This window comes from Poecile atricapillus, chromosome 1 (genome assembly GCF_030490865.1).
Source record: "Poecile atricapillus isolate bPoeAtr1 chromosome 1, bPoeAtr1.hap1, whole genome shotgun sequence".
Lineage (NCBI taxonomy): Eukaryota > Metazoa > Chordata > Aves > Passeriformes > Paridae > Poecile > Poecile atricapillus.
Genome location: NC_081249.1, coordinates 23,490,208 through 23,562,296, shown reverse-complemented (window position 1 = coordinate 23,562,296; position 72,089 = coordinate 23,490,208). Strand labels below are relative to the sequence as shown.

General features: G+C 38.2%; 1 protein-coding gene across 1 annotated transcript; it reads right to left on the bottom strand.

Moving 5' to 3' along the window:
• Window positions 1–43,916: 43,916 nt before the first annotated feature.
• Window positions 43,917–62,883, bottom strand: MXRA5 (matrix remodeling associated 5). The gene is made up of 7 exons (XM_058859384.1): window positions 62,473–62,883; window positions 60,123–60,338; window positions 59,020–59,149; window positions 58,288–58,678; window positions 50,655–55,619; window positions 49,101–50,001; window positions 43,917–47,580 (listed from the first exon to the last, which is right to left on the bottom strand). Exons 1-7 carry the CDS (start codon window positions 62,655–62,657, stop codon window positions 45,669–45,671), a joined length of 8,700 nt encoding a protein of 2,899 aa, XP_058715367.1. The 5' UTR covers window positions 62,658–62,883; the 3' UTR covers window positions 43,917–45,668.
• Window positions 62,884–72,089: the final 9,206 nt, after the last annotated feature.

Here is a 72,089-nt window from a genome sequence, read left to right as displayed (position 1 = left end):
AGCAGATGCAAGCCCTTAAAAAGGGGCTTTACTGCATTACCCATGAACTCTGAATGAAACCTATTGTTCAGTTTTGAGATATGGCTTAATTTTCATACACTTAATTAACCTTTATTAAAAATTTGGACAAAAAATTACTGTATTCTTTACTGTATCTCATCATGAGAACTTTTGGATAAAGTGTAGTTCCTTTAATTTCACTTTTGCTCTGAAGAACCACAAAATTGAATTTCTGTATTTCTTAGAAAATAAAGACCAGACATTATATCAACTTGGGGATGATGAGAACCAGGACTAGTCAGAAAAGTCAGATATGAAGTTACAGTTATTACATATTTGGTTTCTGAGAGGCAGTATTTTCTTCTAAAGAAAGATTATGATCCAAGATATGACCCTTTTATTATAAGGCCAAGTCCATTACTTTGTACTATGTTAATCCCTACTATTGAGATTGTAAAAACTTTGATTGTAAAGGCAGTACTGCTTAAATAATCCCCATTTCTGTTATTTTAATTTTGCTCCAGCAGTGTTTTTCAGCAGCCAGTGCAATTTGTGTGAAAATCAAGTTGGCCAGTGCATAACTGAATGCTTGTTTAAAATTTAGGTTTATGTGCATTTTGAGCATAGTCTCCAAAGTGGCCATGGTCAGATTTCAAGTATGGAAAATGAAGTCAGCTGCTATTTTAGATCACAACAAAAACATATCTACAAAAACTAACTGTTCTTTTATTATTTCAAATTAAAATTTAATTTGATAAAATTAGAATGTATGTTGCAATTCAGATCATAACAAAACTTTGTTTCTCCATCCTGCTTTTAAAACACAGGTTTTAAAATATAAGCTTATGAAACATCAAGGCAAGTTTTCCTAAGAATGAGAGTAAGGTTAGGTCTCTGAATCCACTGATGGATACTAGATGTAGTTTTAACAGATGTTGAATACTTCTTTTCCAGATTTCAAGTGCCAACACCTGACAGTGATGGTTCTAATACCTTGAGGAACTATATCTTAAACTCTGGATTTGAGCAAGATATGTTTTATCCTTTCTGGGTATATAGATACACATGCTCAATAAATAACAATTGAAGAAAAATATATACATTCTGAATGGGTAGCTGGGAGCCATTATATGCATTAGATATCCAACTGCATAGCTGTTAAACATCACAGTGTCAATTCTCTGCTTGAGAGATTGGTGCTTTCTTCCAAGCCTGTACTGGGATTAGGAGGGGTAATGGTTTGTGGCATGGTGGTATCAGTCAGTAACCATGGCTGATGCTGTTACACACTGTCCTTAATTCTGTCTGTGCTTTCACCTTGGAACCTCTAAGGAGATGAACTTTCCTTAGTTTCCTACAACAATTTTTGATGTAGAAAGTGTTCTTGGTAAATAATTTTGGCATAGATTTATTGACAATGATGACATCTTTTCCTTTATTAGGATATACAATATAGATTGTAAAAGTGATTAATATTAATGTTTGAAAAAAAATTAGGTATATTCTTTGGCAATAAATATGGAGATACCTGGGTAATTTCCATGCTGCATGGAGGGGAGCTGCAGGAAGTGTCTGCCATGAGAGATGTTCTGCGCTGAGCTTGCACTTAAGGCTCTCATCGCAGTTACTCAGGAAATTAAAGACCTGTATTTCACATGATTTATGCATTGCTGTGATTGTGAATAGGTTACTACAGACAGGGAGAGGAAGCACTGTTCAAAAATGAGGAGCTGAAGTGGGAGGCAGGCTGCTGGTGAAAGACCACCTTCCTGTGTGAAAGGCAGCCCCAAGGAAAGACAAGGCACAAGTAGCCCAAGTCGGCTTTCACACTAACCTGACATTAGCTACGATTTTCCTCCGGCAGAATTATTTTATTGAACCAGAAGATCTTTTTCCTCCCTTTTTGTTTATCCTTTAAATCACATGCAGGAATTATAGCCTTCATTTTGCCAAAGAGTGTGTCTCTGGAAAAAAAAATTTCATGTGAAGAAATGTGATACAGTTTAGACATTGTTTTCTTGAGGAGAAAAGTGCTGCACAATAATTAGCAACAAAATGACTTATGAAAAGTACAGTTTATTTTACATTTTGTTTGTTTGGTATTCAGAGCTGGCGAAGTTCATGGAATAATGAAGTGGTGACACACACCACTCAAAATCAATCAAAACTCCTGATGCCTGAAAAACCTAGAAAGTTCAGTCTGGGAAATGAACTGATTCACAAAACCATTTGCCCCATGCCAGACAAACTTTGTAATAAGTTAAATCAGTTTGTGAAGTTTAAGAGATTACATTGCCACTGGATAAATAAATAAAATTCCTTTAGCTGAAATACTGTCTGTTTTTGTAAAGACATTTCATATTAATACACTCAGATGAAATTATACAAAGACACGACTGCTGTAAAAATCTAAAGTGATTTCTTTAGACTTTTTTAGACAGATGAAATATCAGAGAGATTAGATCTGTTTCCTGTTAACATAGGTGACACCGAAGAAAACACACTTTACCTTCTGGAAGAGGTAACTAAGATTCCCCTTATATTACAGTAGTTAGCAAACTCTAATGAATTTGAGAAAAACTGGATTAATAGTATATAAAAAATGTGTAACCAGTGGAACTGTAGACCATCATGTTAAGATGGTCTAAACCCCTCAAACATAAAAATGAAAGTCAGCTCCTTGGTGGCAGCAGCACAAGCAAAGTTCTCAATGGATTCTGTGTCTCTGACTGCCCATTGTGTTTTTGTCAGATGTGCCCAGAACTGGCTGCTGTCAGAGACAAGATGTGGTGTCACTGGTCTGATGTGGGATGAGAAAATCTATGCTCCACTGTTTTCTTAAGAGGAAGAAAGAGTCTATTAAGACACAGGAATCTGCTTTTGAATCACTCTTCACTTTTGAAGAAACTTTTGAAATGAACTTTTAAGCCCTCCAGTAGCTGTTCCAAAGGCAGGAGCTCCCCACTTAATGGGAAACAGGTCTTGGAAAATACAGCCAGATAAAGCAAAGGAGGAACAGAATCTCTGAGATGAGCAGAGCAGATAGTGGGATGCAGTTAACTTGTTGCTTTTAATACTTTCAATAAGGAATGCTGGGATAAATTAAGTATGCAACGGAAATTCAGATTTCAAAACACTTGTGTGATCTAAAGAGATTTTGGGTGTCTAAAATTGCTATTTTCATGGAAATTACCAAAAAGGCAGAAATTCTAAATTATGAAATCACACTATCGTGTTTAAGACTTCACAATTTTTATTGCCTCATAAGGTATGAGATGCCTTCATATTCTTAGCTTTTTTCTTGTAACTAACAATAATAATAACAATAAGAACTATTTCATTATTATTATCTTTTTTTTTTTTTTTTTCCAGATGGGCAATGAAGTTATTTTTAAAGCAAAACTATGAACAGAGCTGTTTCCCCATAGTCCACAGCATGGAAAGAATAACCTCTGACTTGATCTTCTTTCTCTCTCTCTCTATTGCAAATAAATTGTTTGGCTTGCAGTTCATCATTTCATATTTAAAATAAACTTTTAGGGTTTTTCAAGCACTGCTGTAGATTCTGATCCCAAAATCAGCAGAAGCCAAAGCAAAGAATTGAATCAGCCTCTATAAGCTTTGGATTGGCTGTGTGACATACAATCAGTCACTTTTTCTTTCTTTTCCACAGAGCTACAACCCCTTTGCTACCATGTGGAGGATATTAATATGGAAATATTTTGCAAAGAAAAACAGTAGAGAATTTAAAAGGTCTTGCATTAAAACCCAATTCAAAGGAAAAAAAAAAGAAAAAGGAAGAAAAAAACACTGTGCAGGTTATTATAGCAGTTGCTTTCCATAATGTTGCATTTAGTGACTGGACATATAACAGCTTAATGTACAAGAGGTCAAGTTTGGTACCTATCTTTTCCTCCTACAGAGTTACATTTAGACCATTGGAAATGGTCTGACAAGATATGATTGTTATGTTAATATGTCACATGAATATTGTGTGTTGTAATTTTTTAACTGCATTGTAATTTCCATAATCTTTTTCAAGAGAGAAGATTGAACTAAAAATGAAAACTGAGGAATAGACAGAAAGTTCCAAATGTAGTACAAGCCCCCTAATTTTGGCAAGCTTTCCAGCACAACACCCAAGGGGTTGATCCCAGCCAGAAGAACACTTTGGCAAAGAGAAATCTCTAATAGCAGACGCATCTGCTGTAAAATTCTGGATGTTGTTAAGCCAGAGAGACCTGGTTAAGGACCAAGTAATTTTAGTGTCTACTGAAATACATATATTTCTTAGCTGGTTTGGGAACTGGGGTATTTCACTGTCAAAATGATGATCTAACAGTGAGGGTGTATAAGAAAGAGATATTTTCAGTGTTACAGTAACTTAATGAATGTTGTAATATAATTATTAATAAAAAAAACTGCTGTGATGACTTTTGAAGGAATGTGGTCTTAGTGACCAAAATACCCTGAGGTCACTGTATTATTCAATATTCATGTGGAAAAAAATATCCAAAATTCTACAATTGCTTATTTTGCAACAGCTATATGTGCTACATAATTTCTTTGCAATGCTTATTTTGCTCTGGAGGGAAAGTCTACATAAGACTTTATGCATCTCCAGTTTCCTGCACCTTAGAAATCAAGCAGTTGCCAAATAGTTATGAACTGTATGTCCTAGCTGCAAAATCCATCGTAGGAGGCAGTGTTGTTGTCTCTGTTTTTCATGGCAGATAAAGTGAAATATTCATGATTATTCACCAGAACATAATTTTCAGGAAAAACGTAGCCTTTTTAGTGCATGAGTCATCTTTTTGTTACATATACTGCACATAAAAAGAAGGAATTTTAAATTATCTTCTGTCTGGGGGTCTTACAGGGGTTTAAATAATAGCTGGTGAAGAAAGCTGTAGCAGAAACAGAAATGTAGGGTTTGGGATTTTCAGCATCCAGTGTTTCCTTGAAGAAGATGACACATTTTCAGTTTTCTGGTTAGTTAGTAAGACCTGTTGTTTTTTTTTAAATATAAAAGTACAGTTCTTTCTTGGAAGGTATCTTGAGGCTGTCCAGTAGCATTTTTCACAGGAGATGCAGACATCCCTTTTAAAACTACTATTCATGACTTTGCTGAAAATAACTCAGTATGGTGTTGTTCTGTGAGTCAAAGGATGGACCCTTGTGTAAGTTCTGATCATACTCATGCCATTCTCATTAATGAATTTAAAAATGCTGGGGTGCTTGGGCCTTTTTGCTTAGGTGTTCAGTGTCAGACAGACTTGCAAAAAGATAGAGTTGACCTGGGTTTCATTAGCAGAATAAAAAAGAAGCTTACCTAGGTGCCCTGCTGGGAAGGGCAGAACTAGTGCAGAAGGCCACCCTGCAGTTCCTGTCCATGATTTCTTGGCCAGTTTTTCCAGTAAACATTGGAAAACATTTTTGGAGTTGTTTCATTGCTCAGTAGGTTTCTCTCACTAATGAGGGCATCTTAATAGGCAGGAAATCAAGAAAAATAAATAAGCCATGTCCTACAGCATTCAGTCAAGGTGAAGGGACCTCTAATATTGAGAAAGAAGGACCTTCTTTTGCCTGGTTTAGAATCCTGGATCTTAGTTATTTACAGGGGATTTTAATCCACTGGTGGTTGAAAGGAAATTGCTTTTTGCATGCTTGGGAGAGTCTTTCTCTTGACCAAGTATTGCTTTGTCAAGGTGCATTCAGTAAATAACCTAACAGGGTGTAATTATGGGCCTTTGAAAATTAAGGTAAAGTTCAAGTAGTGTTATCCTGTTGGTGGGGAATGGAAGGGCTGAAGAGAGGTTATCAAAGGCCACAGCTGCTTTGGGGAAATACATTTTATTCCTGTAGGATGACACACAGGTATTCTGGAGAAAACTTTTTTCCATGTAAAAATAGTTAAGTCACACCAGTTTGATGTCAACGACATCTTTTTGGCTCTATGACCACAACTTAATGTTTTTCCCCATCCTCAGATACTGGCACTTTAATTCAATTGCAGTTAGATCCACAGTAGCCTATCCATCTTAAATTTGAAGGAAATGCTGGGAGATCAGAAAATTTAATTTCTATCACCTCTATAATTAGAAGAACTGTTATAGTCCCTTTGAGATTCTGTACATGCCATAAGTTTCTGAGTTTCTAATGCCCTGTTTGAAAGAGAAGCTTTGAAACATGATGCTTGCTTTGTAGCAATCACTATAATCATGCTCTGGAAATATAAAAACGTGCATCTGGACATTGCCTTTGACCATGCCCTAGAGGGATTCTACAGATAAAACTACAAGACTTTCCTCTCTCACACTCACATAAGCAGCTAGCTGAAGAAGAAAGAATGCATGAGCACTGAACATTTGAATTATTTGAATAAGCTCTATTCACACACCACGCTGCTTTTTGCCTAGTCAGAGATTTTCAAGTGCTATTTCTGCAGCCATCAAGGATTTTACAGACAGCTCTACCTGCTATATATTTGTTCTACCTGCTCAGATCTTTTGGAACTTTGGCAAGGTAAAAGGCTCTGAAAGGGTCTGAAAGAGCAGTTCTGAACTCTTACATCTGATGTAAGGGTTTATTCACGCATTTGGTAGTAAGAATTTTTCTACAATGTCTTGAAGGCTATTTATTAAAACATCAGTGTCTTTTAATGACATCATTAATGAAGAAATAAAAGTAGTGTATATGCTCAAGTGACTTATAGCTGTTTATTGACACAGTTTTCTGTGTTGATTTCCAAAAGAAGATGGTTGGAATGCTGCTGGAGCTTCTGCAGTCCACCTGGTGAGTAGGGAGTTTCAGAGAAACAACACCCTTCACTGCCAAAACTAGTAGAAGCAGTATTTTAGTGTAAGTAAAAAAGAGCTGGGCCTGAGCAACTCCTCTGGGCTATTTCATCAACAGTGTTCACCTGACTGGAGCAGGGCAGACGCACTTAATGAGGATCTTCAAGAGGTGCTGGACCTGTGCCTGTCAGGAGGATTAAGTAAAAAAAAATATCATTTCAGCAAACTGCTGACCTGTGCTTTGGCAGGGGCTCATTACAAATTTGAAACAGCAGAGGAAGGGCCCAGCAGCCCTTTCAAGCACTGGGAAAAAGAACCACAAGCAGAAAACACTTGCATTTTATTTGGCCCTGAACTTGGAGGAGGCCATATCACGGAATGAGCAGGAGGAGGAGTTCATTCCCTCTGAAGAGGCAGAAATCACAATTCTTCATGCAGGGAAGGAAGGAGCTTTTATTTTAACTTGCTGAGAACAGCCAAAGAGTCTAGTAATTATGCTGGCCAGGTTTATGCTAGAAGGACATTGTCAAATGATTTATAAAACAGATTATAAAACTCTTCAGCACTTCAGCACTTTCTTCTAAATGCATGAAAAGAATTCTTCCATTACCAGTTGCAGCCTTGACCATGTGGCAGAAATCTGTCCCCCTTCCCCCTTTTAATTTATATTTAAAAAATACCATTACACATACATTATACATTGAATCTGTTCCTCAGTGGCTTGTAAATTCACCTCTCCCTATCTGCTCCACAGAGAACCAAAGTTCAGGACAGAGAAATTATATGAAGAGAGGAAAAATGTGGTAAAGTGAAAGAAACCTAAGATATTGGACTTGCATCTGTTTGAACACTCTTTTGGCCATGATCATCATTACTAAATCTGACATGATGCCAGAAGGATTATTACTTAAAATATGTGCTTCACACCTCTCAAGGACCATGTGTTTGTGTGTGTATGTAATGGAAGGGGTTGAAAAGGAGAGATGCAGCTCCCCGTGCCTCTTCTGATAACTCTGTCACCACTAAGTGAATTAAGAATGAACCTCTGGTGAGGAGACAGCTCCAGAAAAGGGGGAGTTATCCCCCTGCTCCCAAAGCCCTTTACTCCCTTTTTGTCCTGACATGCTACTTTAGTATATAAAAGTTTCCCGACACAGGGATCAATTCCATGCTTCTGTCTGCTGTTGTAAATTCAGTTGTTGTGTTCTTTCCATCTCTTTCATGGCTCTAGGGAATCTGAACTAATTTCCCTCTTTGATCTGCATTAATGGCATCCTTTGAGACTTTGGATTTCAAGCCCTTACCTCTCCCAGAGTAGAAAAGCCTGATTCTCTTTGTATTTGAGTCAGTCTTGGTTTTCTGGGTCTGCACAGCAGTTCCTGTGTTCCTGAGCTAGTGGCAGCTTTTTGAGGTGGGGTGTTCTTTAGGAACTGCACACACACAGAGTGGGAGAGAGCTGGCTAAGGAGTAGCTTTCTAACAACAACCAAAGAAAGGAACGGAGCTCATTGTGGAGGACAATCATAATGTGAGACAATAGTGTTGTGCAAAAGGCACTTTAGGTGGCATATTGTCTGCATGACACATTAAGTGATCCTTCAAGTTTTTTGAGGCTCTTGAGGCCTCAGCTGGAGCACAAATTATTATCTGGGGTACTGTAATTAAGAAAGGATGTGAACCAGTTGGACAGTGATCAGAGATGAACACTGGTGATGATGAGAATCTGGATAAAAAAAGAGCTTTGAGGTGGCTGAACATGGATGGCTTAGGTTAGAAAGCAAGAAAACCAAGGGGAACATACTAAAAGTTTTCTGTGTATCAAATGAATACAGAAAGGACTAAAAAATCTTTTTATGTTCCTCCAACAAAAAAAACAACAGGTCTGTATTGCAGAAAGTGAGATTGAGATAAGGAAAAAATATTTTTATTGCCAAATGTTATAGGTATGTGGAATAATTTATCCAGTAAGTATATAAAGTCATTCCCAATATAAGTATGCATAAACAAACAAGTTAAACAGATGCTGATGAGAATCACAACATCTACATGATGGAGTAAATGACATACCAAATTCCCTTCTGTTCCTATTTCTTAAATATCTTTATTTTTCATCTCAGCTCTAAGAAAACACACTAATATGCAGAGCTTTTCAAAACGTCCATATATTTGTATTTCACATTACTGTCTGCCCATGCTGTGTTAGAAAGGAAGGTATGACCAAATTCCTCAGACTGCTGTGACATGGATCATTGTATACCTATCTGCACACCTTCCTCTTAGAAAGGGACACTTTTCCTCTGACCTGGGTCATTAGTTCTCCAAGTTATTATGTTTTTAAATGAGTTTGGTAGACTGAGTGAAAAGTCATTTTGAGCTACGGCTCTCCCAGGATTTTCTTGGAACCAGCAAGTTTTCCCTGCTAAATGTCTTCTTCTCATCTTGTGATGAATTGTAAGGTCTGCTAAAAAACTCACAGGAAAGGAAGACAATGCTTCTTTCCTTGATTATTTATATATAAGCTGGAGAGGAAATCTCCTACTCACCAAGACAACATGTTTTGCACATAAATTAAAGAAAATGACCACATCTGCCACTACACATCTTTGAAATGTAAAGATTTCTGAATGTTACTACACAATCCAGACCATGTTACATCTGACAGAAACTGCAGGCAGAAAAAGTTAATTTTCACCTTATTTCCTCTCTCCCAATATGCCCTGTTTAATTGAATAAAATCTTCTCTGAAAGAAAGGAAGCTATGAGGCAATTCTTTTCTTCTTAGAAAATAATTTCTCAATCTAGCTTTTAAAAAGTGACAATATAAATTAATAAATATGACATTTATTCAAATTACTTTAATCTATAGAAAATAAGTGGATTAGAGGGTTACTGTCAGGTCAGTTCAGGCTTACTGTTTAGCTTTTGTGGAAAAACTAAATGTGACAGGTGTAACCAACCTATTGTAAGTTGAATCATTGTGATATCTCTATTTATTTCCGATGGTAACATGTCTCCTTTAAGCCATAAAACCATGTTATGCAATTGAATTATATTGTGTACAAAACTTCATGGCAATAGCATTTGTAATTTACCTTCATTCCAACATTTAAATTTTAAAGCAAAAATGATCAATAATGTTATAGAAAAACGTATTTCAAATAATTTTGTTAGGTTATACTCACCAATAAGATAAATGCAGTTGATAGATAGTTTTCTTGAAATTTGTATTGACTTCTGAATCCATTTTCTTCAAATCAGTCCATCCAGAGGACAAATGTCATCCAGGTCCACAAAGGAGCTCCCATGTAGTCAGTGGGAAAACTAGGATATCTTCTGTATTGCCATTTGAAGTTTCCATTTGATAGACATACAGGTCAGAAACATTCTGCAACATTTATTTCCATTCTCTTCAGTAAAGTGCTTGTACTTTTTCCATTTTGGGAAGCCTAAGATATGTTTTCATTATAAAACCCCTACTTTAATTTAAAAAAGAAACCAAAACTTTGTCAAAATGAGGTATTAAAAGGATACTAGAAGTTCATGTTCATACATTTGTCTGTAACAGAGGATAATTATTAAATTTATGCACTACAGAGAAGTGAATTGACAGGGAAGACCTTCGAAGTTCAAATTAAATTTTAGAAATATTCTGTGACATTCTCAGATATCCCAGTTACAGTACTTCAAGGAGTACGTGTTGAAGGGACTCTAGAAAGAAAATATTACCTCTTAAGAAACTAGTAATTCCCACTCTGCAAGCAAATGAAATCTATGCAGGTATTCTGATAGAAATCTCTGTACGCTATCTGGAAGCCATAGTTACTGTGAGGATACAAAATGAGTATGTGTTTGTTCAAACATGCACACATTTGATAGCCGGAACAGATGAGTCTTATACATACAAATTCTAATCCTGCAGCGTTTATTTATAGCATTTATCATAACTTCTTTTGGTAGGACAACTCACATGTATAGTGTTTCCAGGATGATTATTGCATGATGGGTATTACATAAGCCAGACGAGACATTAGTTTCACATCTGATCATTGAAATCCAACTCCAGCCTTTCAAAGGGCACCCCAAGACTCACACCATGTGTCCGAGAGCATTGTACAAATGTACCTTGAACTCTGTCAGGCCAGTTGTGACCACTTCTCTGGGGAGCCCACTTCAATGCCCAGCTACACTCTCAATAAAGAACCTTTTCCTAGTATCCAGTCTAAATCTCTCCTGACACAGTTTCATACCATTCTTTTGGGTCCTGGCACTGGTCGCCACAGAGACAAGACCAGTTCTGCCCCTCTTCCCCTCACAAGGAAGCTGTACACTGCAGTGAGGTGTCCCCTTAGTCTTCTCTCTAGGACGAACAGAGTGACTTCATCTGCTCCAGATACAGCTTTCCCTCTGTGATCTTTGTGGCACTCCTTCAGATGGATAAAGACTCAATCTGAGTGGGGCAGGTCATTTGTTGGAGGGAAGAGATGTCATCCAGAGGGAATTTGACAAGCTTGAGGAGTGGGCCTGTGCAAACCTCATGAAGTTCAAGGCTGGTGTAAGGTCCTGCATGTGGGGCAATCACCAGTATCAATACAGGCTGGAGGATGAACGAATTGAAGCAGCCCTGCAGAGAAGGACTTGGAGATACTGATGGACTAAAAACTTTGTACAGGAATCAGAAATATGAACTTGCAGTGCAGAAATGCAACTTTATCCTGGGCTGCATCAAGAGCACTGTGGCCAACAGGATGAGAGAGACGATTCTGTCCCTCTCCTCCTTACAAAAACCCATCTGAAGTACTGTGTCCCACTCTGGAGACCTAAGCACAGGAAATTCGTGGACCTGTTGGATCCAGAGAGTGACTGTGAAGACAACCAGAGGCCTAGAGTACCTCTTCTATGGAAACAGGCTAAGAGAGCTGGGCTTGTTCAAGCGACAACAGTTTTAAACTGACAGGATAGAACTGGAATGGGTTTCCTAGAGAAATTGTGGACATCCCATTCCTGGGAGTGCTTATGGCCAGGCTGGATGATGTCCTGAGTAGCTTGGTCTAGTGAAAGGTGTCTAGCCCATGACAGGGTTGTTGAGCTAGAAGATATTTAAATATCTTCTTTAAAGGTGTACCAATCCAAACTGTTTTGTGGTTCCATGGTTCTATGATGTTATTATTCTACATACTTAAAGCCTTTATCTTTATATTCATTAGCTTAAATTCTCCATGTGACACTTGTTTCATCTTACAAAGCACTTCTCAGAGACTGGGGAAGAACCTCAGATGCCTCTCTTGTTTATATTAAGGTGGCATGTATGCTGACTCGTACTAGGAAGACTGGAACACATTTCAGAAACGTAAAAAATGTTCAAATGGAGCAAAAAGTTATGGGTAAAAGACAGGGAAAAACACAGGAACAAAATTTGTTCATTCTTTGCACAGGAATATTTAAAATACTCCATCTGCTTTTGCATTATCTGAGTAATTTAATGATAGGACTTTATGCTTATAGATTTGTTTCTTTGGATTGTCTCAAAGATTACCAATAGAAAAATAAAGAAGACGTTTTATTTGTATACTTTTGATATTCAGAGGAATGCTGTGATAGTTTTGTTGGTCATAAGTCATTTTATGAATTCAAGAAGTGTATTAAACTAACAATGCAATTCAGTCATCACCACTCATACTAAAAAGTAGAAAATGATCTCTCAGCTACCTACTCTGACTTTTATACAATGTGTTTTAAAATTTATACATGTAACTGAGGAAAATGAGCATGTACTCCAGAGCACAAAGTAAAATATCTCTCTGGCAGTGGTGATGCTCTATGTTTTGTTCACAGGGAAAATAAGTTCAATCATCTAGGAAAAGAATTCAAACTTATTATCTCTTTTCTGTTGTTTGCATAGCAAGAGGAGAGGAAGAAGTAACTCCTGAAATAATTTTTTGTAGTGAGATTGTTAGCAGACTAGTATTGGCTGGTAAGGTCTCATTATACAGATTATATCACACTATTTTCTTGCTAGTTTGCTTTTGAAGTACATCTAGAAAGTGAGCTCTGTTGCACAGGAAAGGTTCTTGTCAAGAGAAAGTAACCAGTGCTGCTCCTCCTTTTGTGAATTATAGTGGCTTTGTTCTTACTGAATCCAGTGGAACAGACCATCTGAAAAAGCCCCAAACTTTTCACACTTCACCAGGTTAAAAGCCATGACCTTTAGCATAATTTTTCTTGCTACTCAGCTCTTGCATGAGTTATCTTTTATTCTTTGTGAGACAGCATTCTTACTGCAGGTTTGGGGTTACAATCCAATCCTCAAAGTGTTTGTCTAAAAGAACCAGCATGGCTTCTTTTGTTGCAAAAATTAGGAAAAAATACTGAAAAAATTCCTGGCATTCAACTGTAAGCAGAATATGTTTTTTAAATCATTGGCTGCATCACTGCATCTCATCCTTTTACTGGTAACAAGACTTGTGTCAAACATAATATCCCCTTCACTAAGCCAAACCGATACTGCCCTGTACTTTTTTTCATCAAAAAAAAGATTTTTGAGAATGAACTGGTGGGAAATGAAGAATTACTTTTAAACTAATTTAGCACATTTAACTTATTAAAGTACTGACACCTAGTTGAGAGCTTGCACAAGCTTAGAGATCTCAGGAGCAGCTCCTCCCAGTAAACTGCAGTGAAGCCAGACTGCAGCCTCTGGCTGATGTGTAAATATTCTCCATTTTGAGGTTGGTGCTCTGTTTCTAATGCTTGCATTTTGTTCAGTAACACAGAAACAGTTAAGTTGTTAACTGATTATTTCTTACACCTTCTTCAGTAGATCAGGTTAAATTACCTTTCCTATGCACCAATATCTATTCTCTTTTATTGAAAGCAAAATTTGTAGGCTCCTCAGATGGTGACCCCTTCCATACATTGGAAAATACTATAGTAGGTGCCTAAGCTATTTCAGATACTAAAAATGCCTTTCTGTTAAGGTGGTGCTGTCTCTCAGAAAATTGTTTGAGTACATGGCAACTGGCATAGCTCTGCTCTGTCTAATCCTGTAGTAACAATTCTCTTCTGCTAGTCTGATCAATAGATATGATTTGGCACTGCCTTAAACATCACTGTAGAAAACCTTGAATTTGATTATTTAGCAGTCTCCCTCCTTGCCTTAAATTTCTAAAACTTGATCGGGCCTGTGTGATGGATTTAATAAAAATTAAATTAAAGATGGTTTGAATATTAGGAGCTCTTCTGATGAGCCTCTTTTCCTTCAGATTTTAGTGTCAAATAGTTGGCAGGAAAATCTATAGCCTTTCAAAGATGATGAACAGATCTTTCTACAACTGATTTTTTTGTTGAGTTCTTCATCTACATCATGAAAAAAAGAAATAAAAACCTGAAATGGTTGAGTGAGAAAAAGAGGAAAAGAGGAAAATGGGCAAAAAAAGAGGGGAGAAACCCATTTACCCAAGAATTAAACAATTGTTCTGTGATCAATTCAATAAAATTAATAAATTCAATAAAATCATCGTCTTGTAGCTCAATTAAACTGAATTTCATAATATAGACCAAGCAGAAGGGGAAACTGAATCTCAGCTGCCCCTATTGAAGGTGGACCCTGTCATAGAGGGGCTGCTTGCTGGTCCAGGAACTGTATATTCTCTTTGTTGTTGAGCAGTCATTCCAGTCTGCGTGAATTTGGGTCACACAGTGTTGCACAAATTGATTTTGATACATCTCTGATTTTGAAGAAAACTGTCTTTTATTTGCTTTTGTGGTTAACAGTAGACACATTTTTCTACACAGCAGCTCCAGTGAAGACTATTAATACCGCTTCACCAGCCAGCCAGGGTAAAAGCATCTGTCTGTGATGGAAGAGGGTTACTGAGATGTCAACAGGGATTCAACAAAAATGGAGAAAATGATGAAATTGTGGCTGAAATCCAACTTATAGGAAACCAATTACATGTGGAACCATTACATAAGGCATATGTTTCTGTTCATTTCCTTTGTGTACCAGGTCAGCTTGACTCGACTGTAATATTATGAGAGGGTTTTTATCATCTGCAACACTCAGATGACTAACTCACTGTAGGGCTGAGATTAGAAAGTGGTTTTGTAACAGTTCAGTGAAAGTAATCTGTGTTATTGCTCACCAGAGAATGCTGTCATTTTAAGAAAAATGCAAAGTTCAGACGTCAAAGTTCCATGAGGGTGGAATAACCATGGAATAACAATCCATTGTGACCTGATCCCTATTACCTTTAGCTGGAGCAGAGTTATGGAGAAGTGTAGTCCACCTACTGAGAGCAATACAACTACACATCTAAAATATTTGTAGACCACATGACTTTTGCCTTTTGTACAAACATTCATATCTGTGCCCTCTGTTTGGGAGGTACAGATGTACAGAATAATTAATACAAGCCCCAAACAGTAGCAAACATCCCTTGATCTTGATTTGAAACACCAAGTTCAGCAGCATGGGTATAGGCAAGAGTGATTTCTAGAGCAAAACAAGGAACTCTCCTTCAGCTGCCTTCTCCAGCAAGCATTTCCTGTCCCTGAATTTCTTTCCTGAAAGACCTTTTAGCTAGAAAAATTCTTTTGACAAGATGTTGATCTTGTAAGACAGGAAAAAGAAAAAACTTTTGGAAAAAGTTTTGCAAAAACTAAGGAAAATTATTAATGGAATTGATATTAGGTTATTATCCAGAAATTTAATCTATTCCAAAAACACAGTATAAACATTTAATTAAGTGCAAATATGATGACTACAAGATGGAAATGTAATGACATATCTATTAAGTTAGATAATTCATTCCACAGATCATAGTCAGTTTCAGGTCTAAATAATGTATTCTGAAGAGCCTAATATAAATTTGATTTTATGCAGTCAAAATAACCAGAGGACATACAAAGGAAGGAAAAGAATGTGAACCTATATGTACATATTGGTGGGTTTGTGTCTGTTTATTGTTATTAGCAAGTCAGGTGCACAGACAGAGTATTTGTCTTGCTGTGGGGTGCTTGGTCTCTAGATATGAAACCTTAAAAGCCTATGGTAATTATATTATATATATATTTAATTGTTATAGGAGAAAGTTTTAAACTTTACAGTTTATATGGAATGTATTTTTAATACTTCATAATTTTTCAAAAGTAATTTCCATTCTTTTGTACTTTCCTTGACAAATTTGTCAAGATCTCTTTACTTTTTTAAGGCCTCCTCACATTGCAGCTGCGACTTAACCTACAGAAGTACCTCCCCAAATCTTAATAAATAAAAAAAAGCACTCACTATCACTATTTAATTCATATATGAAATTCTCCAGTGCCAATACGACCTGTTTCATTGCAATAGTATCTGGCATTAAATTCTATCCAAAAAAAGAGACCTTCCATCAATGTCATTAAAGTAACTGCTTTTTAGTTAGAGTGACAATAAACCAGTTCCCTACCTGAAGCAAAGTTTCCAGCAGATATTCATTCCCAAAATGGCTATTGTGATTACCACCTTCACAATTTCTTTCAATTTTTCTGTTCTTGTAAAGAGAAAACTTGATCTGGAACAACACTGGACATTTAATGCCTCATCTGGTCACTCACTGCCTGGCTACTTCAGAGCAGCAGAAAACCAATACCTTGGTCCCAGATCAACACTAATTACCTCCCTTAGAGATAAATGAAGGAGAGATTCAAGAGCTTTCTGAAAGTTTGTGATGGTTTAGATGGCATGAGTGTCAGAACAGTTTTTGTACAGTCTCTGCAACTCACTGAAATCATGCAAAAATATGTCCTTTCTCTGAAAAAGAGATATATTATACCTGAAATAAGGTATAAGTTAGATAAAAAAATTATGGCAAAGTTTCTATGGTAAAGCAATTTACTATTCTATAAAAAAGTACAGAAGTGAGATATCTTCTGCTAATGGCAAATTTACTAGTGTGGGGGTTTTTTTTAATGCACTATTATTCTTTTCATTATTCTATGATTATTCTAGTCAAGTGTAATTAAAAGCTTAGCTGTGATTAGCAAACTATGTATATTACATGAATAATCTGAAACAACTATTTAAGAACAGTGACTTCTGGGAAGTTTTGGTTTTGTTATGCTATTTATGCCATTCATGATAATTTGTTTTCTATCTTGTTGATACTTGAGTATTCTGTGTTTAACCACATTGTTTCCTGTGCTTACTTGAAACAAATGGGCAATTTAGCTTTGTCTATCCTGCTTCCAAATTGGAAATATTCCTGTTCATGTAAAACAGTGCACTGTGGTTCCTGAAGTTTCCAAGTGATTACGAGTAGATTCAACAGGAATTTTCATGACAGATGGAGCTCTGATAAACCTTACTGCTCTACTGGACAACAAGCAATCCAGGAGACAACAGTGGCCAAGAGGACCGATGGTGTCCTGGGGGGCAGGAAGAGCATTGCCAGCAGGCTGAGGGAGGTGATCCTGCCCCTCTACTCAGCCCCGGTGAGGCACAGCTGGAGTGTTGTGTTCAGCTGTGGCTCCTCAGAACCAGAGAGCTCCGGGAGCAGGTCCAGTGGAGGGCAATAAAGATGATTAGGGGAGCAAAGCATCTTTCTTAGGAAGAAAAACTGAGGGAACTGGGCCTGTTCAGCCTCACGAAGAGACAAATGTGAGGGGACCTTATCCATAAAGAAGAATCAGTAGAGAAGTATCTGAAGGCAGGATGTCAAGAGAATGGAGCCAGGTTCTTCTCAGCTGTGCCAAGCAAGGAAAACTGCAGGGGGCAGAAACTGAGGCACAGGAAGTTTCACCATGAGGAAGAAGGTTTTTACTGTGCTGGTGACCATGCACTGGAACAGGATGCCCAGAGAGACTGTGAAGTCTCCCTCAGCAGAGATATTCAAGAATCATCTGAATACAATCCTTTGCCACTTACTCTGAGATGACCCTGCTTGAACAGGGAAGCTGGGCTAGATGACCCACTGTGGTCCCTCCCAACCTGTCCCATTCTGTGATTCCATAAACAGACTACAACAGGTAAGGACCTGGCATGTGCTCTCTCAGAGCCATGACAGAGAATTTATGAGATATATATAGGTGCCTAAGCATTACCATTACAGTCTTTTAAAATCATATTATCTGTAGTTGTTTAAGTGAACTTTCATAGAACACACTGTGAAATTAACTTACTTGCATTTACTACTTAATTCAATCTGTATATAAGTTTAGCTAGATAAAAGGAATAAAAGCAAATAAAATGAATAAATGTTGTAAAACATTCCATTCACTTGAGAAAAGATTATCCCACAATTTAGATGGAAATTATTAATTTGTTCCAACACTGAGGAGAGCTTAATGTTTCATTAACCACTGATTTGTGGTGATCTAATTTGGGAATTTCATTTTCTAACCCAGATGTTTCGTTTATGACACATCCAGTTTGTTATGGGCATGAAAGAGCAGATGGGAAGGTGATTTTCTATCTCCAAAGCATGTTTAGAATTTAACCTCTCTTGTTTGTCCATTGGTTAAAATTTTCAGGTCATCAGATCTATTGTACATTTTACTAGGTTTCCCCTTCTCTTCTTGTCTCCCTCATCCTCCCACCAAAAGCAAAACGTACTTAGCAAAGCCCTTTGCTCAGTCCCCAACAAGTCTATATGCACCTTGAAGTTAACAACAAACTCAAATAGACAAATATTTACTAGGAGTTGGTTTCACTGTAAAATAATATAAAAAAATAATGTGAAAGAAAGCTAACTTAGGCTCTTAAAAATCTGCAGATCTAGTAGGTAAAGCTAATTCTGGGAGGGTTTTTTAAAGTATACAATGACTACAGACTTGCTAGATCAGCAATTCTCCACCATATTATTTGCTGAGGTCTGGCTTCAGCTCATCCACAGGTAGGTACCTATTGGAATTGCAGACTTTAGGAACCAAATCACCCTTGATGTCTCCCTCCTAAGGAGATTTATGCAGGTAATATGACCCAGACAAGATCTGGTAGGAAGAATCTACTGTATTAACTGTAAAAGAGGAACGGTGCTTTAGGGCTTGGCCAGTGGAGTGAATCTCATCAGAAAACCCTTTCCAGAAGATGAAAGGTGCCAACAGCACCTTTCAGCTATCCTTTCTAGTCCCATTACATTGTAGAATTTTGGCTTAGGTACATCACAGAAGATCCCAGTTTGTGGAGTCTTACATATCATTTCTACTGGTTTGTATTTAAAATGCAAACTCCTATCCTAGGAAGAATGAGAGAAACGAAGATTTCTTACTCTTATTTTAAAGGAGGAAAATCTGGCCTCTTGCATGAAGACAATCTATCAGTTCTTGTGTCCTTGAGAGGCAGAGCAGAGTGAAATAAAAACGGAAGTCAAACAATCCATAGCAACTTTAAAAAATATTAGAGAATTAATTAATTAATGTTTTCAAGATAAAAGTTTAAAAATACCTATAAGGTTTCATTTTCATATTAGAACAAAAATCTTTAAAAATTCCTCTCATACCTGGTTTTTAGTGGATTAAAATATCAGTTAGAAAGAGACTGAGGGAGAAAGACCTCTTTTTTTGTCCCACAAAAATTGAAGTAGTGAAAGGGAGACTTGAATTTCACTTTTCAAAATTTTTCACAGAGTTAGGACGTTTCCCCTTTCATTTATGCACATATAAGCTTTCAGCCCTTTGCCATAATGAAAAAAGCTGATGGAATGTTAAGTGTTCCTGTTTTGGTCTGGCTTGTTTTGGTTTGTTTTTTTAAGCCAGATACACCAGTGTAATAGGCTTAGTCTGGAAGCAGTGTGTAGACAGGATAGGTCTGGGATGCTTGCATTAAGCTAAATCTGCATTGACATTCCACTGTGCTGCTGCCCATGTTACCTATTAAGCCTCTTTATGCACTTCTAAAGACCCCAGAGTGAGGTTCCAGATTGGTCTGTGCAGCAAACATTGCAGAACAAGGTTTTTAAGGGGTGGGAGAGAAGGGAAAGGTTAGAGTGCATTTTTCACAGGTTTTGCCTTTTATTCAGATGTACTAGAGTTCTGGTGATAGTAATTCTGCAATGGATTTTGGTATTCCTTGACGAAATTCAAACATTTTCAACGACCAAATTTAACTTAAATGTATTTTTTTCCCCGATGACTTAATTATAAAAATCAATTAATTAGTTTTATTCACGTAATATATAATCTGTAGTCATTTTAGCTCTATTTTTGAGACTGTTATTAGAGAAGTGCATTTAATAGACTGGCAAAAAGGTCTGTGATTTTATTGCTGCCTATTAAAGCTTCTACACTGTCATGAAATTATGGGAATGCCTGCACTGCTTTGTGGGCTTCTTATGCAGGTTAAGGATCCCTACCACTCCCCCAGACATTTTTATTTGTAGAGGTGTTTTGTTGCAGATGCATAGGCATTTTCAGTTAAAAACTATCTGAAGTTGAAAGCAAGGTAAAATTACTCCCAGTAGTATAGATTTTATAGCCTGAGAACATTGAGGTTGTTCAGATCTGAATATTTTTTTTTATTTTGCCACAGAACTAGAGGACTGGCTTACATTAAGAAATAATATGACAGTGGGAAAAAATTGCTAATTCTTAGGTGAATATTATTCTTACTTAGGTATCTCTGCAAATTCTAGCAAGGCAGATTTCTGATGTCACTAAAAATGCTCCCTATGCTACTTTTAGGCCATACATAACTGCTTTGAAGACATTTTTATGTAAAAAAAATAATCATCATATCTCTAGTCAAAAAGTTAGCACGTGGGGTCAAAATTATACAGAATAATGGTCCTGATCAGGAGTCTGCTGTGGAGCTTTTCCTAGCAAAGCCTTTACTATTTTTTAGAACAAGTCTGTGTGAGTATGTATACACAAGGAATGGAGTTGGCTCGAGATACATAAACTGTTTAGAAACAAACTGTTGCTTTAAAATTTTTGTATTGTTACTGATAGTATTGCTCACAGTATTTCTACTTGTTTCAAAAAACATTGTTTACAGTTCTTGGACTCTTGTATACTCATTTATTTTTCACATCTGATCTCTCACGAAGCTTACATAAGGCAAATAAATTTCCAATTTACCTTTTACTAAAAGAATAATTACTCTGCTAAAGAATGTGGTTTAGACCAAAAGGAGGGAAAAAATATTATTACTATTATTTATTTATTTATTTATTTGTTGTTTCCCCAAAGATAACTTTTACATCAATGTTAAATAAAGTTATCAGGTCTGCATTTCTATGCTTCCCTTTCATGTTGAGCTGTCTGTTCTTTTCTTTCTTGTGAAGCAGTTCATGGATGGGTTTTAGTGTAGGAACATAAGCACGGGCTCACCATGGTGTTTCTGGCAGTACTTCTGGACAAACTGGAGCAAGGAATCCATTGGCACCATTTTCATCATTGGTTGTGAAGCTTTCAGGGTAGTTTTGCAGATGCAAGGGCTTGGATAAAGTCATCCAGGATGTGTCCATTTCTCTCTGGTGTCAATATTTAAATATTGTAGAATGGTGCTCTACTCCTGAAAGTCCTACTGAAAGTCTTTCCCTTCCCCTTGAAAAACAAGAACCAACTTTTTTGTTTAAAATTGTTAATAAAATCTGTCAAATGATGATACCAGGGATGTGAAGAAAGTTGCTTCAACAACTTAAAAGAAGCTCAAGAATACTTTAAATGTCTTACACAAATGTTTTAGGCACACCTCCTCTCTTTAAGTTTGGTCCCACATCATTCGGCTTTAACACATCTGCAGGTATCCACTCATTAAATATAAGCATCCTTCAAATATAGCTGCTCTTACTCTACTCTGCCATCTCAGACACAGAAATTTCGTGGTTTCCTTATTTTCAATTTCAGAAGAGAAAATGACAATGCGTGCAAATTTCACAAGTAAATTCCAGGTCATGAAGGCTATCAAATTTAAGCCTAACATATGTGTGATCACTGATTTCCACTTCTTTGTTTCTGACAGCAGAATATTAGTTTTGAGAGGAAAAGCCATGACATCTGGTTTGAAATAAAACTTTATAACCCACCTATTCCCCTGACAGAGTAGCTGGCAATAACCTGAGCTGATCATCTGTGAATGAACACTCTCATGTTCATTACTCTGGACATCATATCTGTGTTCTGTGACTGCATGGAACTGATACTTGTAAAACAGTTTTGTTTTCTGTTTTTATTAATTTTTTGCTCTTTGATGACACATAGAAACCACCCAGCTCTATACAATATATGATTATGCTTTCAATGTACCCCTAAGGATATTCTGGCCTTTGTACCTCCTTGGATGCTTAGCCAGCCAGAACCAAACATGAAGTTCATATTCATGGTAACAGCCTTTTCACAAGTAGTGGAATTTAGATATATGTTTGTCTACTGAGCAAAGATACATAAGAAATGGGGTGTAAAATTAATTAATTGAAGCACAGAGTTAAAAATGGGAAAAAAAATGCAAATCTTCTTAACTTATTCTGAGGACAAAATTAAAAAGAAAACAAGAAGCCCCACAATAAATTAGCAAAGCAAAATATCTGTATCAAACATGAGTCTCAACCTCTTAAAAATAACAGCAAGTATCTATGCTTATAGCTGTTATTTATATTTTAAACCAGTGGGATAATCTGGATGTACTTAGCTCTGAGTACATCTTGTTTAAAGCAAATATACTGGAAGTAAATGAACTCCAAAAAATTTAATGAGTTGAAAGATAGCTTGAGAAAACAAAGGGTGTTTCATTGTTATATATATATCTACAATATTCTTTAAAAATTTGAGAATTAATTATCTTAAATACTTCTATGTTCCACATTGAGGGAAGGAATGCTGAAAAATAAACTGAAACATAATGCTTGGAATGTTTTTTATAAAGGACTTGAAAATCTGCAATCTGAATAAAAAGAAAACTTGAACCTGTTCTTTTTCTATTTACTAATGATATTAAACATTTCTGTTAGAGGGGAAAAAATTCTTTTCATCTTGATGCCATCCAGATGTTGGTTAAATAAGCTCTTATGTCTTGTTCCTACTTTAAATTTATTTATATTTATTTTAAATTAATTGATTCTCAGTGCTATGGGATATGTAGTCCATGAAATGCAACAGTAGGCTGCTACCTGCATGAAATGCTGGAAATCTTTCCATCCTTCTTTATGTGACTTCTGAAATGTAAACTGGGCAGATGGACTATGAAATAGCTAATATAGACTATCTAGGAAAGATGTATGTGATTCCCTTCCAAAACTGCATTGTCATACAAACCTGAGTCTAAAAGTCACAATTTTCTTCTCCTTACATTTGCTGTGATTTCCTTTAAACTCAGTAGATCTAAATAGAAAAACCTAAAATGGTTCAAAGGGAGAAACCATTTTATGAACCAAGTTAATGAAACACATGGATTAAGGAAGTACATAAAAAAGAGAGAAAAAACACAATATGTTGGATTAGAAATGGTGAAATAATACAAAGAAATTTTAAGAAATTTTTCAGCCTAAATAGATTCTGTGTGTGGCTTCCATCTGTGTAGAGAGTTTTATTGTACCCTAACATTTGTGAATAATCTGAGAAAACTGTTGTTCATATAAATGTTTTCAGACAGCAGATTCCAAATCTGTAAGTCATGGTTTTGTCTCAAAATGCGTTCCAATAAACAGGGAACCAAAATTCACTGTGGGTGGAACAGCTGTAAAGCTTGGGTCTACTTGTCAGGGAGCAAAACCAAAATCCTGTGGCAACGGAGAAAAAATATCTAGGGCCTTATTAGAAGGATGTCTATAGGTATATGAAATTTTAAGTTCAAACAGGCCAGTAAACAGAACAATTGCTCAATAGTTTTTATTACCTAATCTTTTTATAACAAAAATTGAAGCTTATTGATGAATTAATGTTAAATGCAGAAAACATGCTTATTTAGGGACCTTAAAGATAATCCAGTCAGTTCCAAGCCCCATGCCATGGGCAGGGACACCTTTCACTAGACCAACTTGCCCAGAGCCTTTTCCAACCTGGCCTTCCAGAAATGGAGTGTCCACACTTTGGGCAGCCTGTTCCAGTGCCTCACCACCCTCACAGTAATGATTGGTTTTTTTTCCGATATCTAATCTAAACCTCCTCTCTTTAGTTTGAATCTATTCCCCCTGTCACTACACACTCTTGTAAATTAGACTTTCCGCCTCTTTCTTGAAGGGTCCATACAATTTTCCTTACATGTCTAAAAGATGAGTATTTCTATGGGAAAAAAATCATAAATGTTTCAATATATGCATCAGAAATTAATTCTCTATAAATTATGAAGTGTCAGAAATATATCCTTGTAGTTTATTCATTCAGTGAGATTTCTTTTGAACAGATTCAGGTATCTTCCAGAATTATATGTGAATATATGATGACTGTTCGAAGATAATTGCAAGAGATGATATTAAAAAAAAAAAAGGAATAACTATAAAAGTATAATATCTAACCCCTCAGTTTTATGAAGCATTTATTGTGTTGTGAAATGCACTTTTTTTTCACCAAACAGCAATTCAAGGGTCAAGGGGCAATAAAAACATGGCCACAATACACATGGGAATGCTATAATATAGACAGTTTGATGATAATTAGGGCAACAAAATAAATTTTAGAGAAGGAGAGAAGTGTGTATATAAATACAAAATCTATGTGCAATAATATGTATTTTAGTGTTACATTGCTGCTGTTGCAAGTGACTAACTCTAACAGAATGAAACTTCAGAATAGGAGAAAACTGTTTGTTCAGATAGCAATGTACATACTAAATCCCATAATAAATAAGTGACAACACCACAAGCAAAGAGCTCATATTTTTTATGTCTTTGCCACTGGTCCTTTTGTAAAAGTAAAGCTCACAATTTCAAATTCTGCCTTGCTTCTTTAGGAAAGTAGAAACAATAAATACCTTATCCAAATAATGGAAAATAAACAGGATGATAATTTAAAGTTCATGTTGCAGTGTTTACTTGTGTTGAGACTTTATTTTCTAAAACTGACCCTGTGAAGACTTTTTTTGAAACAGAGTTATTAAGCCCTGAAAGCAAGAGTGGAACTGCAGAACAGCTGGAAACAGAGGGATCACAACTTTAATAATGCCAGGGCGTGCATCAATGGAAAATCTTGTATGGAAAACCCACTGGGAACCACAAGGTGTTTCCCTGCTACACAAGTAAGACAACAATTTTCATACTCTGCAGCTTGTCTAAGGTAGAAGAGCTGTTCTCTTTATTTGAAAATAGGAATAGAACTATGTCCTTGGAGCTTTGAGACAAGGAAGCTTCCCAGGATTGTAAAGTTTGCTTTGAATGTTTATCTGTAGTATCCATGTGTCTCTTTTTTTTTTTTTCTTTCCTGCTGAATCGTGCAACTAGTTTCTTTGAAAGACATGATTCCTGACAGACTTGATTGCTGGTAGAGCACCTCTCCTACAATGTTTAGTTCCCTGCCTCTGCTTTTTGTGGTTTATTCCATCTGTCCAAACACCACCCCACCTCAGATATTGTTGTACTGACTCTGGCTGTGGTTGATGTTTCCTCCTACACATGGTAATATTTTCCATGGCCAGATAATTTTAGAATGACAGAAGGGGATTTTTACCCTTATGTACAAAATTTGAAATGTTTCTTTTTCTGATTGCACAGAAAGGTGCAAAAAGCCAAAGAACAGTTTAACGGGTAATTTGCCTTAAATGTATTACAGAATTGTTCCTTTACATAGTACAGCTACAAGGAGAGAACCTGTGTTGATACACTTAATATACATCTCTGCAGAAGACAGACACTTTAGAGACAGCAGGAAAATGCTTCATGCAACATTTCATACAGTAATATTTATCAAACAACTAATCTTGTTTGATTAATAAAGTAGGTCACTTCGCAAATAGAAAGCTTTTACTATATTACTGTGATATAGTTTAGATTGTGCTTAGTGTAGATTAACTGAGATTTCTGATTTTCCTGTCTGATGGGAATAGGGAGGCACAGCTAGAGTCTTTCCTTGGGTCAAATCCAAACTAATTCTCACAGGGAGCTAGGATAAGGGTTTTTGATCTATTGCCTCAGACCATAGCCTAATTTCAGAATTCACTGCAGCACACGAAAGGCCAAGGTCAGTTGAGCTTGTGTGATTGCCATGCCACACACTGAAGCTTTGCACCATGTCAGTTCAATTAACTATTCAGTCCTGTATAAAATAAAAACTAACATCTCTCTTTCTTCTAACCCAAACTGACAAAGTACTTTTTAAATTACAGGCGGGGGGTGGGCAAGAGGGAAGATGCCTATTTTATATTTGGAGAAAATCTTCTGCTCCAGGTGTCTAACCCAGCCCTAAAACATTGCCAGCTGGAATCCATCAGCTGATGGCCCTATAAAAGTGGTGCAAAGCACACTGGCTCTGTATATAGCAGCCAGTCCATTGGTGAAGGCCAGAATATGGAGTGACTCCTTTAGCTCTTGTGAGGAAAGTAGAGAATTACCTGATCTATTGTACATACCAAACTTGTTACTCACATCAAGTGAAATTCTATAATCACCATATGATTTTTAAGGTAACCTATCAAATTCAAATATGTGAGTTGTTAATTAAATTCACCTAATAGAAAAGATACACATGCAGTAAGAAATTTGTCTTACATGTGATGGACATTGAGATATGTAAAGCATTTTGTCTGAAAAGTTTAAATTACAAAAAAAAATAGAGATTTATTTTCCCAATTCCCAGAGCAAACATAGGCTTCCATGGCCAGAAAATCTGAAAATAAATGCTGACAGAGAAGTGTTTTATTATATCATAATCCTTTTATGTTTTCTGATGTTTGTTGAGTTAACTTTTATTTACATTTCTGTATCAGGCGAGTAGACCTCCATGCACAAATGGACATCCTGAACAGCAGAATCAAAGGCCTATATGAGATAACTAGAAACTATCTATAAATTTAAAGAACTGTCAAAGCCAGAAATACAATTTTCCTGAAGAAACCATCAGATCCTGAGGAAGACAGCTGTGCTTTTTTGAGTCTCACACTAAGCATGAAATTTGATTCTTTCCCTCTATCATTCCTTCCTCTGGGATTTGTCTTGACCCATCATTTGCAGTTACAGACTTGAGCACTAGAGAGACGTAACCTTCTGTCCCTCCTTACAAAACACACAGAGGAAGGTATGAAATACTTGATCCAGTTCTCCCTCAGTGCATCTCTACCTCTATATTCTTTGCTACAAGAAAAACTCTGAAACAGAGCAGAGTCATCAACAAAGGCAGTGGGACCAAAGACAGACTAGTTCTGAATGATATTCAGCAGAGCCAGCTGCCGGTAAATTACTGAGAGACATTTGTGAGAGCCAGATGTTTCCAGCTGCTGACTGCTGCTATCTTGCTTTTTGGGAGTATTTTCTGGTTCCCAAAAACACTGAGAGAGGAAAACGTTGTGTGCCAAACCACTCTGGGAAGATTTTTGAATTGAGCCAATATGGTTAGGACTAGGGAGAATATTCTCCTTCCCACCCGCTGGAGTTTCTTCTCCTTGCATGAACAAACTGGAGTTTCCCAGCCTGTGCTCCCCTTCACCCTGTACAACCCACGAGCACAAATATGATCCAGGTCATGATGTAAGCACATGCCAACATTCATGTACTGTCAAACTATCTACGGTGTCTGACAAGGAGCTTAAGCTAGTTGTGTGCTTTTGTCCCAGCTTGGATCTGGATGTGCATCACCAGACAATCCCTGATACTGTTTAAAATGTTAGCCTAAACACATTCAAATCTCCTGGTCACATTTGCCTTGGATCAGTGATCTGTGCCCTGTGACCACGGTATGTGACAAACTTATATATCTGATCGAGGGCTGGTACCGTAATCTCTAGGTCCCAGAGCAAGTATGCTCATAATGATGTTAGCAACAGAAGTTGTGATGTTGACTTCAGGGGATAGGGAAAGCAAGGCAAGATGGAAGTATTGTAGCCCAGTTCAACAGTACTAACATGTAAAATATCTGCATAAGAAATAATCATAGATATTTCTCTCCTGCACACAGAGAAAATAGTAAAATTTTATGTAAAATCTGCTTTTGAAGGGGAAAGACAGCAGTTTGTTGTTATCTTGGCAACAAATGAATTATCCACCCAAAGATATTTTGTTTGATGCAGTTTACAAGGGATGCAGTTTGTGAGCAGTTTATTACTTTGTTGTCTGCTTGGGGGTTTTGTCTTTTGTGACAGAGATCCTGAAGCTCAGCACTTGAATGAAGCTCTCTGGCATCACTATTGCTTTGTCATTAACTTCAAAGCTCTTCAGACAGCAGGACTACCAATGGGAAAGGCTCAAATAATGAAAACACCAGCATCCTGAGAGCAGGAAACACAGTCTTATACTTTCAGTTCCCACTTTTCCAAAGGTGATAGTCATGAACAGCAGTGAGAGATTCTGAAGAATAAGGAGACAGTAAAAGGGACTAGATGCTGGTGTCAAGCATGTATGAGAATCTTCTAAGCAACATTTGAATGTTTTACTTCATTAACAGAGCATACAGGATAGAGATCTGAAAAATGAAACAGCTGGAAGGAAGTCTGATGGATGAGATGGCCAGAAGGATTTGCAGACATGAGATGAGCACAGGGTTGTGTTACCTGAACAATCACACTGATGTATGTAAGCGTGGAAGAGCACAGAAGTCACAGTGGGGAACTGAGTGGCAGAAGGGTAATAGTAATGGATACAGAAAGGAGGTGGAAGATGTAGATGTAAAGCAGAGAAAGAGGGAATCTACTGCCATAAGAAAGAAAGCAGAGCTGTGATATGAAGGTACCAGAGACAGGACCCCGAGGAGAAAGAGGCTGATGTTTAGGATAACTTGACCAAGAACAAGAGAAAGTGTAATCTACATCTAGCAGGAAAAAGTAGAGATAGAAAGAATTTGAAATTTATGCCAGAGTCAGGAAGTTTGCTCACTTTATGAGAGTTATCTCCTTTTAAAGAAAATATTTCATAATTTCTTTTAATGAAGAGATATTTACAAAGAAATCAGAGTCAACAGTACCTTAGTTACTTCAGGATTTAAAACTATACCAAACAAAATTAACAGTCGATATAGGTTGGAGCATAAGTCACAAGAAATTCATTAAAAATGAAAAAAATACAAAAAAAAATTATGTCATGAGTCTCATCTGGGGATATTAACAAATAACATGGAAAACTAAACTAATTGGCTCAAAGTTGAGTATAAACAAAGATTGATATGGGAATTTGCTTTACTTCCCCTGGGCTGGAAGTCAGTGTTTCTCAACTATTGCTAGGGAAACTATTGCTATTGAAAATTATGCAATTACAGAAAACATTTATTTCTCAGATGCAAATGATAATACTGATGTTTGTAAAGGAAATGATATCTTCATCGCTTACACATCTGTGAGGAAATGAAGCTGTTTGAGATTTGTTGGAAAGTAGTGAAGGCACTGTACAGAAACAGTGTACAAAATAATTTCGAATGGGACCCTAGAAAGACAACTGAGTTTAAGTTTAACCCCAGAAGTAATTTAAAAAAAACAAACCAAAACAAACCAAATCAAAGTCCTCCTCGACTACAAAAGTGTCTAAGCTTCAGAAATAAATATTTAAATACTTGACATTCAGTATTTAAAATAATTTAATCGAAATAATTTAACATTTGATTTTTTTTTTTTAAATTATGCCTTGGTAAACTGTGAGAATAGTTAATGAAATTGGCCAGAAGATAAAAATCAGGGACCTATATATGTGGTACATCACAGTTCGTGCACCAGTGATTTGAAAAAAAGAAATAAATAAATTAAAAAGAGAAAACAACCAAAGTCTTCTATTTGAAGTTGTATTCAAATCCAAGGAAAACTTTGCTAGGGAAGAGTTTTTGGCAGAACTGACTTAAAAGCTAATGAAGAAAGAATATAGGTATAAGAGAGAATTCTATCAAATGAGGCAACAAGGTGCAAACTACTCACAAAAGAAATCTTCTTTTTAGGGAAATAAAAAGTTTAAGGAAAGGAAATAGTGAAAAATTAAATTGAATAGGCCCTTTGAAAGTCTAAAAACTTTCAGAGGAATCATATGGAGATGAACAAATTTGTGTTTATTAACAATCTCCAACATGAGTTTAATAAAGAATAATCTTGAAAAGAAAAAATCATACATAAACTGATGAAGAACTGACAATGGCATAGATGTTAGCAGCCTTCTAACTATGAGAGTATTAAAATGTTGAAACATCCTCCCCACAAAACAACAGGAGCAAAATCCAATTGAAAAGTGAGTTGTACACATTTTAGGATATTTCAGTAGAACCTGATTTAACTGAGATTCCTAAATATCTAGCTTTCTTAATATGAATTAGAGTAGCTCTAAGAGGGACACAAAATCACCTTTTCCTAGCCACCTGAATCAGAGCCTTTCTGTAAGATATAGTTGTAATCCTACTTTGCAAGAGAGGAAAACTGAATCATATTTGTGAGACAGATAATCCCCTTGGCTAAAGAATTAATTACATGTATTTTCACTAAAGAGTAAAAGGAGGAGAGGGAGAGAAGGGAAGATGGATACAAGGATACTGTGTTTACCCATCTCATTTTTTTCTTTAGGCTTTGAGTAGAATTCAATGAGTATTTGTTCTCAAAGCAGGCATGTTGGGCTTTGATTTGGGACAAGATTGAGACAGACTGTAACTGCACAGAATTTCTCATGTTGAGTTTTCTCTGGACAGAATTTCTGTTAGCTAGAGAAAAACTGTTTTCTCAAATATAGATCAGATATGGATCCAGATATCAAATTTTTGTCCTCTGCAGGCTAGCCATGAAGTAATGCAAAATATGAGTTAGGATTACATATTAAATCCTTCAATAGACCTAGTCTGCAGTTTTTGAAAATCTGCCTTAATGGGTAAAGATGTAAAATTTCACTAAGCATTAAGCTGGCTTTGATTTTGCTTGCCTTTAGATGTCTTTTCTTCTTTAAATAAAAGATTTCTGTTTTCCTTCACCAAATTTGCTTTTTATTCTATAGTGATAGGAAACAGATTCAAAAGAGGACTGCAAGTTTGTTAAGACTATTGGCCCGACTGATTGGTGAAATGATAACACAACCTGACACAAACCAAACAGACAAGTTCTGGGGAGACCACTAGTTTTCCTAGAGATCCATAGAGGTAAGAAATTAGAAGTTTGACTCTGCCAAGGAAAGCTGGAAAGAAAGGGATGTTTTTCCAAGTCAGGGAAGGGTAGCTCAGCCTAGGAAGGCTGTCACATTGTAGTGTGCTAAATACAGTCCTGGCAGATGACTTGAAAAATGCTTAGGGCCCCAATCCAGGAAAGCACTTAAAATTTGTGGCTACCCTCTTTGCAATGATTGACTAGACACCTACTTAAAGCCATGAGTTAATAACTCAATTGCTTTTTCCAAGGACAATAATTCGAAAATTTTTCTCAGAACTAGGCTGAAGACAAAAGCCCAGAAAACTAAAGAATCTTTCCTAATTGCTGTGGCTGAACACACATTCTGTTTACCTTAATATGTTATTTTTAACCCAAATATGTTTTACATAATAAATCCTTGTTGATAGCAGAAGAGAACGTATCAATGATTATATGCATTATTAAAACTCTTTCTTTTATTGTGAAAGGAGACAAAAATTTTGTTAAAAAATGCATCAATCCCCTTGACATGTAAGGTCAGGGGCATTTCTATGGCAGTAAACAAAATCACAAGCTACCAAATATGACCTCATTTTCATCAGATACAGTAGGAGAAATCAAAACAAATTTAAATGAAAGCTCCAAGGATTGTTTCAATGGAAAATAAATGGAGGAAAAGCCCCTAGGAGTCCACAGTGTATAAAACAGCAAATACTTCAAAAGTGCTGACAGCAGGGCTGAACTGCTAAGGTGACGAATGCTCAGGAAGCTATACAACATAAACAAATTTATGTTTTAAGTATACAAGTGAGGCCATACTTTGAGAACAACATCATGTCATTTCAGCCTCTGGCTGCCTCTGTCTGCCCCTGTCTCATTGTCTCAGTGGTGGTAAACTAGATGATTACATCCCAAAGACACTAAGACCTCAAAGAAAAATGCAAGTGGTCTGCATTAAAAGCCTGGTCAGCAATATTGCTTGACTGTTCTTAAACCAATTGGTGAGAATACAAGCCAAATTCAGCAATTACTGGCCCCATTCATTGCTATGTGGTAAAGATACTTAACTGAGAATCTACATTATAAACATGTCATCAGGAATCCCAGAAAAAGTGAAATTTGATTGACTGGGGTAACATGTGATACATCTCTTTTTACAACATGATCCTATCTCAGGTCAAGAAAAAAGAGGAAAAAAAAAAGAAAAAGAACACAGAAAGAACAGTATTTTCTTCTTAGTCTGTTGGACAATGAACACATTTATTTATATTACTGAGCCTAGGAAGAATTCCAATTTCCCAGTATCCTGGATTCATATTGAGGCAAGATATTGGCATGTCACCCACTTTTCTGCTCTATATTCAAGTCTTTTTTTATAGAAAGGAGGCCTGGACATGTGAGCTCACAGGGACCCCTGGCAGATGTCTGAGCTGGAAGACCAGGAGACAGAGCCATGGTTTTCACTGCAGTGAATCCCAGCAGGTAAGTCTAGACAATTAATTTATTTTTTTCGGCTACATATTGTTTTATAAAGCAGGAGGGATTTAAATTTCTATCACTCTAGTAGATCACTCTAGTAGCTCTTCTTAATTTCTGAGCACTCAAACTTACTGGAAATCAAAGTGGGGCAGAGGAAGAAAATCTCAGTTGACATATATAATTGGTTGCATTTTCCTAAAAGGAGACATAAAATCATCAAAAAGAGATATTCTGCCAAAATAATTACTTCTCAAACGTCTGAAAAGAAAGAATATGCTCTCAAGGCATATCACGCTTACCAAGAATTGTACAACATGACAATATGTGTCTACAATTAATTAGCACACTCTTTGGGGACCTACAGCCTCTCTTTCATCTTGTCCCAGTTTGAGGTTTCCAGGACTGCTGGATAAAATAAGTAAAATTATTGAATCATGTATCCTCATTTCTATGTAGATGTAGGATGTTTTTTCAAAGCCTATGACTTCTCATACTTGTCTGTACCCCTGTCAAGATATTGCTTCATTATTTTAAATGACATGACCTCTTTACCAGCAAAATCCTAAAAGTTGATTTCAATAAAACTACATTCATCAAAGTCTAGTAATTTAAAAACTGACTTCCTGTGCTGTCATGGATTCAGCTTGATTTCCCATGTCTATGTTTGAGTTTTGTTGTTTTTGGTGGTGGTGGTGGTGTTTTCTTTCCTTTTCTTATAATTCAGTTCTTCATTATCAAAGTTTCGTACACTTCATAAGGAGATCAAATCCTTATTCAATTTAACTTGAGACTTATTTCAGCACTGTGAAGAAGCCCAGCCTATTCTGAAAGATGCTGAACATCTGTATGTGTGGCAACTTAATTTTAGGTTCTTATTCCCCACGATGGAGTCTGTAATCCTTACAGGATGTGGAGGCACCACTGAGAATTTAGTTTGAAGCATTTTCATGCTGGGAGTCATATTACCTGTATGATGTTCTACACATATACATGTTGTTTGGGGTAAGAAGGAAACATCTGAGATTGAGATTTAAAACAGCGCACATACACACACACACACCTCCTTTGATCACAGAATTATTTTCTTCCAAACATCTTAGTCTTCACCAAACGCTTCAATGAAATATTTGGAAAGTGTTTGCTATATTGGCAGAAAGTTTTTCCTTAGCTTCATTTTTGGGAACAACTGAGCCTTTTCCAGCAATACCCTTTAAGAATTACAAAGAAAAAAAATTACCATAAATCCTGAATCATAAGCAAAGGACAAGCATGGAAAATTTAAATCCAGCAATTAGTTTAACCAAATTATAAATATCTGCAAGCTGAAGCCTTTCAAGTTTCCATTGAGTTAGACAGTCTTAATTTAGACATTACTACTTGCTATGCCTATAACACAATACTCCACCCCTGCCCTTCCAAAAATGAAAAGGTTGCAGTTACAGGATTACTTAGCTGATGGTTTCTATTTAAACTCTTTCAAACTCCTCATGCAGTTAATGTAGAAATAAGACTCAGTGTCTGAGTATTGTTCTAATCTGTCTGAGTATTGTTCTAATCTAATGAACACATGAAGTAAAATAATCAGACACTGGCAAGAACAGGATGTTTGGACAGTTCACTTTTGAACTACTGTGCAAATAAATCTTTAAAAGTTTAACTTGATTTAAACAATCCAGTGGTTTCTGTTGCTATTCTTGCTCATCTTCTATGTTCAGTTCTCTGTTTCTTAGAATTTTTTCCAAAATTTTCAATACTTGTTTTTAATATACTATTCTTACACAGAGACTTGCCAGCTTCTGTCCTGTGATTTGAAAATTGGTGCCAAACATAATGATGGTTTCATACATTTCCTGAACTAAAAGCTGGGAGGATAGTCTTGATACTATAATAATCATAACAAAAAGTAACCATCAACCTCCCCCAAATGTCTTGTTACCTGATATCTGGGATTCCTTAGGTTTCTGTGTCATTTTAATTTTTCTTCAATGGAGAAATCATTGCCAAGAATTGAGCTATGTTCATGTATAAGAGCTTAACACAGGCGAAAATGTTTCCTAATTTTTAACTATCTAATCTCATCAAAGTCAAAAAGTTATACCAAAATGAAACAAAGCAGTATTTATTCTTTTGCCTCCATTCTCTATCAGCCTGCCTATAAAAGCAATAGTTCTTTTGATAAGTTCTGCATGTCTTGCCTATTTTATATTGTAATCTTGCTTATTATCTTTCTCAGCATGTCTTGAAGATTAGTACAAAAGTAGAGGGAAAGGTTAAATAGGAAGTGTTGTATAAATATCCACCACCATCCAAGCATGCTTGAGTTCAGCAGACACTGTTTCTTTCTTGCTGTGCTGAATATAGATTTTGGCAGCCTTGAAAACTTCTAAGAGAATGTTGCAAGACTAAGAAAACATTAAATTGAAAGCTTCATCAATACCATTTTAATATATGTATTTTTAAATATGTAGTGTAATCCTCCTGCTCATTTGTGTATACTAAGCCAAGGAAAATCACAAAGGAATCTTAAAAAAATCTATTTTCTTTATTTAGATTGTAAATCTCATTCATATCCCATTAGCAGATGCTATTTATTCCTAGCTACTGCTAGTGTCTTCTCTAGATCATGCTGGCAGAATATAAGATAAAAGACTTCCAGAGCTGAGACGTTTCCTGAGATGATCAAAGCACTCCAAAATTTGCTGTTTCACTGTAGATTCTGCAGCTGGGTCATCAATTTCCAAAGCATCTCATGCTGGCTGAGAAGAGTAAAAACAAGGCCATTCAAAGATGAGTTGGAAGATACTCCCCTGCCAGGAAAAGCAATAACTGAGCCTCTGAGTGAGGTGGAATATCTGGGTACATCCAAAATCATAAAAAATGTTCCCTTAGCTAGGGTAAGTGTGATATTTCAGACTTTTGGAGCACTGCTTGGTCTTCCTCAAATCTAAGATTTCATTCCACATGACAGTAGAGTACTTTGTGCTCAGCAGTGAAGAAAAAGCATGTGTTTTTTTCTTGTCAGGCCAAACAAATTTGGACACACTCAATTTGTTCCATGCATCTCTACAGTTTATTTTCTTCCTTTATTTACACTTAAACAAAAATTTATATATGCACATTCAGATATACACATATATGTGAAGAGAACATATGTATGGGAACATAAAATATATGCATGCACAAATGGACACATATCTAGCTAAGGAAAGAAGGAAAGACACAAACAGCATGTATACATATAAGGATCTTCACATTTGAAGAAAACTGGTAGGTGTACAAAATGTTACACTTAATTTAGAATTAACTTGATGCAACAGTATAATCCTGGGGTTTCTATTCAGCTGCTTGGTCTAAGTGAAGATTGAAAGCAAATTATGACACAGACAGCCATGCTGAACAGCAGGATTACTTTTTGAGTAAGTCACTATTAGAAACTGGCCATAAATAATATCATCTCAACCCCCCTTTTTTGTCACTGGGCGCTTAAACTCACAGAACAGCTGCAAGAGGGAGATGGCACAGACTAGTTGGACATTGTTGAATGGGAAGCAGACTTCAGCCATTTTGTTTCCCCATACCTGGGACCAAAATTTCACATTTCATCTTGCAATTATTAATACCTTGCCGCACATGTACGTTTATCAGCTACAATTGAATTTTACAGACAGGTCATAGCAAAATGGGAAAATCTAGGACAGTGTCTATATGACTCAGTATAAGAAATTACTGAACTACATTTTGCTCTCAGGAATGGTCTCACATCTAATTACTGCAAGTTTTTGTTTTCTCCATTTGGTGGAACCCCATACAATGTCAGGAAGCACGTTTCTAGTCTTCAGTAATTGAATTTGGCTCATTTGCTACATCAGCCTGTACGAAGAAATCTCTAATGAGGAATGGCTCAAGATGGTCTGATGAGTAAGTCTCCCTGATCAAGCAGTTTTGTTTCCTATACTTTCAAATGTTATGTATCCATGTGTTACCATGTTTAATGTGAGGTTAATCAGAGATAAAAAATCCACAACTTTTCTGATTCCCTTAACTAATAAAATTCAGCCTGTCACCATTTGCTGTGTGTGATGATGAACAAACAGCCTGTTTCTTTTTTGTCTTATATTTTATGAGTTGGGAATCTCCCTCAGATTTACTGACATGTTGAATGAATCACCAGAACTTTTTTTATTTTAATAATAGGTCTTTTCTAAAAGTTGAACTGGGTAAGCTGAATACTTTTAAACATTGTCCAGCAGTTTAAGAATTGAACTGAAGGCTGTAAGAAAAAACCGTAACAGGATATATTTTGTTTTAAAGACTTGGCACAACATATCCCAAATACATTCCAAAGTGAATTCTGAAATACCAAAAATAGTCACAATAAAGAAAACTCAAAACTCAGTCCCTCAAACCTTTTCTTGCAGATAATTTTGTTGCTGTGGGGTCATTTATCCAGAAGGTCACCTCATGCCGCCTCCACTTTTAACCCTTTACATGTTTTTCTCTTGACACAGCAAGAATCCATTTATGTGAGTCAAAACACAATGATTAATGGAACAGCATGACATATAGCATAAGTTCATGGGGCCAAGCAGACCTTTGTTGTAAGTGTGTGTCTTACAGTGCTTCCCAGGGTACACAAAATGTTCATTAGTGAGGGGAAAAGGAATGAGACACTTGCTTTTCTCATTATTGTTGGCTTCATGGCTGTTATTAAGCATAATTATCTGTCAGTGTGCTGAGGTGACTAGGGAATAGATTAATGTTCCTTTTGTTGTGCAAGGTTATGAGAAAGTTGAGGATATGGTCGATTTGAAGGCAAGTCTTCAAGATGTCCAGCACACTGAGAAAATTCTGCACAAATTCCTCTGGTCTTGGAAAGCAGCTACAAATTCTGTTCCTCCTAAAAGAGTTCAGAACTCCTTGAAAGAGCTTCTCCTTTACAGACTGGAGAACACATAATTAATTCAGTTTGTGGAAAACAATAAAAAATTTTGTATATGAGATTTTGCCTGAGTTTCCTCTTTCTTACCAATACTGCCTTTTATAAAGAAAACACTTCTCCCCTAGAATGATTATTAGAGTACACAGCTATCAGGCAGTCGAGAGGAATGAATATGCTGTGCATTGCACCAGGAGGTACTGGTTCATTATGATTGCAGTAAGAAAGGCATATGGTAAAGGGCATTTTAAGCATTTATTAGAACCAGCATTATAAAGAGAGGGTGGTATAGATAACCTTTCTTCCCTCCAGGTTCTGGAAACCCTGAGTTGTGCAGTGCCAAACAGGCCTCTAAACAGAATGAGGAAGGCTGGAGAGAACCCATCCATGGTAGAGTTGCCTCAATTCGGTAATTTGAACTATTTTTTAAAAGTAAGCAATTCTACTCATCATTTGTACTGTCAAACAAAGAAGATACGCACATGTGAACTCACACTGTGAGATAATGGCAAGGCCATGCAGGCAGCGAATTGCTGGCACTGAGTGGGAGCTGCCTACAGGCTTCTCTTTTATAATTACTATGCAAGTTTATTTTACAGTCAAGGGATGTGAGCAGCACAAGATGGGTCTGAAGGCCATGCTGTATGTGTCACACAGCACTGCAAGCTCTGCACAGGTCTGCACCTGCTCAGGTTAGTTGTGATGTGGGTCACCGACTCCCCAGCTGCAGTGATCTGCTGGTCAGTGTCATTACGTGCAGTTAAGAAGGTTCACTCACATATGCTTCAGGAAAACATTCACAAGGCTATACAAAATCATACATATTGAACAGTTTAGGTATAAGAGAAACCCTCTAAGAGGGTTTTTTTCCCCAGTTACTCACTGCTCAAAGACAGATGAAATGTCAGGGTAAGCTTAACAAGCTGTTGAAGAAGACAATCCTGCTTTTCCTTGCTTCATTTCAGATTGCTCATTATTCACTTTCTTACTCATGGACCTTTGATTAGTAACCTTGATGAGCCAGTTCAGCTTACTGACCAGGCAGAAAATTGTACTGTCTCCCACCCCTCCTGGCTTTTTTTTAGCAAATTAATAAATTGAACTGGCTGAAGACAGAGTACACATTAATAAAAGAGCTGGCATAAGTAGATAATAGGGAAATTTACTGCTGGAACAGGAAAAGGAGAGTGTGCATTTGGGGTTGGAGTTTTTTTAGTAGCATGCTAATAGATCAGCTAACCCCACCTTGCCTAACTGCATTGTAAGCAATCTTCTTATTCACACACTCACGGCCCCCCCATATTTTGTTACAGATGTGAGACCTAAAGATGAAGAGAAATAAATTTTAATTATATCGGTGTTGCAGCTTACAATACAAAGAATGTAGTATAAGATGCCTGTTACAGTTATAACTACATACACTTGTTTATATACACTCACTGTAATAACAGCACAGTAATATTGTCACTAGGACTGCCTAGAAACATTTTTATTCAGATTTTAAGCAAGATATTAGCAGAATTTTTAAAAGCAACTGAACAGGATAGTACTGCCTTTTTTGCACACTGTAAAAAAAACTTTGACAAGATGTTAGCTTTCCAAAAGTATACAATTAGATGTTAACCTCCATTTTTATATAAGAAAGGCCCTTTGTGTCACTTATTCAAGTCCCAATTTCCATAGTTCCCCTTTGCTTTTTCAAAACATTCAAATTTTTAATTTCATTATCAGTTCCCAGGCTCACTTTACTTGAAAAGATGATTCCATTAAGAAACATTTACGAATTTCTTTCTCTAGACAATTTGGAGTCCAGGAACCTTCCCATTGATTTCAGAGAGAAGTTTGGTTTCCTAGCTTTACAGGAGCTGCATATATTTACCATCCCTGATTACCAGGTTTTTTTCCCCAGGTTAGTAAATAGGGTTTTATTAAAATGTTCCTACTTTTGTCTGTTATTGTAATATTCCAGAGAAGCTCATAATATCACAGAGCAGTTCTTAGTAGGAGAGTACAGCAGCTTAATCCATTGACCCTTTGTGGTAGAAGCAAGGAAAAGAAATCCAGTTTTGAGTCAGAACCTGAATTATATTTTTAACTAACACTAGGAATAAAGGTAACAGTGAAACCCATACCTGTGTTGCTAATTCAGGGATCATGGAGCATACATATGATATCAGGTGTGATTTGAATGATACAGAGCACCACGGGAGGTACTTAGGTGTGACAACACCACTCATTCTTTTAATTTTATAATCTGACTATCCATCTCATGTCATTCTGCCCCTCGCCTGTCAAGACTCACACTGCTGGCAGCCATCTCCAGTCCTGGCAGCTGTGAGACGTCATGTATTTATGCCTCTTAACTTCTCAGTGGTCTGGCACATCAGACATGGCCAGTCTGTGGATTCTTTGATAAAATGGCCAGCTGTACTTGATGAACGGGCTCATGGAGAAGGAAAGAAGCAGCAATGCTGCTGCCAACAAGCATTTCCCTTTGTGGAGGTCCCACATTCAAGGAAGTGCTTAGTAGGTGGTACACAGCTGCAGTGCTGTCATAAAATCCACAGTCCAACACGATAGCAACTTTCTTGTTGCATTACCCCATGTGTCAGAAGCATCACTCTCACCATATATGAAGAGTAGCAGTGGGTCTTGCAGATGGGAAAGAAAGAAGCGTGAGATTTACCTCCCAGGCAAAGTAAAGTGCTTATTCAAGAGTAAGTAAAGACTCAGAGCTTCCCATGTGCTAAAGACTCTTGAAAAATAGGACTGTCCTCAATTACCACTACACTGCCTCTTTACTACTTACACTCTCTTTCACTTACTATTCCATCATCTATGGAACTCAACTTTCTTCCAGGTAAAAAGGTGGGGATGCTAAAAGAATGGGTGAACATTTTGGGTAGCCCTTGAGCCAGGCTCAACTGGTTTATGGCAGGTGAGATTCTAACTCAGATAATTACAAAAGCTACTATAATTTCTGTTAACTAACTGTTCTGTACTGGTGTTACTGGACTGAACCAGCAAGAAAACGTTTTCAGGAAAAAACTGTATCTTTTCTTAGGCCAACAGAAATAGCTGCAAAAATTATACACACCTTTGGGGCAAACAAATAAATTCTTAACTTTATACACCAAGAAATTGCAACAGCTCTAACAAACCATTTCTTCTGTAGGATGATAATCCTCCACAATCTACTTCATGTGCTTCCCCACTGTGTGCAGTGGCTTCTATCTTACCATCTTTTTCAGGAAACATGATTGAGGGATGATTAATGGGTTCTCTGTGAGGATTTACACTGCCTTTTATCATTCAAAACCCGCTGGGGTCAATTTGCAAACAATAAAAGGAAATTATATTAAAAGCTACACATATGCTTATACAGCTTTAAGGGTATTTTCATGGTAACTGGCTGCATTGAAAGATTGCAAATGCATTTCTGCAAATGTGCAGATAAATAAAACCCAGGCTAGGTAAAAGAAATACATAAAGTCCTTGCAGGTCCTTATTTCTGTTCTGGGCAACCCTGTGAATGCTGTGGTGTCAGACGCCTTTGTAAACCAAAGTATTTGAATGAGAAAAAGATCCTATCACATAGCTGCTTCTAGAAATCTCTCCACAAAAAATGTAGAAATCTCTCTCCACGAGATTTCCACCATAAAGATGTGGTCACAGTGGACCTATTATGTTCCCATATCTGTTATGTACTAAATGGCTAACAACCCCATAGATTATCATGCAGATTACACAGACAAAAATCACAAGCCTAGACAAAAGCTAGCAAACAAATCTTTCTTTTACAAATACATCTAATTAATAGGAAAACATAGGAAAGATAGGAATGCAATGAAACCCCAAATGAATGTAATAAACCCCCCAGTAAATATAAAGAAACACAAGATTTCTGAGTTTCTTGGACAAGGATGTTGATTACCTATTTCAGTTATCAGATTATACTTTATTTAACTGTCTCAAAATATGGGAATTTCAAAATTTTCTCAAGAAAATAAATAGTTAATAATACAGAAACATAATACAGTTAGAAAGTTTTCTTAGTACCTAGCCCAGAGCTGGCTCAAAGTTTCTCATACTAACCTCAGAGAGCCTGAAAAACAACACATCACTGTTTCTATAAAGACTACACATTGTCTTAACTGTTGCACTTAATATTTGGCCTTATTTTTCTTATGCAGAACAAACTCGTCTTATTTCACTCAGCACTATAGGTTATCTTTTCTAAATCACTTCCCTGGATTCTTTCCAATTTATTTGTATTTGACTGCAGAAAGAGTATGTTGGTTATGTTCATTCACACAGCCCTCTTGAAGAGATTTAAAAGTGATAAGGTTTTGTTTGGAATGTTATCTCGTCAGCTTGTTCAACTTCTACACCTTCTTCACTGCTTACTGTATGTGTATTCATTGTTTTCTTTTTGAATACAATTCTCACATTTTTATTTATTGGTGTGGGGGGAGTCATTATTTTTCATTTTCAATCATTTCACCAATCTAGAAAGATCACTCAGAATTGCAATTTGGTCCTATGTAATTTAATATTTTTAAATTTCGTAATATTGACATATTTTTGAAACGTCTTCTCTATACCTGATAGCCATTAATGAATGTGGGAAGGGCCCAGAGCTAAGCTGGCTTCAGTTGGCATGTTCTCCTAACTGAGAAGCAATTACTCATGACTTGTCTGTAACATCTATCTTCCCACTTTATAAATCACATTTCTTTAGTTCGTACATGAGGACATCATTTATGGCTGTGTCAAAAAATCTGCTAAAGTAAGATATACTGTATCAATCCTCTCTTCCCCATACTCTGGACTAAATACTTGTGCGAGAAGCTAACTAGATTGTTGTTACATGATTTATTACAGAAACATGCAGAGCAGCTGCTTCCTACCATTGTCATTCTACAGATGCTCTTAAATTGATTGTTTAGTAATGAGTTTAAGTACCTCTCTTAATACCAGAGTTTTCTGGTCCATGCTTTCTCAACTGCTGCTTTGGTATTTTCTATCATTCTTCTTCCACAATTGGACTTCACGAGCTTTTGAACATAATCACTAAAACATGCAAATGAACTCAATAATGTTCTAGGAATTTTATCAGATCTAGACATGAATACCCCGTTAAATTCCCTGTTTATTGCTTTTCTGGTCTATATGCCTACATCCATTTTGTTACTAGTTGCTAGTTGTGTTCTGAATATGGTCACAGTGAACCTCTTTTTGTGAAGGCCATTGCAAAAAATGTATCTACAACTGCAGTAATTTTCAATCTGCACAGTTGTAATAAATAAGACATCTAGTTATTCTGGTTCTCCAAATAGAAGATAAACAAATCTTTATTCTCCATTTACAAAGCAAAAGCAAGGAATGGTTTTCCTTTCCACGGAAACGATCCAGAACCTGCTTTTACTATCAAGTGAAAACTTAGAAACCTTCTCAAACTATGAACAAGCACCTAATTTCCCAGCATTCCCCAAATCAGAAAAGAACAAACTACATTGCCTTTAAATGCATGAGTCTTGCCTGGTCTGAAAAATGAATGAAGACTTCTGAAGAAAAAATATATTAATGAAATGTTGCATCCTCGAAAGTAATGTGAATTTGTCATTAACTTATTTAACACAACTTGTGCAGACAATTACCTAGAAATAAAGGAAGAAATTATAATTTAAATTCAGCGTCCTACAACTGCCTTCATTTGATGGATGATTTAGCATATGGAGTGGCACGCAGATTCACGCCCAAGGATGTAAGTCCTAGAATAGACTTAAGTTTCCCTGTGAATGTCTTTATTTCTACAAAAGGGACTCAAAATAGATATCCTGGACAACTGGTGTATCAGCAGAGACGGGGTATGACAGACACGACATATGGCCAAACACTGCTTGAGCATTCATTTGATGTTTTTAAGTTGTACTTGCATTTCTTTTGAAAGAAAATTATATTTTATAGGTCTCTCATTGGGAGTATATTTTCATAAAAGGGGTAAAGGCAACCATAATGGAAATTATAACACATGAAAAAAATGTTAAGTCCACTTCTGAAGGAATTTTGCAAGCATGCAAAATTTTTTTGACTTAAGAAACGTCTAGAGTCAAATCTTCAATTTCTTAGCCTCCAAAACTTCCATTGGCAGCTGTGAAAATTCTGGATTGAAGAATAAAACATGATCAGATGCTTTGTTTGATCCTAAAAGATCAAATGTTTGAATTTGAGTTCAGATTCTATTTTCTTCCCTTAACATAAAAAGAAATCTACTTAATAGAAATATACAGAAGTAATTCAGCACCCAAGAATACCTCTAAATTTACATAACTGTTAAGTGAAGGCTGGTCAAATGATTAAAAGTGCTTGACTCCTACTACAATGCCAAATTCTGACTTCAGACTCTTTTACAAGATTTATTATTATTATTAAATAATGTATGACTGTTTTCCAAATTGGAAAAACACTATAAAAATAAAAGATCTAAAGATGTATCTGATATTTTCAAGGAAAACAGCCAGATAAGAAAGTACCACATGGGCAATCCAGTTAAAAATCTTAAATGTCTCTTTTCTTTCTTCATTAACAACTCTCAGAAGCAGTTACATCCCTGACAGGTATTTAGGGACATGCTTCCCCTTGAGCATGGCTTAGTGATTTAGGGCCCAAGGGTTTAAACCATAAAAAAACCCCAAAACTAAGACATAATCAAATGCTATTTAATTAGGCAACATATCCACAACTTTTAATAAAGTTTGGTACAAACCACAGATTTTTAGCTTGCACTGAATTTTTGAAAAATAAGTTTTATAAAGTATTCTATAAATTTTACCCCATGTATCTTTAGCAATGCCCTTCTCATTTAATTCTATATTCCTGTTCTAATCACATACCTTTAAGTAGCTCAGTTCTGTTTATCATTATGATAAGTATACATTTTGCAACAGCTTACTATTTTCTAAATTGGATAAACTCGTGGGGGGAGAAAATCTTTGCTTTCAGCTTTTGCAAAATGTAAATATTAGCAAAATACTTTACATTACTGACATGTTTTGATCAACAGAGAAAATAAAAATAAAGCTTTTATCCTAACCATATTCTAAAACATGAGCATAAGTTTTATGAACAAGAAGAACTTTAAGAATTCGAGAATATCTGAGAGAATCCATATGTTTAAAGGTAAGATAACATTTGCAAAATTCTGATTGTTTTAGTTTGCTGAAACATGGGCATATTCAGTACCTTGTAGCACAAGAGATAAACCTTCATAAAATTATGCACATTATCCAGTAAACAGTCCTTGACTGCAGAAAAAGTATTGACATTGTAAATATTTGCTGAAATATACAAAAATTTCTATTAATAAATCACTTTTAAAAAGATAAAACAATTATACTAATTTGTCTCCCCTAAACCATCTATAAATGGATCAGGTAAAAATGGGTCAAATACAAGTACATATAACACTACATTACTTCGGGTTTTTTGACCTAATTCCATAGTCCCACTGTTTGGAGTTCCTTATTTAAAGAAAACAAACAACAAAAACAACCAGTGAATACATTCTTTGGAAAATATTTTTTTATTATAAAATGTACAGAATATTGACCTTAATATTATAAAACACTGTAATGTATCAGAGTCTTGTAAAGACCAATAATTTATAAAATGAGACCAAGGTCATTGTTACTCTTTCTAGTCTCATAGTCAGATTAAAAAATATATATAAAATATATAGTGAATTAATTGACCAGAGCATTCTTAGTAGCTGGCAAATGTATGTTCATATGTTAAGGTAGCTAATCTCTGCATGTATTTTTATTAAAATAGATCATTCTTATTTGCTAATTCAGTCTTTGATTTTGAAGAGCTGATAGAAGCAGGAACAGAAAGGTTAATAATCATATTCTATAAGCCTAGATTATGTAAAGGTGCTGCAGGGTATAAAGAAAATTATGTTTTACTGAAGTACTTCAATCACTGCAGCTCACTTGTTAACAGTTAATACTTCTTTGGTACTTTTAAGGTGCTTGTTAGAACAAGAAACAGCTTTGGACTATTGACAATGGAGTACTTTAGGTCTCAGATGCTATTGGATAGCATGAAAAACCACATTACACTGTCTTAACAATTTGAAGACCTTTTTCAATGTATTAGTCTTCTCAGTTCCAGACTTATTACCATATTGAGTACAAAAGAAAGGCAGATTAATTCCTTTTTTTTTCTCTCCTTAGCCATCGTTGCAAGCAGTACTTTCCTCATTGCACTCATTTGGCAGTGACTTGAACACCAGTATCCAGTCAAAGGCACTTGTTTCAATGCTAGAATATATGTATGTAGGTAGTTTTGGAATCACTGCCTAGTATGTTTTTAGCAGTGCATTTATAGAAGCCTGCATCCCTTTGAGTGGACTGCTGGATGACTAATGACCCCTGAGGATGGAGGAATTTGTTTCCATACAGACGGGATTGAGCTCCTGTTGTCAGATGTGATTTATCTGGAAGCTCCCATGTTATTTCAGCTTTAGGAATCCCAATGGCCATGCAGTTGAGTTTAACTGAATTTCCAGGTCTGGCATAAATGACAGGTGCTGGCTCACTGGTGATCCGAGGAGGATAGGCAATCACAATGACAGGCACAGTCATAACAGAAGTGCCATACTCTGTGGACACTTTGCACAGGTAAGTTCCCCTGTCAAACACAGAAGCCTCACGCACTGTCAATGAGCCATTCTCCATCAGGGAAAAGCGACCCACAGCCTGGGGGACATCCATAACCATTCCATTGGGCAGTGTCCAGGAGATCTGCGCCCGGTGGTTTGCCTGGGTGATGCAATGAAGCTGCAGAGTTTCTCCATTGATGATGCTCACCAGGTTGTTGTACTGGTTGCTAATTTCTGGCCTGAGTCCCACCTTCAGGAAGACTACTCGTTCCACATAACCTCCCGGGTTTCTGGCTGTACAGCGGTAGGTCCCAGCATCCCCGGCAGATAAGCTGCTGATGTGTAAGATCCCGTCCCTCTTATGGTAAAATCTGTGCAGGCGACTGCCACTCAGCACCTCAGAGCCATTGGGAAGGATCCAGCTTGTGCTGGGTTTGGGGTTGCCCTGGACTGAGCAGTTCAGATTGATGCTGTGCCCAGCAATAGCAGTGATCCTTTCACTGACAGGGTCTCTGAAGGAGGGTTTCTCCAAATGGTCTGTGATGAGGAGCTGCACAAGCAGTCTCGCTTCCCCGCCTTCATTCCGCCCAATGCACACGAGCTGCACAGCATCTGTCTGCCTCACCCCTCTGATGTCCAGCGTACCATTGCGATGCACAGTGATCCTGTTCCCATAGTAGGGAGCCGGTAAGATTACTCCTTCTGGAAAAGCCCATAAGACACGCGGAGCAGGGATGCCCTCAGCTTTGCAGTCAATAAGTTTCCGGCTGTCTCTGATGGCTGTCTCCCTCACAGATGTTATTGCACTGAGGTGACCATTGATTCTGGGAGGCTGAACATCAACATGGATCCAAACGATCTTCCGATCTTCTCCAGCACTGTTCCGTGCTACACAGGTATAGTTACCACTGTCAGACCTTTGGGCCTTTTGGATGAGAAGGGTGCCATCTCTGTATATCTGGTATTTGTCCGACAGTGCAGGAATAGGTCTGTTGGTTGGGGAAAGCCAGGTCACTTTGGGAGTGGGCTCTCCTTTGGCTTCACATGCTACTGTGACAACATCACCATAAGGTACATTAATAGTGATATATGTTTTGTTCCTGATGGTTGCAGGCTCTGCCACCACTTTGACCCGCACTTTCATTTCATCCTTCCCAATCTGGTTTTCAGCATAGCAGGTGTAGTCCCCTTCCTCTCTCAGTCCAACATCATTGAAATACAGGGTTCCGTTATCAAAGACCACGTACCGCTTTGTCCGGCTGCCGCTGTCATCTGACTGCATGAAGGTATTGATCATGCTGCCATCTGGAAGACCCCAGGAGATCTCTGGATTTGGCAGACCTGTGGCTACACAGTCGACTTTCAGGTCCCCTCCATACTTGACCTTGTGGTTATTGTCATTCTTATGTTCAATTTTTGCTGGTTTCATCATCACATTCACTTTGAGGACCACGTAGTCATCCCCTATCTTATTGCGGGCCACACACAAATAGTCTCCTGCATCTTTGTCTGTAACTGAATGAACAACCAAAGTCCCATTGCTGAATACTTTGATTCTAGTCTCCAAAGTGCTGTAAGGAAAGAAAAAAGAACATAAGCTACAAAATCACATTTTGGGTAAATCTGTGGGGGATTAACAACTCAACAGTATTAAAAAAAAAAAAAAGTAGGAGAGGAAAATTGCTTTTGTTAAATAATTAGATGGTCAGAAATTTCTAGGATATTCACCACCAAAAGGCAAATGGAAAAAAAATAATTCTACTCACTTGTAACTAAGTAATTCTGTTGTGTTTAATGACTTTAATGATGTTTTTGACCATTAAACATCCACTAAATACCAAATTATGGTGGTTTTAACTCTTCTGACTACATGTGCATTATTCTGTGACACTGAAATATGAGACCTCTGAATGATATAATCCACATGAGGCTGTATGGACCATAATGGAGTCTGGTACCTGAGTCTTCAGTCAAAAGCTAATAAAAATGAGGAACTTCCTCTGCCCTTGGATATAAAGATTAAACCTTTAGAAGAGTCACAATGAAGCAAAATGTTGCTAAGCTTTGAAATAAGGGAAAAAAAATTTCCAGTATGCTAAAAAAAGTCCTTTCCACTTCACTATAGAATTGGTGTATTCAGGTCAAAACCAACTTCCTCAGCAGCCACAGTTTTCTCCCCAAAGAAGATCTCCAGTATTTGAAAAGCAGCTCAAATAAAGATCATGAGGGAAAACAAAAAAGAAACGCAGTACTTTTTTGCTACCTCTATGAGGCATAAAATGCAATCTGGATTTTGTGCTATCTACAGGTTACCTAAATATAATTTTTGTCAATATAAAAAATTATGACTATGTTCAGCTTTGAAGAAAGTCGTTCCAAATTATGCATTTTAATTACACTGTGTTTATACACACTGTTTATAGTCTGTTTATTGTGCTCAAAGGTGAGCTATGAATAATTTATAGCACAGAAATTTGTTTTCAGACAAGTGTTAGGACAGTCATTGTAGGTTTGTAGAAGTGGTATTTTAATTGATATTGCACATATTGTAGAATGTATTGTTTTAGGCATTTATATGCAACCAGGTTTACACAGACCTTATTGTGGGGTAACATTTGTTATGCAAGACGTTAAAATGATTATGTTCATTTAAGTAATTACAAGTTGAATTATTTGCCCTGTATTTACTTTGTGTAATGATTTGCCTAAGAGATAAAATTCAATGATCAATTTCTCCTGGGGAAAAACAGGCACCTCTGCAACATTATTCTGACTAAGCACATTGGAACAAGCAGTACACAAGCTGTGTATCTAGACATTTTAATAAGTTTACAAGTGGTTATAAAAGACAAACAGTGGCAGCTTATTCTAAAAACTTGAAGCTAGCTTTTCAGGAGTAATACTGCTACCAAGAAAATTATGCTAAGATATAACTTGACTATCTTTTGATATAATCTCAAATTCTTTCTTAAGGATTGGGTGGATCATTCAAAACCCGCAGAAGTCAGGAATGAAACTTGTACTTGAGTGGGCTTTTCTCTAAGTTCATCTAAACTTCAACTTACCTGTGACACCCCAAATAGTAATTTACCTGTGAAGGGAATCAATCATCCTTTTGGAAGGCAACCTCCACAATATCCGAGGCCAAGGGTCACCAGAAGCACTACAGTCCAAATGCAGGATGCCACCGTATGTTACATCTGTTCTCTGAGGAGAGCTCCCAGTGATTTTAGCATTCGATGCGTGCTTTTTCACATGGAGTTGTACTGTTCTCCTGGCAGCTCCCACCATGTTAGCAGCAATGCACTCATAGGTCCCACTGTCCTTGGGGGAGACGTTGCGAATGTAAAGAGTCCCATTGGGAAAAACAAATAAATTCCCATTGACAAACTGAGAAGGTCGGATCTGCGTGCCATCAAAGACCACCCAGCGGATGTTGGGAGAAGGTGCTGCCTTGGCAGTGCAGTGGATGTTAATACTGCTACCAAGGGGCAAGGAAATGTTCTCTTGCTTATCCTGCTGGATGATGGGGGGTAAAGCTGCAATGTGAAGCCTCACTGCAACGCTGTCAGCTCCTGCAGCATTGCTTGCTACGCATTTGTAAACTCCTCGGTCTGAAAAAGTCGCTTGCTTGATAGACAAGGTTCGATTTTCATGAAGCATTATCCTGCTTTCTGTGGCTGTGACTGTCTGCAAAATCTTCCTATCTGGGAAAATCCATGAAATTAGTGGGCTTGGAGTCCCGCTAGCCTGACACTCCATTGCTATGGTCTCTCCAAAGTAGACTGTGACATCTCGATAGCGGGAAAGTAAAATTTTGGGCTGGTGGGCTAAAACTGTGAGCACAACAATCATTTTATCTATGCCGTGCAGGTTCTGAGCTGTGCATAAGTATTGCCCACGATCCTGAAGCTGAGCATTTCGGATAAGGAGAGTACCATTTTTCCAGACCTCAAACCTTTGTAACTTGCTGTTGGCTGTCATTAGAGCTCCTGTGAAGGTGAAAGGAAAGAAACAAAGAAAGAGAAAGTCAAAGGGTTTAAAATGTACATTATTGAAATAAAGAAGTCTTAGTGACGTTTTAGGTTTACTCAGCACCAATCACAACTTCAGAGGGCCTGCATCTTCTGACACTCTCCATAACTCAAATTAGTCTTTGTTTCTATTGCAGAACTAACCACTAACTTGCAAACATGGACAGTGTGGAAATTTTTGAAGGCCTTATGTTTTAGGATCCCTCTTAAATCTTTATGTAACTTTTCTGTTCCCTTTGCATATGGAGATGACACACACACCCCAATATTTAAGGTAGCAACATTAACAAACCCATTAACATACTGAAACTCGCAAGTGTTGCCATAATAAATTCTAACTGCTGAGAATAAGCAGAGTTGTCTGCTTTTCACAGCCAAAAAATTACCCTTCAAAAATGAACTCATTAAATAACAGAGGTTTTATTTTATTAAAAGAAACACTGCAAATCTATTATTACTTGTAATGATTAGTTGCAATTAATCATTTTCTCTACAATGATTATACATTACAGGAAGTATTTTTCAGCATTTTGAACTACTCCTGTGATCATGTTGCATTTCTGTGCAATACCCCTACAAACCATGGAAGAGCACATTTTTCTCCGTCTTACCTGTAGAGACTTTAGTCCAAGTAATAAAAGGCTTGGGTTCCCCAGCTGCATCACAAGGGATAGAAGCATCTGTTTCAGCAAGGATGGAGATGCTCTGAGATGCTTTTGTGATAATTTTAGGTCTTCCTCCATGTACCCTAAAATTAGTGGAAGGCTGAATTGCAGTTGAATTGTGTGGCATAATGCCTCCCATATAAGGAACCGATGGAAATTTTTGATGATGATGATGGACACTTTTAAAAGGATGAACTGTAGTGGTTATTTGTGGTTTTGTGCGCTGAGAGAGAAAGGCTGGAGGGGTGATCTTTAAAATCACTGGTGGTGGTGATGCAGTCGTCATGGTACGTGGCATTGGAGGCACTGGAATAGCTGTGGCTTTCTGCACTGTAATCCCAGTAGGTAAGACCTGAGCAACCTTCCTCTCATTTGTGTCTTTTGGCACTAGTTGACTAGGAATATTTGGTTTAGGATGCATATTTAGGTGAGGGAATATCCTTGTTCTGTTGAAAAGGAATGGTATTCTGGAACTGGGGTAATAGGGGATCCCTTGACTTGGTAGTCTCCCTGCTGTGCCTCTGTTATCTGGAACATGGTTATTTCCGAAATATCTTGAATTGTATCTGTTCTGACCCTGATTACTGAACTTGCTTTCAATTAATGGCTTTGTTTTGTGAAATGGAGAGGCTTGTGTTGGGGTAGCTGTTTCTCTCTGGGAAGCAAAAGTTTTTCTGTCCTGGATGGTATGTGCTGCATATGCTGTTATCTCTGGTTTGTTTGTGTAGTGAAGAGGCTGATGTGTTATAAAATAGCGAAGCGGGCCCTGTGTTACAGGAAGCTTCACTGTGCCTCTTACTGGAATGTGTTTTGGAGGCACAACAGGTGGTCTTTGGTTTATGCTTGGTATCATTCCAGCAGGTGGATGGGGAGGATTTGGATTAAGCAGTAAACTGTTGTTTGATTTGCTACTATACAACTCCTTGAATTGCTTCTCTTTTGACTGTATGCTAATCCTGTTTTGATTAGAGGAAGGAGTAGGGTGAACATTCTGGTTTGAGGTCATCACTATTTTGTCACCACCTGCTCCAATGTGTTTTGCTTCTGGCAGCCCTTCTTGATTGAAGGTATTGCTCTCCTTGGTGGTATAACGAAGAGAAGGATGTGAAGTGCTTGAAATGGAAGGGGGAAGACTGACAAGTTTTATAAATGGAATAAAAGCAGTGGATATAATAGGAGGCTTTTCAGTTGTCTGTGAATGAGGAAACACATGTAACATAGATTCCTTTCTATCCAAGGAAGACGGCTCTGTCCCAGCCTGGAGAGTAACAGATTTCTTTGTCTCTCTAACTGGAAAAGTTTGAGTTTCTGCAGTGCTGAAAGAGGAGGGTAAAGTAAATATCTCATACTGCTGAGGTGGCTCAGCTTTTGCTGGTGTTTCTACAGATACTGTAGGCTTCCATGGCTCCTTTGAAACTGAAAGGTCCTTGAAAACTTCTACTGTGCCAACAGGAATACTTAAGTCACTCACAGTGGGATACACCAGCTGGAATGTTCCAGCAGTTGTTTCATTAACCATGACTTCTAAGTCAAATAGGTTAGGCTCTTGAGATTTTGGTTTTGTTGACAGTATTGAGCTGTTCCTATATGCAGGAGAAGTTGCTGTCCTTGATTGTTCTGCCTTATGATCCACAGTTTTAGAATCTGCTTTCATGTCCTTCTCCACAGAGACATTGTCGAATGAGTGGATTGCTGGCACTTCACTTTGCTCTGGTTTCAGAGGTACACTTGGCTCTTTTGTGGGAAGCACATCATGTACAGCATATGATGATAAAATTGTGATGGGTGCAGTCACTGGAAGTTCAAAGGTTTCAGGGCTAGTAGGGTGTGTCACACTTTTAGCTTCAGGTGAAGTAGTGGGCCTAAAAGAGAAAGTTGTGATGACATCTCTGATTTTAGTAAATTTCTCTGTGACACCTGAATCAGGGATTAATGAAGAAGTAGGTTCCATGCGCTCCTTTTTCCTAGCCTGTATTTTGATATTTTTAAGATCAGGACTTTCAAGAGTTCCAAAAGAGGTTTTGGTAACAGCTTCAATTTCAGGTGTTCTTGTAATTATAGGCATTGCCTCTGTGGTTAAAACAACACGGGGCAAAGGCTTTGGTCTTTGTCGGATTCTGTTTGGCCTTCTCCTTCTCCCATAAGGCCTTTTTCTACCATGCTGAGTAATAAGTGAAGGCATGGTCTTTCTATACGGAGTTGTTGTGGGGGCCATTGTGGTCAATCTACTGATGGAAGAAGATGTTTCTAACCCCTCTGCTGTTTTATGAGGAGCATTAGCACTATGCAAAATGAATATGGGACCTTGTTTTGGAATAGCCAGGTTTCTATGTTCCTCTGTCTGAGAATTGTCTGCATGAATGCTGAACATGCTTTCTTGAGTCACCGCATTTCTGTGAGTTTCAGGTTCTTCTTTGCTCGGAACCCTGATGGGTGTGACAGCTGGAAAACTGTTACTTAAGTCTGCCATTTTTGTATGACTTGTGGATATTTTCTTGTGCTGGTATCCTCCATCATTGCTCTTTTCTCTAACAAATGGAAAAGTAGAAGAAGGAACAGTAGTAGTGCCTACAGAATCTGTTGGGATGATCCCATCAAACTGAGAAGGTGCCGAAGTTATGGTGTCAACACTAATTGGGCCCACTTCATTTAACTTCAAGCTTGTCTCCAAGGTGCTATGAAGATCCACAGTCTGAGACTCAAGGAGAGTAACATCAAGCGGTAGCTCAGCAAAAGCAGAATTTTCTTCAGATATAGAAGATACAGTCTTATCTACAGTTTCCACTGTGAATAAACTGGTCTGAACATTAGGGAAGTTTGTCACAATTTGTTTGGCTAGAGGTTCCTCAGTAAGGGCAACCGAATCATCTGTTCTGACATCAAGATGCTGTTCCCCTTGTGGCTGCAGAGTTGCAGAGACAGAAGTCAAATATGGACCTGATAAAGCAATTTCTACAGCGTCTATACTTGCAGGTGTTTCTAAAGCCCTGTGGTTGGAGAAGGGTTCAGTTTCTGACCTTATTAATATAGGCTGGACTGAAAACACTTCCGTGTTCTGTGAAACAGGGACTGAGAATTGCTCATCTTCACCCACAGGTAATGCATCAGCAGAGGAATCCACCACATCAGGTCCTGTCTCTGAGGGCGGAGGGCTGGCTAAGGGATAAGGAGTGGGAGTAGTTTCTTGCATGACTGATGGCAGTGAAGTTGTTACAGAGATGGCGGTAGCTGTTGTTCTAGGAAGATTCTTCCCACGGACCTTTGCCAAAATGTCAGCCCAATGCTGTGGATTAATCTGTTTGCTTGCCACATTAATTCTCCTTCGAGATTCAAATACTCTCCGGCCTTCTGCAACATTGCTGTCTTGGGTTTCATCTGTACTCTTCCAGATTTTCATTTTCCTTCTGCCCTTCTTCCCCTTTTTAATTTGAGCCTCGGGCACTTGTTCACTTTTTTGTTTAAAAGGTATTTCCCAGTCTTTTAGGCGGTTCTTTCTTCGTGGGAACTCCTCCACCCCTCCTGTCCCTGATCCCTCTTCATCATCTATGACCCGCCCTGTTGTTTTTGACAAACCTTTTGAGCCTGGGCGCTTCTTTAGTTTTATTCGTTTAAATGACCTGTCAGACACCATTTTATTTACTGTGACCCTTACAACAAACTGATCTGATCCCTGCTGATTGACAGCCACACACCTATAATGGCCACTATCAGTGACATGGCTCCTTGGAATAAGCAAAGTACCATTGGGCAGCATATAGCCTTTTGAAGAGTTTGATAAATCATTGAGTACCTGACTGTTTGGAAGAATCCAGCTCAACTGTGGATCTGGGATGGCAACTGCGTAACATGGCAAAGCTATTGGATCTCCAACGTTTTTTTCAACTCTCACTACATCTGAATCAGCTACCTGAATAGCTGCAGGCTGCACAAAAAGTCTGTAAGCCATTACATCCACATCATCTCTCACTTGGGCAATGCAGTGGTACACACCTCCATCAGTGTAACTCACTGCTTTGATTATTAGTTGGCCACTACTGAGAATGGAAAACCTACTGTCTTTCTCATTAAAAGGTGCCTGCAGTTTAGTTCCATCTGGAAAAAGCCACTGAATAGAGGGGCTCTCAGAAGCTTTCACACTGCAACTCAGCTGACACTCTGACCCTTCCACCACACTCTGTGCTGTCCTTGTGCTCTGATTTTGCTCTATCATTACCCAGTTTCTCTGCTGCCTGGTGGTTTTGGTATGAATTGTCTGAGAAAACACAGTAAAAAAAGATAGCACCACTTTTTTCCCTGTACTCTGGCGCCTGTTTAATTGTATGTTTATAAGAGGCTGCATCACCCAGGAAGGCTCAGCCTGTATTTGAGCTTTTACCCCTGTGTAGTAAAGAGCATCATAATCTGAGCCTTGCCTGTACTGATAGCTTATTTTTGGCTCTTTTCTGAGCATAAGTTCCCTCTCTAATTTGACAGGTACTTCACTGTAGTAAGCTATAAGCTTCCATAGTTTTTCATAGTTTTCTCGATTCATTGGACATTCAAAATCCAGTGCAATTGTGGCATTTATATCTATCTCCTGAGTCTGGATTTGATTCCACTGAATTTTGGTAGAATCTGTTGGTTTTTTGATTTCACAGGTCAGGTGGATTATATTGCCATGCTCATCAGTCATATTTAGAGCAATGTTCCATGGTGAGGACCGAAGCTCTTCCAGAGGGAGTTCATAACTGTCACTATCTTCCTCATCTTGAGTACTGCTATTTTGCCTCAGTGAGGACTGAATGACAGGCTTCCTACAGGAAATATCTTTCAAGTTCTGAATGTCTTCTTTCTGTAGTTGTTTTGGGCTGCTGCACTTAGCACACAGCTGTCCCCCTTCATAGGCTTTATCCTTTTTGCATTTTAAAACACCTGAAAAAAATAAAATTGAAAAAAGAAAATAAGAGGGAAAACAATAGGTAAATAAACTGAAAAACTCTGTTCTAGACAACTCTCAGAAGTATGAAATAAACTTCACGAAGATTGCATCACGTCACATGACACATAAGGCAAGACTTATAGAATGTCACCTCTTTGTTTTACAGCTGAATGTGCATCTGATTCTCAATCTGACAAGGATTTCTTCTGAATCTTCTCTTAATGGCAGGATTGAATGCTCCATCCCTCTGAAATTTAGATTCACTGCCTCTGAATTAAATGCCTACAAACGGAAGTGCGCAGGGCAACACTTAAATCAGCAACAAGCTACTCTGTGTCAAAAAGTCTGCATTTGTACAGCGACAGCCTAACTTGTGGATCTAATGTGAAGAGGAGAGGGACCTTTCAGCTTTCAGAAATACAGAGTTTACCAGAGAAATGCTGGACTTCCTCATTAAATAATCCAGGAAACTCTTTTTTTCTTCTCTGTTGATTAAGAACAGTACTGGCAGTGCACAAAACATTTTACTGTAGCTACCAAAATGGGCTGATTAGTTCTTGCACTTGCAAGATATTAATCAGCAGGAGAAAAAAAAAAAAAAAAAAAAAAAAGTGCCACTTCTTCCCTGACCTCTGAAACAACTGTAAACTTTGTAATAATACAAAAAACTTAAAAGAGAGGAGAGCTAGACCAGGAAAACTAGTCTTGACTCCTATCTTCTGTCAATGCAAACTTGTTGTCTGCAAAGTAACAATCATATATTTATTACACTGTTCTGCTCACTTGAACGTTAAATGTCACCTTAGGTATTTCATTTGTGGAAGCATATAGTAGATTAAATGTATTACAGTTATTCTGGGAATAAGTATCATCCTGAAGAATGAGGGATCTCTGAATGAATGAACAATAATTACATTATAGAGAGTTATAAGGAAAAATGTCAGGAGAAAGGGAAATGCACAGCAAATCCTCATACCATTATTTTAATAGAAAATATATGCTTTGCTAATCTGAAAAATCAGTTTTTTTAAAAAAGGTCTTACAAATGGAATACATATATATATATATATTTGCAGTTTGCTACTTGCAGATTCAAACGGTTTTTCAAAGATAAGGAAAAACCAGTCCACAATCGACTTGTAGGCGAAAAAATTTAGAAAAATGTAGAAAAAATTTAATAACTCTTTCTGGACAGAATTCCCAAAGAAGCTAATGTTACAGTCATATACAGATACAAAATCTGTCATATGTGAAAAAGGCATGGATAAATTATTCCTCCTTCCAAAAATCATTACTATTTTAGTATGAAGAGGTAACTTAACATTACTGTTTTAGTATAAAGAGGTAACAGTGCTAGCAAACCAGCACTGCACTAAGAAAGGAATGTTCAGCTAATATCTAATAACTTATATTAAAGTTATTTAATTTTTACATATTTATATATTTATTTTTATATTATATTTATATTTATATAATATATTTACATATATTTACATATACCCATTACACAGGCACACACACATTTTGGATCAAGAACAGAATATAAGAATATTAAAATGTAAACTAGTGAAATACAGTATTTAAGTCAGATGACTCAAGTACCTGTTTAGTCAGGAAGATTTATATTACTCATTCAAGCATTGCACATTCTTAAAAAGCACCATCTTGCAGTCAAGTGCAAAATTGCAATTAATTAAATATTCTAAGATGACAAGACCCACCATCATTCACCATATGCACTCCAAAATCATTGTACAAACCTTGTCACTCATTTGAGACATCTTCTGTTACAACTAAATGCCAACTCCCTCTTAATATTTTAGGAGTAGCTCTGGTGTGACACCAGTTCCTCTGCTGAACTGAGATGCCCAAACTGAAAACTGACACTCAAATCCCTCCTCATTTAGTGTATTCCTGATACATTACAGAGGCATTATAAAACTCTTCTTTTGCTTCTGTACACAATCAGAAGTGTTCCAGCCTAGGCATTAGGATACTGATCTCTAAGTCTGAATGAAGATAGACAAGTTATTTTATGAAAAAATTACATGGTTGAAAATGGATACATTGCAAGTACTTGAAAATACTTCAAATAGATTTGCTCCATCATAAAAGGAAGTTGTGGTCAATGAAGAAACATGAATGGACATGAAGAACGCATACTACAGCCTTAATGTTAATAGATTCAAAGTTAGAGTGGGCTTAACCAGGAATTTGGTAACCTGATTTCTTGCCTTCCTTAGACAAACAAGTTCAAATCCAATGTTTCCACCTTCCATGAGAGCATATAGTCAGTAGCTTCACTGGTTGAGGACAATTGGCAGCCCTCAGCCAAAGGTGTACTGCTGTGCAAGCAAATGCAGCCCAAGGTTATAACCCCTTTACAGTTATAAACCTCACTACCACTTCCATCATCCCAAATGTAATGGCTAATTTCTTTGCTCTTAAATACATATTTTTATCTAATGAAACAAAACTGCTTTCTTTTTACAGTGTTTTTTAAATACACCCATTTATTGAATAGTAACAGGATTTAACACTGCACACAGACATCATGTAGGTAATAACACTCAGGAAGTAACAAAACCACCAACACACAAAACAGGAAAAAAAAAAATCAATGTTATGAGTTCAATAAAAACTGGTAGCTTATGTTCCTACCTCCAGAAACTTCATTCCATTCAAGGAGCCACTTCAAACTGCAGTCACAGGCCCATGGATTTCCATGAAGGTAAAGATTTTCCAGCAGTGGCATGCCTTGAAACATCTCTGCAGGTAAGGTCCTAAGTGCATTTTCAGATAGGTAGAGATGTCTTACTGTTGACAATTTGAAATAATCAAGGACCATAAATGTTGAAAAGGTGTTGGGGTGAAGCTGCTGGAGTAAATTTCCTTCTAGGTGGACAAGTCTTAGAGAAGTTAAACCATTAAAAGCATTTGGATGAATAAACTCAATTCTGTTGTGGTCCATGTGCAGCCTCATTAAGCTTGAAAGTCCTTGGAGAGTTTGGCTGGTTATGGCTTTCAATTTGTTGTAACTAATTTTAAAAACCTAAACAAAAATTAAAAAAAAAACCAAAACAAAAACAACCAAAAAACAAAACAAAAAACAGAGATTATTTTTTTTTATCCAATTAGAATAGCAATCAAGCAAATTTTTTCCTCCCACCTCCAAATCTTTTGCACCACTGAAAAATCATATGCTGGTCAGAGGTAGAATAAAACTGAGTGGTAGTTGGCATTATCAAGTTAGACACAGGCATAGTTAATAGATATCCAATGCATTTTGGGGGAAAATGTTATGTTAATCCTACAATGGCACTATAAAGAACACTTATTTTTGTTTTCTGTAATTCATGGAAGTTTTGAAATTTAGGAAAACCGAAGAATTACCTGCAGAGACACAAGATCTTTCAAAGCACCATTAGGAATATTCTGAATGTCATTTCCATGTATCATGAGCAATTCCAATTTTGTAAGTCCTGCAAAGGAGTTTTCATATACAGACTGTATACTGTTGAACCTGGGGAAAAAAAAAAAATCACACATGCAGTTACAATTTATACACTGACTGTCACAGACAGCAAATGTAAAATTAGTATAACCTAACTTTCAGGAAAAACTGGAGGGACCTTAATGCACCATCAAAAGGCCAGAAGTTACTGAAAGACTCTTACAAGGTCCAAGCATACTTAGTTCATGTTTACATTAAGATTTCTTTTAACTCACTTTGCGGCACTTTAGCCATAAATTAGGAGTAAAAGTAATAAATAGGCGTTTAAGTTCTAATAGTTGTCAGTATATTTTTCCATGTAACTCAGTTTATAGAATGGAAATAAGTTAATGGCCTGTGGCCAAACCATGATGCTATGGAGCCTGGCAAACTAGACAGGCTGCAGTGTTGCCAAAGCAGCATTTAACAATAAATAAATAGAGATTTGGAGAGTAAACATTAAAAATGGGTTATCTCCCAAACAGTACAAGAAGCAGTGAGTCACATCCTGCTTCACTTACTGTTACAACATGTAATTTGCTACATTAACTAAATACATAAGATCTAGGAATTGACCTTACAATTACATCATTCGAGCCCTGAAACTCTTCTTAGATAAGAAATACAGAAAAATCTACTCTTTGAAAAATAAATCAGTTTTGCTTTGGAAAAGCAAATCAGGCTTTATTTGCCAATTTGGAAGAGTTACATTTGGTGGCCTAAGTCTACATTTGCATTTTTCATATGTATATGAAATTCATACCATGATATAAATATTTATTTGAAGGTAACAGTAACTTTTGTTTGAGACAAAAAGGCTGAGCTAAGTTCTCCATGCCAGAAGCCGTAGTGATTGAAATCCAGCACCAACAGGTAAGTACCCATCCCTGCAATTCTGCTTAAGAAGTACACACAGAGATCCTGGTTTGCCACATGAGCACAAAGCACTCCAGGTTTCTGCACTAAGAACATAAAACTGTTTGCTCCAAGCTGCCATACGAACCCAAAGTTGATTCTTTCCACGTGTTTGGGGATACGTGCCGGCACGGCTGCCAGGGAGCGGAAGGTGCAGTGGACCTCAGTGGGGAGGTAGCAGGCGCAGGGCTGGGGGCAGCCCAGGGCGCCCAGCGGCAGCCCCAGTCCCAGCATCAGCACCACGGAGAGCGCTCCAGCCGCCACCCAATCCCCCATCTTGTCGCCTCCCCTCGCCTGGCTCCTCCTGCATTGTTGTGGGACAGGGAGGAAGAAAAGAAAGAAATTATGGTTTTTTAAAAACTTTTATATACTCTTTATATATTTTAAACTCTTTATATACCTAACGGTTACCTGCATTGTCTAGAAAGTCTGTAGACAATCAAGGCCACGTTCAATTGGAAAGCCATTATCTTTATTCCATGTAATTTTCTGCTTCATGTCAATTTTTCCCCCATTATGCACTTTTACTAAATACGTATTCTAAAAAAGTGATGCTATCTCCCCATGGTAAAATATTTTATAGGCTTATTCTGTACACCAAGTATAGTACTCATCTCACAATGAAACTAGAAAACTTCTAGGAAAAAATCTAGCTCAAGCAAATTGCCAGAGTTCCCTCTACAGTCAATGAAAGAAAAACAAAAACAAAACAAGCCATAATCACTTGAAGATCAATAGTATCAGTTATTGTACCTCATCAGATAACTAGAAATAGTGCAATTGAGCTGCATTAGGTACCAAATTAGCAAACTCATATCACCTAGCTGCCTAATTTTTTAGCAGGCTACTAAATTTTGGTAGGGTAAAATGTGGCTCAATGAATCTCATTCATAATAGATGTAGGAAATGATTGAGATATAAAGGGAAAGAAAGAATTAGTTTGCCATAGGATCTAGACTCTGTCATCCTTTGCCATGGGTTGCTCTGTGATGTTGGATACACTCTTACATTGCAATCTAAACCAAACAGTTATTATGTCTGATCAGAAATTACAAAATTAGACCATTTGTTTAAAAGCATAAGCACAGACCTCAGAGGAAAAGTTTATAATAAGTCTACCAATACCCAAGTTCAGATTTTTGGAAATGCGTGTCGAAGTCTGCATGGCTAGAACCATGGAGAGTCATTTAAAGAAGCTCAGAAAAGAAAACACAAGTTTTCCAGGTTTCAAGACCTTGAGCACTAGCAATTTCTGAAAAACAAATCATTTATGCAACGTCTTATTAATGATTAAGCACCCTAACTCCGGACGAATGACTAAAACATTCCTATTCATATTCCTACCAACAGAAGAATTTGAAAGCCTTTCAAATTAAAGCCATACAAGAATACAGGCTGCTATTAGTAACAGAAATTTAATATTCCTGCTTTTGTACAACACCACAACAATGACAGAAAGGCATTCACTTGTACCAGGTATTATTAGTTCCATTAGTTACTTGCTTGTAGTATAACAGTCAGATTTTCTTAGGTCTGCAAGCAACAAGATGCACATTTTCCCCCTAAGATTACCATGTGCAAACCATTACAGTTCAAACGAGAGGCTTGTTGGGATGAAGTTTTCCCAAATATACGTGGTCAAGTTAATGAGACGTTTAGCATTCTTTAAAAGACAAATAGCTTGTAATTTGTTTAAGACTTTTCAGGTGCTGTTTTTCTTATATTGTCCTTAATGAAAATTCCTTCTAGAAAACAGCCTACCATTTCGATTCCTTTTGTGAGAGGTCCCTTTCAGGACATGTTCATTGAGGTGAAGAGGAGACTGCAGTGACCTGTGACCTGGGGAAGGGTCTGCCGGCGGGACTTACCGCGCTGTGCCCGTGCCCAGCCGGGGCCGCTCCCCCGGGACTCGCCGGGATCTGCTCCGGCCGCGCCGCCCCGCCCTGCCGCACGGGGGCGCTCTCGGCCGCCTCGCCGCCATTGGCTGCCTCCACCGCCCCGCGCAGCACGCCGGCCAATGGGCTGCGGCCCCGCCCCCGGGAGGCGGGGCGTGGGCGGCTCCCGGCGGGCGGGGGCGGCCGGCGCTGCGCGGCGCGGGCCGTGTGCCAGCAGCGGCTGTGGTGGAGAGGGCTGCGGGGGAGCCCTAGTCCCCTCGCCTCCGTGTTTCTTTCTGCCGTACCGGAGGACAGATGCTTCCCATTAGCGAAGAACGTACCCGCCGGACCGGGCGACGGGAGCGCTCGGGCAGAAGGAGGGCGCCGACACACGGTGGCACCGCCTGCGGGACGCCCGACGGCCGCCGGCCAGGCAACCGCACAGCCCACCCGCCTCCCCGCGCAGTCCTTCAGGGGAACCCCAGAACCCAGCCCAACCCCAGAACCCAGCCCAACCCGCACCCGACCGCGCTCCGGCAGCGGGGGCCGTGCGCTGCTCCTTACCTGCGGCCGGGCCAGGCGCTCTCAGCAGGCGCTGCCCGCCGCTCCCGATGCTCCGGGGCGCTGCGGCCGGCCGGCGGCGCGGAGCCGGCGGTCACCTGGACCCCGGTCTCCCCTCCGGCACCGGCTCGCCGGGGCTCATCGCTGCCTGCGGTGGTCCGCCTCGACGCCGACTTAGGATTCCTCATCGCCCGTCATCCTGCGGGATCCGCCGCCGCGGCTGGCTCCCCCCGAACAAGCATAAGCGATGCGCGGCAGCCGGGCAGGCACCGCCGGGTGCTGGTTTGTATTGACTGCTATTGTCTCCGAGCGCTCCCCTTCTCCGGGTGCCCCGAGAAGTCCCGCCGAAAGTCGGGACGCCGCAAGCGCTCAGCCCCGGCGGGAGCCCAGCGGGTCGCTCCGGGCGCTGCGGCAGCTCCGTGGGCCAGCGGGCGGGCGGGCGATGCGGGCGGCCCCGCGCCGCCGGACGGGCTGCCTGGGCGCGCAGCTCTTCCCGCGGCGGCAGCGTCCCGCCGCCCGCCGCCGCATGGGGACGAGGGATGCGGGTGCCGGGGCGCCGCGCTCCGCCCGCCTCCCCGCGCCGGGCGCTGTGCAGGGGGAGGGCGCGGCGCAGCGGCTCCTCTTGCGGGGTGGGCGGCCCCTCCGGGGAGGGGGCGGCTGCGGGCGGGCCCGTGCCAGGGGCGGGGGTGGGTAAAACAGGCTCCGGAGCCGGCGGACAGGGGTCGCGGCAGTTGCGGTTTCGCGTGGGTTCGGGACCTGAAGCTTACGGAAAGTTTGTCTCTGGGACCTGGGCACATCCAGCACAGTTGAAGCACTCAGATGTGCAGCTATGCCTCTTGTGCGCTCACGCTCCCGTATGCACACAGGAGTTCAGCACGTAATCCTTAAACTGGACCGACCAGTTTGGGATTCTTTCTCTTCCTATGGTGATATGGTGCTTAGAGACGTGGTTTAGTGGTGGCTTTGGCAGTGCAGGGTGAATGGTTGGACTTGATGATCTTGAGTTCTTTTCAGCCTTAACGATTCTATAGTTCTTTGATATAGGTCTCCCATCACAACACAAAGAACCAACCTGACATGAACCCTCATACTTCATACTGGCACAATTCCGCTGCGGAGACCTGCATCCTGTCTGTATGTGGGAATTTGATCTCTGCGATCATACTCAAAGAGACACTCCAATAAATGCATGTGAACAGAAAACCTCAGAACTGAAACAGGGAGGAAACTACAACAATAGACAAAAAGACAGGAACCAGTAATTAACCAGACCGAATGTAGAGCTGGTCATGAATTGCCTTTTACCTTTAAAATCCACCAGAGAAGAAAACTTTAAAGTCATTAAATCATTGACATCCCTCTTCTCAGTTTCTCTCCAGTATGAGCAATTTTTCACTACATGAAAGTAAGCCTACCTTTAGTCCAGTGAAAAATGCATAATTCAAAAGACCATGCACTAGTGTCTTAATTGTGTGGTTTTTGGATATGCACAATTTTCTGTTCCCTAGATAGCCAGTGTGGCAGTTTTCCTCATCTGTTCTAAAAAACCAAAGAACTCAGTCTTTCAAGGCACAAAAGAATTGCAGAAATGAGCATAGACGCATCTTGAGTCATAAGAATGCCTCTGAGTTTTCGTATGGAACTTTCAAATTCCATCTCCAAGGTAAGTCAATATAGTGAATGGCATTATGTTCAAGGCTGTAAAGTTGTGGCAAGAGGATCATCACCAAATTAATAGAAATAATGAGAATCCTAACTGAATAACCATTTTTGACTGTGAAACCTGTTAGAAGTGTGATTATCAAAAGGGCTGATGGGGAAACCTCTTCAACAGTAGGAATAAGCTGTTGTCAGAATCTGGACAAGTCATATCTTCCAAATGCATTAATAAAGTTTGACTTTCAGAAGAAAAGCTTCTTATCCATGCTTTTTGTTGCAGAACCTTTTTATGTTATGGTGGGCAGCTTAGCTCCACACAGCCTCTCTCTCTCTCTTTCACCCAGTTTGATATGGGGGAGGGAACTGGTAGGGGAAAAGTTTGAGAAATCATAGGTTGAGATAAAGACAGCTTGATAGGTGAAGCACAAGAAAAGCAAAACAAGGAATTCATTCACTACTTCCCATGGGCAGGCAGGTGTTCTGCCACCTCCAGGAAAGCTGGGCTTCATCATGAACAAAAGTAACTTGTGAAGGCAAATGCTGTAGCTCCAAACATCCCCCCTTTTCGCCTTCCTACCTCAGCTTTATATGCTGACTATGGCACCATATGGTGGCTATCCCTTGGAGCAGTTGGGGACTGATCCAAGGAGCAGTCCCAGCTGTGTCCCCTACCAGTTCCATGTGTGTTCCCAGCCTGCTCTCTTGGCAGGACAATGTGAGAAGTAGAAAACACCCAAGCACCACACCAGCCTTGATCAGCAGTAAGTATTCTTGCGTTTTCCACACTTTGTTCACAAATTTAAAACACAGCACCATATAAGCTACATTTAAATGAATGCTAGAATAAAATATTGCAGACAATTAGAAATAACACCACTTACAGAGTGTTCACTATCTTTAGCATAATTTTTTTTCAGCCAAGCAAAGCCAATACCAACCCATGTTGTATCAACTCTCTATTAACACTAAATGCATCAACAGTTCACAGGGTAAAACCACACTACTTTGACAACAAACTCTAATATATATGTTTACTTTATTGCAATGTTCTACAGTTTTAAAATGGAAATTATGGGAATGAAAAGTATTAAGGACAAGATTTTTTTACCTGATGCATATTACAGTTAGGATGGTACCAGTAAATATTGTCTGTGATATGGAACTTGTAGATGCTACATTTACTTGGACAGCCCTGTGGTCACAGTATTTTTTTTTAGTTTTTTACTTTGAGATTTCAGCTATATTTCAAGAGGAGGCATTTACTGGTATCTAGATAGACAGCTGCTGCAGCAGTATAATTCCTCTGATGCTAGGTTGTCTGGCATCTGGTGCAGTAAATGATTGAAAAACATCTTTACAAACTGTTTCAAGATTTTACACTCTGTTTAGGGACAGGCAGAGTAAATAAACGCTGAAGGAAATAATCCGTGTCGTTGATATTTGCCATTTCAGCTGCGGCACCTGCTGTTTACACAGAATTTACAAAGTAGTAGGAAAATATTTCAAAGGAACAAGGGAAACCAAGTAGAAATACTTGAACTATAGGAAGCACCAAGTGAGTTTCTGATACAGCCATTTCTGAAAGTTAGTCTGTTGGTAAAAGGCTGTTCATATGAACAAGAATCTGTTTGTTGTAGGTGGCATCAAATGACAGGCTTTTTGACGGGACTGGGAGGCAGCTAAGCATGAAAGTCTGAGAAATGGCATTATTAGAGAAAACTGTCTTTCTTATTTCACTGAACTTCACTAATTGTGAAATGCCTTCATTTTGTTCAGATTGTCAGTATTTGAGAGAAAATTTCATCACTACCGCTGTCCTTGTGGTCGGTTAGCTCACAGGCTGAGAAGTTACCTTGTCCCTTCAGTAAAAGCCAACATCAAAGCAGGATTTTGGCAAACTATTGTAACATGACTGCTCTCTCAGAAATGAAGTTTTGCATTTTCTAGGAGCCAGTTATCTGCTTCTCTTTTTGCAGTTGCGGTGCCAGTATGTTGCTGCCCTTTGCAAGGGCTCTTCTCTAAACCCTTCTTCAGACAACTTATATCCTCCTTGCCTTCAGGTTTTCCTCTTTTTGGTTTTTTTTTTTCTTTCCATGGTTTAGTTGCTCTTAATGGCTTTAAGCTGAGAGAGAGTAGATTTAGATTGGATATTAGGAATAAACTCTTCACTGTGAATGTGATGATGCACTGGAACAGGTTGCCCAGAGAAATTGTTGACACTCCATCCTTGGAAGTGTTCAAGGCACAACAACTCCATGCAGCACTACAGGCTGGGGGCAGAGTATCTGGAAAGCTGTCCAATGAAAAAGGGCCTGGGGGTGCTAGTCAACACCCAGCTGGATGTGAGGAACTTTGGAACAGGCTGCCCAAGGGGGCAATAGTCACAATTCCTGGAAGTCTTCAAGAAATGACTGGACATGACACTAAGTGCTATGGTTCATTTGGCATGGTGGTGTTTGGTCAAGGGTTGGACTTGATGATCTTGGAGGTCTTTCTCAACCTTAATGATTTGATTATTCTATTCTATAATTTTAAGGCCAGGTTTTATGTGGCTCTGAGTAAAGTGGTATGGTAGAAGAATGATCTTTAAGGTCCCTTCCAACTCAATCTGTTCTATTATTCTATGATTAGTCTTCTTGCCCCTGGTTCTGCTTCCTGGTATATCAAAGTGTACTGCTTTATCCCATGGTTCTTGCTGAAGGAATAGCTGTATGTGGAATTAAACTTCTGGTCTTCTTTCCTCCTCTATTGTCTCTGTCCAGTGCCATCCTTCTCGTGGAGATGACTTATGATTCTGTCTTAGTTTCTCTTGTCAAGCAGCCTCACGCAGGAAGGAGAGAGAGCACTTAGATTCTGTTTATTAGACAGGACAAATTTTTTTGAAGTTGAAACAGATTTTTTATTATTTGCTATGGGTCAACAAAGAAAGGAATAGACCATCATAGTCTTGCTGATGCATAAACCTGATGGACAGGTTGACTTTCCTGACAGCTGTCTCCAAAAGAGCAAAAAGAGGGAGCCCAGAGGTCTGAAAGTCCCATGAGTGATTCAAATTGAAAGGCAGCAGTTTTTAAATGCCTTCTGTTGGAGCTGGTAATAAATTAACTGCTTTTACCACTTGGCACCAAATGGGGAATAAATTTTTGCAAGTGAATTAGGACCTTGTTTAACTTCCAACAGAAAAATGAAGAGTTCTAGAAAAGTTGATGGACTGTATTCAACTTTATGATGCAGAAAAACAAACTGTTAACTTACAGAAATAATACCCATGTGCTGTCATGACTTGTTCACTACTTGTCTTCAGGCACTGAGTATTTGTATTGGGAGAGAATGCTGGGTCTACTGCCAGTGTCAGTATTTCCTTTATTTACTTTTGATCTTTCATGTGTTTGGACTATAATGCCTGACAAGTTATATCACAAACTAATTGGAGTAAATGCTGATTAACAAGAAATGAAGAAAAAATGAAGGTCAGCAGTGTGGGAGGGAAAGCAATGATAGGCTCACTGAGGTATGCAGAAAACACAGGCAACAGAGGAGGCAGGGAGTAACAGATGGTGTTAGGGGCTGCTGCAGCCTTGGTGGGCCCTCAGCTGCCATCAGCAAAGCAGAACTGTTTCTTGTGCCAGTGCAAACAAAAATGTCACACGGCTGTCCTTGCTTCCAGTGCCTTTGGGCATGTCTGGTGGGTGGCTGGAGCCCACTGGCTGTGTCGGCAGGGCAGCTCCAGACGGGGATTGTATAGCTGTGTTAGCTTGATCCCATGTCTGCCTTTCTGCAGGGTTTGTTTGCTTGAGCACAGCTCTGGGCTAACACTTCTGCCCATCACGTATCTCTGGATTGACTTGCATCCGGAGACCTTTGAGCACAACAGGACAGACAAGTCTTGTATACACTGCCACAGCTACACTGGGCTCTTCAGTTTCCCCCAAACCAGTGTAGCCCATTTGTACCTGGCTTATCTGAGGGGTGACTTGGATGAAAACCCATGGGGCAAGTTCGTTCCTCTTGTTACCTCGAGAGATACAGTGCTGCTTTACCTTTGTTCTAAATGACAAAGCAAAAGGGCAGGAAATGGTGTAGCCTCTTAAAATATTAACAAATGAAGGAATAAAGAGGCACTGTGATTAAAAGGATGAATGAAAGAATCTACTGCAATCTGTAATGAAAGATACCACTAGAAGGAATAGATTTAGTTTCCTCTGACTGTGTGCCAGTATCTCTTTATTCCTCTTATTTTATTTCTGTTTTCCCAGTGAAATGTGAAGAGGAAGTTTTTCTTTTAACTGCATAAGATACTTCTATCAGACTGTTAATAACCTGGGAGTCATAACATGGAAACTGGTGTTGGGCATTTTCTATCCCCTTCCACATCTTTGAAATTAAGCATAGCAGAGCCAAATTTTCTTCTTTATGTTGTCAGCTAGAGAATTTGCCAAGGAAAGAAAAATATTTCTCTCTTTGCAAAAAAAGATCTGAAATAAAAGAGGTGATGAGAACTTTATTTCATTTGCTTCCTTCCCTCAGCTAAGAATTCAATTTTAATAAAAGTATTAAAAAAAAAAAAAGAATAACCTGTCGCAGTGGGCAGTAAACATTCTCCATTTGAGTCTCCTTCATTTTACTGTGGTTTGTACTATATTATTTGGCACTGAAAATTATGAAAAGTTCCTCCACTTCCTCAGTTTTAACCTTCTCAGCCAGTGTTGTTCATTTTATACTGAAGAACAACATTTCAAGTTGAAGAACAAATTCTGTCCTAAGAATGCTGCCAAACTGCTGCTCAGCTGTTCAAGTCCCTTCTGTCAATGAAACAGACTCAAATACCTGGCTCTTCCTTTTAAGCTCCAAGACTCACTACACTTTTATTGCTGCACACTTGAAACTGCAATGTGTAGCCACTTCTCATTACCTCACTCAGAAGCATATATGATTCTTAGGCCAATGAGCTTAGTCTCCTAATAACACAGGCTATCCTGATGTACAGCTCTTTCCAGAAACTTAACAAGGTCCTCAGCAGCACTAATCAGAGATATTTTCCCTCTTTCACTGGGCAGCTGTTCCAGCTCCATTTTTTATCTATCTCTGCTTTTGGAAACACTCTCTTGACTGAAACGTGTTTCTCCTACCCTTCTTGGTATTCTCACACTGTATATTTCTACATTGAAAATAAACAGAGAAACACCAAAGAGTTGCTGGATTTTACATAGCTGAAGGCAAACCTTATATCCTGAAGCGGATGCCCAGGTGACTTGACACTGAATGTATTTCAGCACTACGGCGAGCTGTACTGAAATAAGCTTTGCATAGTTGGTGCCAGATAATTAACAAAACTCTAGGAGTCTTAACAAAATGTACCACAAACCCTGGAGAAATTGTGAGATGTGTTCTGCTCCATCTTTTAAATATTCCTGCAGGCCGTAGATACCTTAATGCCCTCTATAAGAACTGAACTGGATGCAGCAAAAACAATATATCATTTTAGAGGTTAGAGGATTTTAGCAATGCACAGCCTTTTTTGATTTATTCATGTATAGATTTGCAGAATGAAATTGTTGTGAATCTGAGTTGTGTAAGTAGCATAACAGTATGTGATCAAAGAGAAAATATGTTTTTCTAATGCTTAGCATGTCAGGACAGATAAGTGCAGATTTAGATTATATATTGCTGTATCTTATTCAGTTTTATAATGTTTTTAGTAGTGCAGTATTAGAGAGATCTGTGTGATCTGAATGGCTAAATGAAATCCAGTGGCCAGAATATTAGAAATCAATGTTTTTTATATGGCTGCTCTGATAAGCAGACAGAGCAAAATCTAGGCTTTTTGCTACAAATGACGTTTGGAGGCCATATCTAGGAGAGGGGTTAACACAGATGTACAGCTGAGTTGAGAGTACTCAGCTAATCTTTTCAGAAATATGTTCTGAAAAATATAAAAATATAAAAATATAAATATATTTTTTTTCCTACTTAAAGGTACATATATTTAAAAACATTTCTTTCTTATTACTACCACTTTATTTTCTTAAGGAAAGAAATATACCTCCACTGTATCTACACTACAGAAGTTCTTAACATTTATTTGTACAGACTTAGATTTGGAACTTCCAAGACCAGTGGTGCAACCATTGAATCCAGATGCAGGGACTTGGCCTTGCTTTTGTAATTGTTTCTGTTATAAAGCTAAAACCCTATTTCAAAGTTTGGAATCTGATTATAAAAAATGCTTCCAGAATACAATTTGGCAACTAAGTTATCAGTCAAGAAACGCTTATTGCTAGTTTGATTTCAATGTGGCTTTTTGAACTTACAGATGTGCCTTGAGAGTTTTATCAATGCTTTCAGACACTGTAAAGATTTTAAATACTCTTTTCTAGCAAATGGAAATCATCACACTGTGTTTTGGAATGATAGAATCATCCTTAGCTAAAAATACAGTAAAAACTCTAAGTGGTCATGAGTTTTTTTCTAAATAGTAAAAGTTACTTCATAGTAGGCTTGCACTAAGGGTAAATTGCAGCTTCACAACGCTTGAGTGAACCTGTTTTCACCTAAACAAAAGGAGAATTATCCAGCTTCCTCAAGGATAGCAGCTACACTGTGAATAGTTAATGAGATAAGCTGCCGATTCCAGTTAAAGAGTGGAATAAATAAATATTGGCTTCTGTCTTTTTCAGCTTGTTACAGATAAACTGAGCCAACCCCAGCAGGCTTCTCTTGTGTCAGCTTGTTTGAAGACTGCATGAAGAATAATTTCTCCGCACTTGGGGAATGTGAAAATTTTGTCAAAAGCTTGTCAAGATCTTTTATGGATTATAGAGCATAAACAACCCAGGGACATGGAACTGGCTCCATGCCAAGGGTAAAACATTAGCCCCACAGGCAGTGAGGTCTCTTTTAATCAGGATCTTGCCTCTTTTCAGCAGTAGTTAAGTAAGGTGGTGAAGCCCACTTGGCCTGCTGAATTGCTTCATCTTGGCACACACTAAGTTGCACCTAGAGCAAAGAAGGAGCTTTCTGGTATCATTGTGTTTTATAACCTCTAGCTACTGAAACAATAATATAAAAATGCTCTTAAGTCACCTTACAGAGTGTGGCTGACCAATAAACCCTTAAAATGAGAGAAGACTCAGAGAAGATGGACAAGGACAATGCGACTGTGAAATTCAGCAAATAATGCGAGGTAAGACTACCCTCAGATCTTGCAAAGAAACTGACTTTATTTCAGCACAAAAGAGGACTGAAGGGTGACTTTTTGTTTAGATAACCAGTATCAATAGCTGAGTGTTTTGAGCTCCCTGAGTTCCTTAAAAGAACATGAATGACTTCCTGAGTTAGGCAGACAAACATTGGGGGAGTGAATACACAGCTCAGCCCAACAGAGAGTATAAAAACTAGACAACTAATAAAAGAATTTTGAAGAGAGGAATGGGCTTGACCTGTGGGCCTAATGAGTTTTAGCTGTAAAGTGAAACGATGCCACATCTTGTGCATATCAAGTATAGAAGTCAGTTATGAACAGCCCTCTCTGCCAAACAGGCTCATTGTACTTTAAGATTTTCATAAAAACTGCTTCTTTTTAATGAGTTTTTTCAAGGAAGAGCTAATAAAGAATTGATGGATTTTGACCTGATATCAAAGTTTCTTGCTTGGAGCAGGGCTGCCTAGCATTAGTGTTTTCCAGTTTGTGTGGCTGAAAGGAGTTCCATGCTGCCTCCCAGGGATTAAATAGTCTCTGGCATATTAAAATTTATGAAGAGAAGTTAGCTGTGTTATGGTGTTTTCAGAGTGGAAAATTATTTGGCCAAGGCTTTTAAGTAATATTTAGACATTTAGATAAAAGTTAAACCCATTTTTTTAAGGTTTATTTTCACTTTGAATTAAGGAAATCTTTGTACTTCAGTCTTTTTTGAAAACCAGAAACACAACATTTTGGATCGGGAGCTTCACACCATCAATAT

Coding starts and splice junctions, on each gene's coding strand:
- MXRA5 (XM_058859384.1), bottom strand. CDS start 62,657: ATGAGGAATCCTAAGTCGGCGTCGAGGCGGACCACCGCAGGCAGCGAT. Junction 58,679..59,019: donor AAGATCTTGTGTCTCTGCAG/GTAATTCTTCGG, acceptor ATTTTTGTTTAG/GTTTTTAAAATTAGTTACAA. Junction 50,002..50,654: donor TTGGACTAAAGTCTCTACAG/GTAAGACGGAGA, acceptor TCACCTTCACAG/GAGCTCTAATGACAGCCAAC.